The following is a 72089-nucleotide window of genomic DNA, read 5'->3' as shown; positions in this document are numbered from 1 at the left end:
TTGGCTTTTACCCCAGATAAGCCTTTTAACCAACAGCCATTGACTGTGCACGATTGTAACCATGCAGCTATATTTGTCATAAGCATCATGTGCTTGGATACATTATGTCATAAGCATAAATGTCCTAGAGTAAATTGTACACTAGTTGCATTATGTGCTAGGTGTCTATCCAAAGGAATACTCTGGCAATTCATTTGGCAAAGTAATAATTTTGTGTGCATGTGCAACTATATACCAATTTATGCAATAAAAATTTTTGAAGTACAAGTATGTCCTTTGAATGCCTGTTGTATAAGTCTTTTTTTCTTCTTACCAGGTCTGCTTAAAATAAGGTTTGCGGCTGGGCGCAGCCGCTCACGCCTGTAATCCCAGCACTTTGGGAGGCGGAGGCGGGCGGATCACGAGATCAGGAGATTGAGACCATCCCGGCTAAAACAGTCAAATCCCGTCTCTACTGAAAATAGAAAAAATTAACTGGGTGTGGTGGTGGGCGCCTGTAGTCCCAGTTACTTCGGGAGGCTGAGGCAGGAGAATGGCATGAACCTGGGAGGCAGAGCTTGCAGTGAGCCAAGATCGCACCACTGCACTCCAGCCTGGGTGACAGAGCGAGACTCTGTCTCAAAATATAAATAAAATAAGGTTTGCATATTGGTTATAAACATTTTCTCACATCAGTCTAATACCTTGTGGCTATTGATTTCCTGCACTGGGAGTCAGCAGACCTCATGGCGATGCAAAACGTCTGCCAATGTATATTAAAGGGAAACCAAGTAAGAATAGACTTTGCCACCATTTGGGCAACTCCTCATGTAGATGCTTGGCAAGTAACCATCAGAGACAGTGTGCTATTGTTCAAATGCACAGACTGGATTCTGATGAGCTGGATTCTGATGAATCCCAGTTGTGCTACTTACTAACTGGAATTATGCAAGTCTCTAAACTTGTGATCCCACTTCTAAACATTGTGGGCAATAATAATATCACCTCCCACATTGGGCTGTTGTGAAGGCTTAAATTAGTAAGATAATGAATATAAGTTTAACATAGTACCTGGCACATTGTAAATTACTGAATAAGTATCACCTATTATTACCAGCATAAAAACTTACCAATTAAAAAAAAGGGGGAGGGAAGACAGATTTGAGTAATAATAAAATGCTCAGAAATAGCTCCAGTGGGACATTGCCTTATCCAAGCCAACTTCAGCACCTTCCCTAAGTCCTTTCCCCATTTCCAGCTGCAAAGAAGACTTCAGAGTCAGAAGTTTCCACTAGCTCTGAACAAGGGTTGGCAGCAGTCTCAGGGCCTCCATCCATCCAGCCCTCATTGGCTCCCACCCACATTGTGCCAAGCAGAGTATCCACAGGATATGGAGTCATCTTCCATGGTCCCAGCTGGATTTGATTGCGCTGTGATCACTTGGCTGTTGCAGAGGCTAGATTGAAAGCATGTCTCAACTTCACCTCTTGAATGCAATGCTGTTTATATTTGCCTAATATTTTTCTCCCCCTTGGGTTATTTGAAGATCATGCCAAACTTTTGTTTCTTTTATCTGGATAGAGTATTCTATAAAGATATTTTAAAGCAGTTATTCTCTTCGACATTTTGCAAATCTGGAAGGGAGTTTTTATAGCTACACAGCCGTTCTCTCACCATGGCCTGGCTCCACATAGAGCAAAAGTGATCCTTCCAAAATCTAACCCAGATCACGCCTCCACTGTGCTCCAAACCACTCACTGCCTTCATCTTAGGATGGAAAACAACATCCTCAAATGGTTTACAAGGACTCCACAATGTCCCCTTGCTCCCATGTCATCTTCCTCCACTCTCCCCCGGCTTCCTTGCTAGCCCTTGAATAGCCCCAAATATGTTCCTGCCTTGAGGCCTTTGCACTTGCTGTTCCCTCTGCCTGGAATGCTCTTTGCCCCACATATCTGCACAGCTCACTTCCTTCTGTTGTCATTTCAAATGTCACCTTCTCAGGCAAGCTTCTCCTGTCATCCTGCCACCTTACATTATATTTTTGTTTATTGATTTATTAGATGCCTCCTGCATTAAAATGTAAAGTAGGTAATAAGATGGCCTTGGCTGGCTGGGCTGGCCTTGGCTGGCAGGGCTCACGTCTGTAATCCCAGCACTTTAGGAGGCCAAGGTGGGCAGATCACCTGAGGTCAGGAGTTCAATACCAGCCTGGCCAACATGGTGAAATCCCGTCTCTACTAAAAATACAAAAATTAGCCAGGGGTTCTTGGGGGCACCTGTAATCCCAACTACTCGGGAGGCTGAGGCACGAGAATTGCTTGAACCCAGGAAGCAAAGGTTGCAGTGAGCTGAAATCGCACCACTGCACTCTAGCCTGGGCAACAGAGCAAGACTCTGTCTCAAAAAAAAAAAAAAAAAAAAAACTCCTTGGCTTTATTCACCACTTAATCACCAGCACCTAGAGTCCTGAAGACACGGGTTTCAATACATATTTATTGAATGTGAAAGAACTGACCTCCAAGAGATTCAACAGCAAGCAGGTCTCTCATTCTGACTGAAGATTTACTCATCCAATTCATTCATTGCTAATGTCTTCTTTATCAGTCTAGTTATCATTTTTTTAATTTTATTATTATTATACTTTAAGTTTTAGGGTATATGTGCACAATGTGCAGGTTTGTTACATATGTATACGTGTGCCATGTTGGTGTGCTGCACCCATTAACTCGTTATTTAGCATTAGGTATATCTCCTAATGCTATCCCTCCCCCCTCCCCCCATCCCACAACAGTCCCCAGAGTGTGATGTTCCCCTTCCTGTGTCCATGTGTTCTCATTGTTCAATTCCCACCTATGAGTGAGAATATGCGGTATTTGGTTTTTTGTCCTTGCGATAGTTTGCTGAGAATGATGGTTTCCAGTTTCATCCATGTCCCTACAAAAGACATGAACTCATCATTTTTTATGGCTGCATAGTGTTCCATTGTGTATATGTGCCACATTTTCTTAATCCAGTCTATCGTTGATGGACATTTGGGTTGGTTCCAAGTCTTTGCTGTTGTGAATAATGCCACAACGTGTGCATGTGTCTTTATAGCAGCATGATTTATAATCCTTTGGGTATATACCCATAAATGGGATTACTGGGTCAAATGGTATTTCTAGTTCTAGATCCCTGAAGAATCGCCACACTGACTTCCACAATGGTTGAACTAGTTTACAGTCCCACCAACAGTGTAAAAGTGTTCCTATTTCTCCACATCCTCTCCAGCACCTGTTGTTTCCTGACTTTTTAATGATTGCCATTCTAACTGGTGTGAGATGGTATCTCATTGTGGTTTTGATTTGCATTTCTCTGATGGCCAGTGATGATGAGTATTTTTTCATGTGTTTTTTGGCTGCATAAATGTCTTCTTTTGAGAAGTGTCTGTTCATATCCTTTGCCCACTTTTTGATAGGGTTGTTTGTTTTTTTCTTGTAAATTTGTTTGAGTTCTTTGTAGATTCTGGATATTAGCCCTTTGTCAGATGAGTAGGTTGCAAAAATTTTCTCCCATTTTGTAGGTTGCCTGTTCACTCTCATGGTAGTTTCTTTTGCTGTGCAGAAGCTCTTTAGTTTAATTAGATCCCATTTGTCAATTTTGGCTTTTGTTGCCATTGCTTTTGGTGTTTTAGACATGAAGTCCTTGCCCATGCCTATGTCCTGAATGGTATTGCCTAGGTTTTCTTCTAGGGTTTTTATGGTTTTAGGTCTAACATGTAAGTCTTTAATCCATCTTGAATTGATTGTTGTATAAGGTGTAAGGAAGGGATCCAGTTTCAGCTTTCTACATATGGCTGGCCAGTTTTCCCAGCACCTTTTATTAAATAGGGAATCCTTTCCCCATTGCTTGTTTTTGTCAGGTTTGTCAAAGATCAGATGGTTGTAGATATGTGGCATTATTTCTGAGGGCTCTGTCCTGTTCCATTGATCTATATCTCTGTTTTGGTACCAGTACCATGCTGTTTTGGTTACTGTAGACTTGTAGTATAGTCTGAAGTCAGGTAGCGTGATGCCTCCAGCTTTGTTCTTTTGGCTTAGGATTGACTTGGCCATGCGGGCTCTTTTTTGGTTCCATATGAACTTTAAAGTAGTTTTTTCCAATTCTGTGAAGAAAGTCATTGGTAGCTTGATGGGGATGGCACTGAATCTATAAATTACCTTGGGCAGTATGGCCATTTTCACGATATTGATTCTTCCTACCCATGAGCATGGAATGTTCTTCCATTTGTTTGTATCCTCTTTGATTTCATTGAGCAGTGGTTTGTAGTTCTCCTTGAAGAGGTCCTTCACGTCCCTTGTAAGTTGGATTCCTAGGTATTTTACTCTCTTTGAAGCAATTGTGAATGGGAGTTCACTCATGATTTGGCTCTCTGTTTGTCTGTTATTGGTGTATAAGAATGCTTGTGATTTTTATACATTGATTTTGTATCCTGAGACTTTGCTGAAGTTGCTTATCAGCTTAAGGAGATTTTGGGCTGAGACAATGGGGTTTAAAGCCTCCAAGAAATATGGGACTATGTGAAAAGACCAAATCTACGTCTGATTGGTGTACCTGAAAGTGACGGGGAGAATGGAACCAAGTTGGAAAACACTCTGCAGGATATTATCCAGGAGAACTTCCCCAATCTAGGAAGGCAGGCCAACATTCAGATTCAGGAAATACAGAGAATGCCACAAAGATACTCCTCGAGAAGAGCAACTCCAAGACATAATTGTCAGATTCGCCAAAGTTAAAATGAAGGAAAAAATGTTAAGGGCAGCCAGAGAGAAAGGTCGGGTTACCCACAAAGGGAAGCCCATCAGACTAACAGCAGATCTCTCAGCAGAAACTCTACAAGCCAGAATAGAGTGGGGGCCAATATTCAACATTCTTAAAGAAAAGAATTTTCAACCCAGAATTTCATATCCAGCCAAACTAAGCTTCATAAGTGAAGGAGAAATAAAATCCTTTACAGACAAGCAAATGCTGAGAGATTTTGTCACCACCAGGCCTGCCCTAAAAGAGCTCCTGAAGGAAGCACTAAACATGGAAAGGAACAACCAGTACCAGCCACTGCAAAAACATGCCAAAATGTAAAGACCATCAAGGCTAGGAAGAAACTGCATCAACTAACGAGCAAAATAACCAGCTAACATCATAATGACAGGACCAAATTCACACATAACAATATTAACCTTAAATGTAAATGGGCTAAATGCTCCAATTAAAAGACACAGACTGGCAAACTGAATAAAGAGTCAAGACCCATCAGTGTGCTGTATTCAGGAAACCCACCTCACATGCAAAGACACACATAGGCTCAAAACAAAGGGATGGAGGAAGATCTACCAAGCAAATGGAAAACAAAAAAAGGCACGGGTTGCAATCCTAGTCTCTGATAAAACAGACTTTAAACCAACAAAGATCAAAAGAGACAAAGAAGGCCATTATATCATTTTTTTTAAGCGAAAGCAAGTTTATTAAGAAAATGAAGGAATAAAAGAATGGCTGCTCCACAGGCAGACCAGCCAGTCTAGTTATCATTCTTAACTTTCTTGTATACTTAAAAATTTCCTTCTGTCCTTCCCACACATGACTCCAGATTTCTTTCCTCACCAATATTCTGGGATACTTTATATTACCTTCTACTCCCTGACCCATTTTTACAATCATCTGCAGAACACTACTTAACAAATTGTACAAACACATCTAGCTTTACAAATGCCTCTATAGATCAAAATGTTTTCCAGGGCCGAGATTAAGAAAAAAAATGTGGGCTGCACACAATGGCTCACGCCTGTAATCCCAACAGTTTGGGAGGCTGAGGTAGGCGGATCACCTGAGGTCAGGAGACTGAGACCATCCTGGCTAACACGGTGAAACCCCGTTCTACTAAAAATACAAAAAATTAGCTGGGCGTGGTGGCACGCGCCTGTAGTCCCAGCTACTCAGGAGGCTGAGGCAAGAGAATCGCTTGAACCTGGGAGGTGGAGGTTGCAGTGAGCCGAGATCATGCCACTGCACTCCAGCCTGGGAGACACAGCAAGACTTTGGGGAAAAAAAAAAAAAAAGGGAGGGGGGAAGACGGAAGGAAGGAAGGAAAGAGAGAGAGAAAAGAAAGAAAATGCTTTTGGTTGGGCACGCGGTGGCTCACACCTGTAATTCCAACACTTTGGGAGGGAGGGGTGGGAGGATCACTTGAAGTCTGCAGTTTAAGACCAGCCTGGGAAACAGAGAGATCCTGTCTCTACACAAAATTAACAAAATTAGCCGGCATGCACCTGTGGTCTTAGCTACTCAAGAGGCTGAGGTGGGAGAATCACTCAAGCCGGAGAGGTCAAGGTGGCAGCGAGCCAAGATCAGCCATTGCATTCCAGCCTGGGGGACAGAGCAAGACCCTAAAAAAAAAAAAAAAGAAGAAGAAGGAAGAAGAAGAAGCGGAAGAAGAAGCAGAAGAGGAAGATGAAGAGGAAGAAGAAGAAGAAGAAGAAAAATGCTCCTTAGTAGCACACGACCTCACCTCGTAAGGTTTCAGATCACTTCTCCCACCCACACCCCCACAGCCTCCCACAAAGCACCCCCATTGTAACAACAGATATATGATTTTGCACTTTCCATCATCTTGGCCCACATAGGTAGCAACCCTTCTTTAGATTCTGCTGCAGCATTTTGGTGGTCCCCTGCAACTAAGGGGTAAAACGTGCTTCCAGCAAGATGCATGATCTCTACACAAACCAGCAAATCCTGCTGTTAGAAAGCCAAGAGGTTGGATGTCTGTATCGAGTTGTGGCTTGCTTTTCTGTTCTTTCTTAAAAGCATTGACAAAGCAGAAGGTCAGTGCTATTATGGAATTTAAATTTCTATGAGAAAGATAAGGAGGAAGCAGGATGAAAATGCTGACAGGGTTCCATTGTAAAAGGGAAGAATGCTGAGAAAGAGAAGCTTGCCCTGAGACCATTTTCAAATAATAATAATAATAACAAACTCATCAGCAAGAAGGATAACAGAGAACAAAGAAATCTGGAAGAAATGAAAATAATGGAATTCACTGACTTTATGGCTTTAATGCATAATAAACATGCTAGAAAATATCAAGTCTAACCCACACTGGTCCTTGGCTCCCTGTTTCTTCCACTCTTTTCTTTTCTTTTTAAACAGAGTTTTGCTCTTGTTGCCCAGGCTGGAGTGCAATGGAGTGATCTCAGCTCACTGCAACCTCTGCCTCCCGGGTTCAAGCAATTCTCCTGCCTCAGCCTCCCGAGTAGCTGGGATTACAGGCGTGTGCCACCACGCCCAGCTAATTTTGTATTTTTAGTAGAGACAGGGGTTCTCCATGTTGGTCAGGCTGGTCTCAAACTCCTGACCTCAGGTGATCCACCCGCCTCGGCCTCTAAAGTGCTGGGATTACAGGCGTGCGCCACCGCCCCCGGCTCTTCCACTCTTTTCTATTGGCAAGACTTGTCCCCACTCTAGGAAGGAGATAAAAAAGAAGAGGCCGAGTGCGGTAGCTCACACCTGTAATCCCAGCACTTTGGGAGGCCGAGGCGGGGGGATTACCTGAGGTCAGGAGTTTGAGACCAGCCTGGCCAACATGGTGAAACCCTGTCTCTACTAAAATATAAAAATTAACCCAGTAAGATGGCAGGTGCCTGTAATCCCAGCTAGTCTCGAGGCTGAGATGGGAGAATAGCTTGAACCCGGGAGACGGTGGTTGTGGTGAGCCAAGATCACACCAGTACGCTCTAGCCTGGGCAGCTAAGCAAGACTCCGTCTCAAAAAAAAAAAAAAAAAAAAAAAGGAGAAAGATACTAATTCCTTTCAGCCACTCTAGGAGCTCACTAGCACAGGTACGGGGCTCCCTGCCTGGCTTGGAAACCTGACTCTACCTCCTACTAGCTGTGCATCCTTGGGCAAGCTACTCAATTTCTCTCTGTCTGAGTTTCCTCATCTGTTAGATGGCAATAATATTAGGTTGGTGCAAAAGTAATCACGGTTTTGCCATTTCTTTCAATGGCAAAAACCACGATTACTTTTGCATGGAACTAACAATAGTAGTGCCTACTTCTTAGGAGAATTACATGAGTTAATAAATGCAAAGCCCTTAGAACAATGCTGGGTACCTTGAAAATGATCAGTAATGGTAGCTAATATTCCCAGTAGCTTAGGAATCTCTTCACTTTTTACTCATAAGCTTAAAGTGAAGGATTTGATATCTGTGTTGGCTTTAAAGGAACAAAAGAACTTTCTCTTCCTAAGTCTAGCTATGTAACCTTCACCCAGGGGGAGAGCCTTCAGTCTCAAGAAATCTCTCTTACTTGCACAACCAATTTGTCAGGGGAAGCTTGTCCGACTGCAGATCCCACATAGGGTGGCATGCTATTTAGAATTCTGATAATAAGGCAGTGTTGAGAGTGGTTAAACTTGGGCATTTTTCTGGAGCTCACTTACCGATTGGTACGGGCAGTGAAGATTCAGTTATAAAGGTTTCACGCAATGTGTCTCTGTACCTAGAACCTCAGCCATAAAGAAAATACATAAACTTCCAGAAAGACACCGTATAGAGGCAGAGCCTAGCTCAGTTCCTCCACAATGTTTTTGCCACTGACCCACCAGGCCCTGAGTGGAATGAATGAGATGAGGGGCACAGCTCTTTGTTCCTAAAAGATGAGGCAGGCAGGGCCAGCAACTGGCAGCTGTGGATGTCGGTGGATGTCGATGCTACGTAGTCCAAGTGGTCACAGAACTGTCAGCCGCGACAAGGGTCTGCAAAGCCTCAGCATCAATCTCACATCTAACGTAATGCTAGGTGATGTGTTTACACAATTTGTTAAAAAGTGTTGCATAGAATACTGTTAAAAAAAAAAAAAAAAAGTCACGTACCAGGCACGGTGGCTCACACCTGTAATCCCAGCACTTTGGGAGGCCACAGCGGGAGGATAGCTTAAGGCCAGGAGTTTAAGACCAGCCTGGGCAACATAGCGAGACCCCTTCTCTAAAAAAAAAAAATAATAACAATAATAAATAAATAAATAAATAAATAGCTGGGCAGCTGGGCACAGTGGCTCATGTCTATAATCCCAGCACTTTGGGAGGCTGAGGCAAGCAGACCAGTTGGGCCCAGGAGTTCAAGACCAGCCTAGGCAACACAGTGAAACCCCATCTCTACAAAAAATATAAAAATTAGTTGCACGTGGTGGCATGTGCTGTAGTCCCAGCTACGAGGGACATTGAGAGGTGGGAGGACTGCTTGAGTCTGGGAGGTCCAGGCTGCAGTGAATCATGATCGCTGCCATTGCACTCCATCCTGGGCAACAGAGCCAGACCCTGTCTCAAAATAAATAAACAAATAAATAAATAATAAAAATAAAGATGTTCCATACTGTCTTTGAAGATGGAGGATGTGGCCATAAACCAAGGGATTCAGGTGACCTCCAGAAGCTGGAAGAGGCAAGGAAGTGCCCTGTCCTAGGCCACCAGGAGTAACACTGCTGACTGATGCCTGATTTTAGCCCAGTAAGATCCATTATCAGACTTCCGACTTCTGGAACTGTACGCTAATAAATTTATGTGTTTCAAGTCACTAAGTTAGTGGTAATCTGTTACAGCAGCAGTAAGAGATGAATACACCTTTCACTACATCTTAATTTACATCAGGAATGGGCAGATGTTTTCTACAAAGGGCTGGGTAGTAAATATTTTAGGTTTTGCAGGCCAAGACCACAAATCTGCCATTGCAGTATGAAAGCAGTCATAGATGATACAGCCATGACTAAGCGTGGCCAGGTTGGCGGATGGAAGGAAACTGGCCACTAAGGGCTCTTCTGGCAACCTTGAAGGACTGGCACACACAGGAGGGAATCCGACCTCTTAAAATTACATCGCATTCCAGCCTGGCCAACATGGTGAAACCCCGTCTCTAGTAAAAATACAAAAAATTAGGTGGCCGTGGTGGCATGAGCCTGTAGTCCCAGCTACTCGGGAGGCTGAGGCAGGAGAATTGCTTGAACCCAGGAGGTGGAGGTTGCAGAGAGCCGAGATCGTGCCACTGCACTCCAGCCTGGGCGACAGAGCAAGACTCCGTCTCAAGGAAAAAAAAAAAAAAAATTACATCGAATTAAATTAGGCCAGGCACGGTGACTCACGCCTGTAATCCTAGCACTTTGGGAGGCTGAGGTGGGTGGATCACCTGAGGTCAAGAGTTTGAGACCAGCCTGGTCAACATGGTGAAACCCCTTCTTTACTAAAAATACAAAAAATCAGCCAGGTGTGGTGGTGCACACCTGTAATCCCAGCTACTCAGGAGGCTGAGGCAGGAGAATCGCTTGAACCCGGGAGGCAGAGGTTGCAGTGAGCCAAGATTGCGCCACCAAATTCCAGCCTGGGCAACAGAGTGAGACTCTGTCTCAAAATAAATAAATAAACTAATTAATTAACTAATTAAAATTAAATTGCATTTTAGGGGCATTATTACACTGTCCTGCAGTTGTATGCTGGTTAATGTTAATCTTTTCCTTCTGGATTTTGACACCTCTGGGGACACAGTGTGATAGGATAAAAAAGCTCTCAGCTGGGAGCCAGCCAAGCTGGTTGCAGTTTTCTGTTTCTACTTGTGTGACCACGAGCAGGTCATTTTAACTCTCCAGGCCCCAGCGTTCTCACCTATAATATAGAGCAATAAAGCTTCAAGGTGATCTGCTTTCTTGCTTTTTTCTTTTTCTTTTTTTTTTTGTTTTTTTAGATACAGGGTCTCACTCTGTTGCCCAGGCTGATGCTATCATAGCTCACTGCAGCCTTGAACTCCTGGGCTCAAGTGAGCCTCCCATCTCGGCCCCCCATAATGCTGGGATTACAAGCATGGGCCACTGAACCCAGCCTCTTCCCGTGATTTCTAAGTGTCACTGACTGAGACAGGAGAAATCCAGGGATGATGGATGGGAAGTTTTGGGGCAGCTCAGGTCCTCCTTCCAAGTGCTATGAGTAGGGTTGTTAACACTGCAGGAATCCAGATGAAGCCAAGCGCATCTCAAAGCTGTTTGACCACAGTTAAGTTGATCGGCATTGAGATGAAAGAAAGGGTAGGCTAGGCGCGGTGGCTCATGCCTGTAATCCCAGCACTTTGGGAGGCCAAGGCAGGTGGATCACCTAACGCCAAGAGATCGAGACCAGCCTGGCCAACATGGTGAAACCCCGTCTCTACTAAAAATACAAAAATTAGCTGTGTGTGGTGGCGGGCACCTGTAGTCCCAGCTACTCAGGAGGCTGAGGCAGGAGAATCACTTGAACCTGGGAGGCGGAGGTTGCAGTGAGCCGAGATCACACCACTGCATGCAAGCCTGTCGACAGAGGCAGACTCCGTCTCAAGAAAAAGAAAGGAAGGGAGGGAGGGAGTCCCATGGGCAGACAAGAGGGCAGCGAGGTGTGCAGAGCTGGGGTGGAGGCTGGGTTTGCTACCCAGGTGTCCACAGAGAGAACATTTGGAGGTGAAGAGCATCTTATGAATACTTTGCTCTGAGTTTTCTTACAGGTTCCTGAAACAAGTTGGTAACTAAGAAAGGGGAAGGCTGATCTTAGAGTCATTCTTCTTCAACCAAGAGAGACATCACCAACATCAAGACAGGAAGGTGAAGGTCGGGCGCAGTGGCTCATGCCTGTAATCCCAACACTTTGGCAGGCCAAAGCGGGAGGAACACTTGAGGCCAGGAGTTCAAGACCAGCCTAGCCAACATGGTGAAACCCCGTCTCTACTAAAAATACAAAAATTGGCCGGGTGCGGGGGCTCACGTCTGTAATCCCAACACTTTGGGAAGTCGAGGCAGGCGGATCACCTGAGACCAGCCTGACCAACATGGAGAAATCCTGTCTCTACGAAAAATACAAAATTAGCCAGGCATGCTAGCACATGCCTGTAATCCCAGCTACTCAGGAGGCTGAGGCAGGAGAATCGCTTGAACCCAGGAGATGGAGGTTGCAGTGAGCCGAATCGCACCATTGCACTCCAGCCTGGGCAAGAAGAGCAAAACTCCGTCTCAAAAAAAAAAAAAAAAAAAATTAGCCAGGCGTGGTGGTGCATGCCTGTAATCCCAGCTACTTGAGAGGAGCATGGGAGTCTCTTGAACCCAGTGAGTGGAGGTTGTAGTGAGCCAAGATCATGCCACTGCACTTCAGCCTGGGCAATAGAGCAAAACTCTGTCTCAAAAAAAAAAAAGAAAAAAAAAAAAGGAAAGCGAGAACAAGTCTTTCCAGAGCAGCATTCTAGGCCACCTCCTATAGAGATGCCTGTAAACCATGCCACCTGATATGGCAGCCACTAGCCATGTGCAACTCTGCACATTTTAATTTAAATTCAAAAATACATACATAAATGTAAATTCATTAAAAGTCAATGAAACAAAAAAGCCAACTCCTCAGTGGCAATAGCCACATTTCAAGTGCTCAGTAGTGACCTGTGGCTAGTGGTGGTGATCTGGGTCAGGGCAGATATTAAACACGCCCATCACTGCAGAAAATTGCACTGCTACTTAGATACTTTCTAGTATCTAAGATCTGGATCTGCTTCCAGACTATCTGAGTGGGTTTCAGTCAAGCGCCATGACTTTTTCAGAAAAGAGGCATGATTAGATGATGCTCACACTATTTACACAGCATTCTCACAGCGGGGTTTCCCCCTCACTGTCTTCTTTGTCCTCTGGGTTATAACAGTCTCTCTCCCAGCAGCAGCAGCGCATGGCAGGCACCTCCTGGCTTAGGTTTCAGATGCAGTTTCCTCCTGAAAGAAGAGTACAGGCACGTCTCTGACGCCCACCCCACTCTTCCTGCCTATTTATCCACCTTGAGGCATTGAGCCAAAGGAATTTCCCTGGGAAGGGAGTTAAGGGAGGAGCTGGAGTCTGACGAGGGGTGGAAAGATCCATCGGAGATTTATTATGGCGCTTAGATGAGCCATTGATCATGCATGAGTGCCCTCTTTAATGACCAAAGAAGCAGACTTCACAGGGAGAGGGAGATGCTCAGATATCACTTGCTGCCCCCATCTTCTGTGCACTGTACACACTGACATACAAAACCCACTGTAAGTCCAGAAAGAGAGAGACAGAGACAGAGAGACCTGATTCTCCACAAACATCATTCCCCACAGTCACGAAGGTTGCACAAAGCATCGTCCTCCAGAACACAACTAATTTGGGAGTGGAGTTTATAGAGATATGTGAAATTTTTCAGGAGCTTGCTCTCCTCTCTTACTTAAGAAATCCCCCAGTAGAATCCTTTGTTTGGGTTAAATCACCAAGTGGGTGCATGGTTTCCAGAAGAGTAAGAATATTCCACTGGAGAAAGCAGGAAAGCGTTAGATTTCACTTCATCGGTTTTCACGTTAGCTCAGATTAATCACATTTACTTAGAATCTCACTGTGGACCAGGGACACACACATGGAATGGCAGCCATGTACTTCTTGCATATAAAATGCAGGTCTGTGGAGGCCTGGGGCATGCAATTCACAAAATCTCAAGGTAAATAGTGTTACTATTCCAAATTCCCATCAGATACAAGAACCCCCATGTCATTCCCAAAATTACCTTCTTCAGACTCTGCTTGAACACTGCAAAGATTAGTTCCATTTTGTAAATTCAGACCACTAGAGATCAGCACAAATCTGTTCCATCACTATTTCCACTCAAATTCATGTATGCGATGTATGTGGATGAAAACGCATGCCTCTATGTCGGCTACCTCATAATCCCTAGCGGTCAACCGGAGTGGAGTGCCGCCTCGCCCTTCTGTTGGATTTATGCAGTTTGACACTTCCTCAGCCGTTTCCTCCCACAATTACAAGACAAACTTCTCCTCCTTCTATTGCAGGATTCTAAAGAGTAGTTCAAGTTTCCCTCTGCTGCCAATTTTCAAAAGCGTGGGTGGTAGAAGTGAATATAGACAGCATTTCTATAATAGCAATGACTGGAACTTTTATATTAAAAGCCAACTCTTGTCATTTGATACAGCCTGAAGAGCCAAAATCCTGGCAGAAGTAGAGCTGATGAAAGCAAGTCCAAGACTCTAGTTCTGCCTTTTCCATGGACTAGAATAGGATGTTTTTATCTCTTACTAAGTCTGGTAAACGTACGCAAGCTGGTTCAGAGCCTCATTACTACCAAGTGGATGACATGCTCATCAAATATATCCTAATGCTGAAAGCACACTTGCTTTTCTTGGTAAAATAATGAGAAAACAATGGATGCATATGATATACAGTATCATAAACATGCTAATTTTTAAATAAAGGAAATAATTAAGGATGTATTAAAATTGTCATTAAATCAGAATTAGAATTCATTCTAAAACCTTAGAATTTTGGAATTTATTAAACTTCTATTTTATTTTATTTATTTTTGAGATGGTGTCTTGCTCTGCGTCCAGGCTGGAGTGCAGTGGCACGATCTCGGCTCACTGCAACCTCCGCCTCCCAGGCCCAAGTGATTCTCCTGCCTCAGCCTACCAAGTAGCTGGGATTACAGGCGCGTGCCACCATACCCGGCTAATTTTTTGTATTTTTAGTAGAGACGGGGTTTCACCATGTTGGCCAGGCTGGTATCAAACTCCTGACTTCAGGTGATGCACCCACCTCAGCCTCCCAAAGTGCTGGGATCACAGGCGTGAGCCACCACACTCAGCCTAAACTTCTAAATTGAGTAACAATCTGGACTCCCTGAAAGTCAAAACATAGCTAGACTAGGACTTAATTTTTTCTTTTTCTTTTTTCTTTAATTTTTTTTTTGTTGTTGTTGAGACAGGATCTGGCTCTGTTGCCCAGACTGGAGTGCAGTAGTGTGATCTCAGCTCACTGTAACCTCTACCTCCTGGGCTTAAGCCATCCTCCCACCTCAAACTCCTGAGTAGCTGGGACTACAGGAGTGTGCCATCATGCCTGGCTAATTTTCGTATTTTTTGTATAGACAGGGTCTTGCCACGTTGCCCAGGCTTGTCTCAAACTGCTGAACTCAATTGATCTGCCTACTTCAGCCTCCCAAATTGCTGGGATTAAAGGCGTGAGTCACCGCACCCAGCCAGGACTTAATTTTTTTTAATGTTTATGGGCATGATCTATTTAGTGACAGTGACTCCTAAGAGAAAATAAGGAATCACTCATAAATTGCTCTATGTTCCAACGATCAATGATTATACAGAAATTTCTGATCCTCTTCTGATTAACTTCTAGAGATTTTTCCTAAGAGGATCTGTCAGCCTTGTATTTCCATGATTCGTTGCAAGCCTATTTCCTTTTTTTTTTTTTTTTATTTTTATTTTGAGACAGAGTCTCGCTCGTTGCCCAGGCTGGAGTGCAGTGGCGCAATCTCGGCTCACTGCAAGCTCCGCCACCCGGGTTCACGCCATTCTCCTGCCTCAGCCTCCCAAGTAGCTGGGACTACAGGCGCCCACCACCATGCCCGGCTAACTTTTTGTATTTTTAGTAGAGACAGGGTTTCACCGTGTTAGCCAGGATGGTCTCGATCTCCTGACCTCGTGATCCGCCCGCCTCGGCCTCTCAAAGTGCTGGGATTACAGGCGTGAGCCACTACACCCGGCCCGCAAGCCTATTTTCATACCTTGAAGTTGGAAATTAAAAGAACAAGAATCTTAGGTGAAAGAACAAATATATTGTTTGTAATTCAATACTAGATTTTTTTTACTGCTTTTTGGTTTTGGGTTATTTTCCAACCTGATGTTGAGGACAACATATTCCTCATCTGTCTCAAATCCTAAGCTTCTTCCTTCCTTCTCTCCCTCATTCATTCATCTCTCTCTCTCTTCTATTCCTGTCTCTTGCCCCCCACCTCTGATCTTAAGCCTTTCACAATTAAGCACCCTATTACATTCCCAGGCCTATAAAAGTCACAGATGGCCCAACTCCATAAAAAATCAGAGCTATGTTCTGGGCTAGCTCATGGATTTGGGACCCCACTTTGGAAAACCACTAGTGCATGAAACATGTTGACTTAAATCCAGCCCCTGAAAGCCTGGCTGCAAGCTCTCCTGAGCTGAGTGGAGTACGCACTCTCCCTGTGATAACCCAGAAAATGCAGTTGCTTCTCACCTTCCACTTTCAAATCTTAGCTCGTCCTTCATGAGGTTTCCACCCAAGCGATTTAAATATAAACCTCCGAAGTTTGTTCTTACTTGAAAAGAGGACAAAAACCAGTTTCAGATCCCAGAGGCACCCTCTGCCTCCTGATTGGTTTCCATTTTTAAAATCAGCCTGAAATGCTAGACATTTGATCCAATAAATCAGGTGTTGGAAGTCAAAGGGACTGGTCTCCAGGGGTTGGTTTTCAGGCCACATATTATGCTTACCCTAGAAAATATGAGATGCTGTGCTAACGAATTCACTCTGGGAGTAGGTGTGAGGCCAGAAGACAAGCTCTCCCTTGTAAATTCAGTTGAGATTGAGTCCCCAGCTCCAGCTTCTGGGATGAACAGGACTTCTCATCCCTTAATCACACCAAGGAGAGACCCCACACTGCACACACCTTGACATTTCTCCCTCCTGGACCCGCCAATGTGGCTGTTTGTTATTTCCCCTGGACAATTTGGAATTATAAAAAGAGTTCACCTTTGGCCAGGCGCAGTGGCTCACGCCTCTAATCCCAGCACTTTGGGAGACTGAGGCGGGCGGATCACCTGAGGTCTGGAGTTCAAGGCCAGCCTGACCAACATGGGGAAACCCCATCTCTACTAAAAATACAAAATTAGCCGGGCATGGTGGTGGGTGCCTGTAATCCCAGCTACATGGGAGGCTGAGGCAGGAGAATCTCTTGAACCCAGGAGGCAGAGGTTGCAGTGAGTGAAGATCGTGCCATTGTACTCCAGCCTGGGCAACAAGAGCAAAACTCTGTCTCAAAAAAAAAAGAGTTTACCTTCAAACCTTACGATCTGCACAGTGTGTCGCAGTTTTCAAAGGGCTCTCACAGATGTGATGTCATTTAGCTTTTATGAAGTCCCGTGGCCTCACAGCAGCAGCAGCAGCAGCAGCAGAGAGAAAGAGACAGCTAAACACAAGGCAGTGGTGCCCTCCAAGCCAGAGCATGAGGTCCAGGGTGGGACCGACCTGAATTCAAATCCTGACTGTAAGCTGTGAAGCTTTGGGTAAATTAATATCTGTATGCCTAAGCCTCCTCATTTTGCAGCTAGAAATAATTAATAACAGTACCTGCTTTACAGTCAGTCCAGGGTTAAGGGTCCCCTTAATCTTGAAGAAGCCACCTGAAGCACTTTACACAACACTTGGCACATGTAACTATTCAGTAAATGTCGGTTACTACTATTAATCAATACGTTTAGCCCCGTAAGAGCAGTCCGCAAAAGCACACCCAACATGAAAAGTTCATCATGGATATCCATTAACTGGCAGGGACGAAATCCTGAATTGACTCTGGAATCCAAAGACAGATCTTAACACTGGAAGGTACAGTCATTTGTGAGCAATTGATGCTCTGAAACGGTCCCCAGCGGGGCCCAGCACTATAGATGGCTTTTATCATTTGGTCTAGTAATTAAAACTATGCTTATTATTTATAGATCATTATTTAGAAATAGTTTTGGTGTTGCTAATTCATTTTTAGCTATCCTTTATTCATAAAAACAGATTATTTTTACAGCAACAGTTTTGTTGAGTTCACTATTCTCTGGGTTTCCTGGAGAATCAGCTATTCTGACACTAGTTTGATATGCATACCGGTTCCTTTTTTTTTTTTTTTTTTTTGAGACAGGGTTTTACTGTCACCCAGGCCAGAGTGCAGTGGCGTGCGATCTCAGTCACTGCAACCTCCACCTCCCGGGCTCAAGGGATCCTCCTGCCTTAGTCACCCCAGTAGCTGGGACTACAGGTGTCCGCCACCGTGCCTGGCTAATTTTTGTATTTTCGTAGAGACAGGGTCTCACCATGTTACCCAGGCTGGTCTCAAACTCCTATCCTCAAGTAGTTCTCCCACCTCAGACTCCCAAAGTGCTGGGATTACAGACATGAGCCACCATACCCGGCCTGTTCATTCAATTCACTAACTTTCCTTGCTTAGAACTCTGAGCAATCTACAGCAAGCTTTACATCTTCTTTAAAATGAAACAACTTTATAGACAAAATTAAAAATTGAGAATTACAGGCCAGGTGTGATGGCTCATTCCTATAATCTCGGCATCTTGGGAGGCTGAGGCTAGAGGATCGAGACCAGCCTGGGCCACAAAGTGAGACTCCCATCTCTTAAAAAAACATAATTTGAGAATTATATTTTTCACAGTTTATTCATAAGTTAAAATGTACTCCGTGATTTTGATCTATGCCTGCTTAGCTCAGACGTATGGGACCAGACCGAAATAGCTTCAGTGGGTACACGTGTTTTTGTGTACTAGTCAGCTTTCTTAGATTATGCAGTGGCAGCCACAAAAAAAAAAAAAAAAAAAAAAAAAAAAATCTTACAGGCCTCTAAGAACAAAGATTTAATTCTTATTTATTTTCCAGGTCAGCTGAGAGCTGTGACTCTGCTCTGTGTGTCTTCATTCTGGGATCAAACTCACCTGGGCCATGTTGATCTTGGGGAAGGAGAAGGCAAATGACAAGAGCATGCAATAGCTCTTCAGTATCCACTGGGAAGAGGCACACCACATTCCCACTCACATTTTATGCAAGCAGGCCGTGTGGCCATGCTTGAGATCAGTGTGTGAGGAAGTAAATTCACCCACAGGGTAGACAGAGCAACCCCATGGCAGGAGTGGATGTGTTCAACCCCCCACATAGGGCAGCCAATGAGAAGAAAAACACAGTCCACCACACTTCAGCATGTTTGAATTTTGGTTCTCATTGAATGACATTCCTATTTGAGATCTCTTCTGACGGCTTTAGGGCCATTCCTAAGATTCAGAGGGCAATGCAGCATAACTCACTGTGTGCTCTAGAACAGGAGGGTCAGCCAACTTCAGCCTATGGCAAAGACTGAGTGAGGCCCACAAAGCCTAGGATATTTATTTTCTGACTCTTTCCAAGAGAGTTTGTCAACCCCCAGAATAAAACTAAATTTGGAGGCCAGGCGTGGTGGCTCAAATCTATAATCCTAGCACTTTGGGAGTCAAAGGCAAGAGGATCCCTTGAGCCCAGCGGTTCGAGACCAGCCTGGGCAACACAGGAAGACCTTGTCTCTGGAAAAAAAATTAATTAAATAATTAATTTTTTAAAAAAAACCTTAAATGTGGGATTGGTCCTGGAAGCTTGGTTTCATTGGCACTGGGAGCAATTATGTCTGTCCCAGATAAAATCAGCTTCTAGAAGTAACAAATCTCACCTTTAAAGCCAGCGGTTACTAATCAGTGTAGAATTACTCCTCTAGAATCTGGAGTCCAGACGCCACTCCAGTGAATCTGTGTATCCATGTTCCTGGTGAGAGGTGACAGCATGTTGGCAGTCCTCACAGCCCTCGCTCGTTCTCGGCGCTTCCTCTGCCTGGGCTCCCACTTTGGCGGCACTTGAGGAGCCCTTCAGCCTACCGCTGCACTGTGGGAGCCCATTTCTAGGCTGGCCAAGGCCGGAGCCGGCTCCCTCAGCTTGCAGGGAGGTGTGGAGGGAGAGGCTTTCGAGCAGGAACTGGGGCTGCGCGTGGTGCTTGCGGGCCAGCTGGAGTTCCGGGTGGGCGTGGGTTTGGCGGGCCCCACACTCGGAGCAGCCGGAGGGCCCTGCCGCCCCGGGCAATGAGGGGCTTAGCATCCGGGCCAGCGGCTGCGGAGAGTGTACTGGGTCTCCCAGCAGTGCCAGCCCACCGGCGCTGCGCTCGATTTCTCACCAGGCCTTGGCTGCCTTCCCGCGGGGCAGGGCTCGGGACCTGCAGCCCGCCATGCCTGAGCTCCATGGGCTCCGGAGCCGCCGGAGCCTCCCCGATGAGCGCCGCTCCCTGCTCCAAGGCGACCAGTCCCATCGACCACCCAAGGGCTGACGAGTGCGGGCACACGGTGTGGGACTGGCAGGCAGCTCCACCTGCAGCCCTGGTGCCGGATCCACTGGGTGAAGCCAGCTGGGCTCCTGAGTCTGGTGGGGAGGTGGAGAACCTTTATGTCTAGCCCAGGGATTGTAAATACACCAATCAGCACTCTGTATCTTAGCTCAAGGTTTGTAAACACACCAATCAGCACCCTGTGTCTAGCTCAGGGTTTGTGAATGCATCAATTGACACTCTGTATCTAGCTACTCTGGCGGGGCCTTGGAGAACCTTTGTGTCCACACTCTGTATCTAGCTAATCTGGTGGGGACGTGGAGAAGCTTTGCGTCTAGCTCAGGGATTATAAACGCACCAATCAGCACCCTGTCAAAACAGACCACTGGGCTCCACCAATCAGCAGGATGTGGGTGGGGCCAGATAAGAGAATAAAAGCAGGCTACCCGAGCCAGCAGTGGCAACCCGCTGGGGTCCTTTTCCACACTGTAGAGGCTTTGTTCTTTCGCTCTTTGCAATAAATCTTGCTACTGTTCACTCTTTGGACCCACACTGCCTTAAGAGCTTAACACTCACCACGAAGGTCTACAGCTTCACTCCTGAGCCAGCGAGACCACGAACCCACCAGAAGGAAGAAACTCCAAACACATCCGAACATCAGAAGGAACAAACTCCAGACGCTCCACCTTAAGAGCTGTAACACTCACCGTGAGGGTCCGCGGCTTCATTCTTGAAGTTAGTGAGACCAAGGAGCCACCAATTCCAGACACACTGGTGTTGCACTTACCACACAGGATTATAATTACAATTTTATGCCTCACAATTCGATGTCCCACAGACAGACTATGGTAACGTCCCATACTCAGCCCAGTGTTTGATAAAGGTATTTTTGTAACTGTCTTTGATTGAATTAAACTAAACTATTGGCATGCAGAGAATCTTAAGATAATCTAAGATATCATATTTGTTTCATCATGAATCTCTTACTCTTAAATAAATTCCTTGTTTGAGCTTATCTGAAAAATGGAAATTTAGGCAGGGTGCAGTGATTCACACACCTGTAATCCCAACACTTCGGGAGGTGAGGCAGGAGGTTGGCTTGAGCCCAGAGTTCCAGTCCAGCCTGGGCAACATACAGAGATGTCATCTTTGCAAAGAAAAAAAATTGTAAATTAGCTGGGTATGGTGTTGCACACCTATTGTCTCAGCTTCAGAAGGCTGAGGTGGGAAGATTGCTTGAGGCTGGAAGGTTGAGGCTTCAGTGAGCTGAGATCGCACCATCAATCTCCAGCCTCGGCAAAAGAGCTGTCTCCGAAAAAATAAAAAAGGAAATTTTTTTTTTGTTTTTATTTTTTTGAGATGGAATTTCGCTCTTGTCACCCAGGCTGGAGTGCAGTGGCATGATCTCGGCTCACTGCAACCTCTGCCTCTGGGATTCAGGCGATTCTCCTGCCTCAGCCTCCCGAGTAGCTGGGATTACAGGTGCCCGCCATCACGCCTGGCTAATTTTTTGTATTTTTAGTAGAGACGCAGTTTCACCATGTTTAGCAGGCTGGTCTCGAACTCCTGACCTCAGGTGATCCACCCGCCTCCGCCTCCCAAAGTGCTGGGATCAGCCACTGCACCTGGCAAAAGGAAATTTAAATGTCACCAAAAGTCTTCTTTAAATGCCTACTTAGAGATGACAGAGGAGAGTCATGTTGACTACACTGCATTCACTGAAGTCCACCAAAAGCAACAAAAAACCAAAAATATAAGGAAAACTCCATTTTAAAAGAAAGTCTTCTGCCTCAAACCAAAAAGTAGAAGAACATCAGCCAAAAAAGATTAAATTTATCAAAATAAGAGACCAGTGAAAAGAAGACAGTTTCCAGGAGATAGGAGAATGGAAATGGTTGACTATAAAGGGACCACACAGGGACATTCGTTGGGTGATGAAATACACAGCATAGTGTATTTCATCACCCAAAGCATACACTGCTGTGTATGCTATGCTAGTGATGGATTTGTGCCACTATGCATTTATCAAACCCATTGTACTGTACACTTTTGAAAGTGAAGTTTACTCTATGAAATTTTTTTTTTAACTCAGCCAAGATGATAGGGAATTGAAGGATGGATTTCAGGCTGTGACACTAAATCTAACTGCATTACAAATGTAGGACATAAGCTCAATGACGATGATGGAGAGAAAAATATCTCACCTAGGTTACTGGAAACCTGTGTTTTAACTAAAAGTCATAAGGGGCCAGGCGTGGTGGCTCACGCCTGTAATCCCAGCACTTTGAGAGGCCAAGGTGGGCGGATCATGTGAGGTCAGGAGCTTGAGACCAGCCTGGCCAACATGGCGAAACCCCATCTCTACTAAAAATAAAAAATAAAAAAATTAGCCAGGCGTGGTAGCGAGTGCTTGTAATCCCAGCTAGTCGGGAGACTGAGGGAGGAGAATCACTTGAACCTGGGAGGCGGAAGTTGCAATGAGCCCAGATCGTGCCATTGCACTCCAGCCTGTGCAACAAAAGTGTAATTCCGTCTCAGAAAAAATAAAAATAAAATAAAAGCCATAAGGGCCAAAGAAAAAAAAACTGAGGACAAAAATTAAAACTGTATGTAAACTGTGAAAAAGAGAGTTGACATAATTCCCTCAGACCTGGAGCCATACACAGAAAGCACCATAGTCCTGTAAGAGCCACCTGATTTGAGACACCATATAGGGACTTTGGGAAGAATAGCTGGACAGTTCTTCCAGCAGGAAACAGTGAAGGTGGTACTCAAAGATACCCCAACCCTGAAATGCGTCACATCCCTGCATCAAATCTAGAGCCCTCTCCGAGGGCAAGGGTTAAACATAGTGGAGGCGGAGAGGCAAACATCAGATGGACATACCGTGTCTTCACCACTCGGGCTGCTGTAACTAAGCACCACAGACTGGGTGGCCTAACCACAGGCATTTATCCTCTCCCAGTTTTGGAGGCAAGGAAGACCAAGGTCAAGAAGTCAGGCTGTGAGGGAAAGGACGGCTCAGGCCCCTCTCCATCATCCCAATCTCGGCCTTCATGTTCACACGACATCATCCCATGTTTGTGTCTCTATCTTCGCTTGAAGTTTTTTGGGTTTTGGTTTTTGTTTTTGAGACGGAGTCTTGCTCTATCGCCAGGCTGGAGTGCAGTGGTGCAATCTTGGCTCACTGCAACCTCCGCCTCCCACGTTCAAGCAATTCCCCTGCCTCAGCCTCCCAAGTAGCAGGGACTGCAGGCAAGCGCCACCACGTCCAGCTAATTTTTCATATTTTAGTAGAGATGGGATTTCACCATGTTGGTCAGGATGCTCTCCATCTCCTGACCTCATGATCTGCCCTCCTTGGCCTCCCAAAGTCTGGGATTACAGGTGTGAGCCGCCACTCCCGGCCCACCTGAGGTTCTACAGGTACCTGCCACCACATCCGGCTAATATTTCGTATTTTAGTAGAGACGGGGTTTCACCATGTTGGTCAGGATGAGCCACCACTCCTGGCCCACCTGAGGTTCTTTTTTCTTTTTTTTGAGACAGAGTCTGGCTCTGTCACCCAGGCTGGAGTATAGTTGCGCGATCTCGGCTCACTGCAAGCTCCAGGGCCTCCTGGGTTCACACCATTCTCCTGCCTCAGCCTCCCAAGTAGCTGGGACTACAGGCACCTGCCACCACGTCCGGCTAATTTTTGTATTTTTAGTAGAGTCGGGGTTTCACCGTGTTAGCCAGGATGGTCTTGAACTCCTGACCTCAGGTGATCCACCCTCCTCAGCCTCCCAAAGTGCTAGGATTACAGGCATGAGCCACCACGCCCAGCCTCATTTTTATTTCAATTGAGAAGTTACCCATAGATAAAAGTCAATCTTTCAGAACCTAAGGAAAGTTCAAGTTGTTAAAATTTGCTTCATTTTCATGATTCCCATACTCTTATAACTGTTTTGTTTTTAAAGCACATTAGTCTCCCAAGGCGCCTTCTCTCAACCAGCAATTCTCAGCCCTGGATGCACATTAAAGTCACCTGGGGAGTTTTCCAAAAAATGCCAGTGTTAGATCCACCCCCCGAAACTCAGTTTTCATCAATAAGGGAAGGGAGAAAGAAACCCAGCATGTGCTTTTTTCATCTCCTTTATTTCTCCTTTATTTTTTTTCAAAGATATCCTTTTCTCAACTTTTATTTTTCTATTTTTCTGGGATTCTTCCTGTGACCATCCCATATACCTCATAATTTTGTATTTTCTAGTTCTTTGTTCTTTCCTGCTTGTTTTTTCTTCAAAAAGAGTTTCTAAATCTAATTTTAAAATGTACTAATTCATTCGTCCACATAGTAGAATACTAGATCCACTATGTATTCCATCATTTTTGCTTTTTATTGTAAATATTACATATTTCCTATATTTTGCGTAACATATTATGAAAGTTTCAAACATGCATAAAAATAATGTTGCAGTAAAAGCATATTCACCCTAAACCTATATTCTCCAATTAGCATCTTACAATACTTCTCCTATCACATGCCTATTCGTCTAGCCAGGCCTCTAGCTAGCTATCCCTCAGCCCCTCAGCCCTTTTTTTTTTTTTTTTTTTTTTTTTGGAGACAGAGTCTCACTCTGTTGCCTAGGATGGAGTGCAGTGGTACAATCTTGGCTCACTGCAGCCTCAACCTCCCAGGCTCAATCAATCCCCCTGCCTTCCAAGTAGCTGGGACTACAGACAGGACACCATCCCTGGCTAATTTTAAAATTTTTTGTAGAGACAGGGTCTTGTCATGTTGCCCAGACTGGTCCCAAACTCCTGGGCTCAAGCGATCCTCCCACCTCAGCCTCCCCAAAGTGCTGGGATTACAGGCCACTGCGCCTGGCCCCATCTTATTTTTTAACACATTTCAAAGTAAGTGACAGGCATCAGTGTGCCTCCCCTAAATATTTCAGCATCACATCTGTATTCTTTAAAACACTGAGTAGTTTTTCAATTTAGCCAGGTTTGAGAACAATTGTGAATCACAACAAACGATGCTCAATTCTAGCTCATGGTTTCCCGGCTTGTGGTACACAAAGGGTTTAAGAAACTTCTTTCTCCACTTGCTCCTGAGAAATCCTTTTAAAAAGCCTTTCTGAAAAATCAGACATGGGCCAGGCGCAGTGGCTCACACCTGTGATCCCAGCACTGTGGGAGGCCAAGGTAGGAAGACTGCTTGAGTCCAGAAGTTCAAGAGGAGGCAACATAGTAAGACCCCTGTCTCTACAAAAATGTTAAAAATTACTTAGATATGGCGGTGTGCACTTGTAGCCCCAGCTACTCGGGAGGCTGAAGCTGGAGGACCTTGAGCCCAGGATTTCAAGGCTGCAGTGAGCTATGATTATGACAGAAGCAGGAGATAGCTAAAGGCTGCCCAGGTCATTGTGCACAGGGGGCCTGCCTAAGCATGCCCATGGTGAAAAATTCCATCCCTTAACATATGTGTAATAAGAGAAATAAATCAATGTGGAGTGGCTGAGACTCAGGGCCCGCATGCGCACTGGGGAAATGGGGGGTGGAGCCACCAGGAATTCGCACCTTATGCAGGGGGAGGGGCCTGGCCTCCTCAGCTCATGTGATGGCCTGGTGTTCAATCTGTGAGGTGGGACCCTGATGGCTGGACCCCTTCTTTCTTTGCTGAGAGCTTTCTTTTCGCCTAATACATCCGCCCTCCTCACCCTTCAATGTGTCTGTATACCTAGTGTTTCCTGGTCGTGAGACAAGAACCCGATTTTAGCTGAACTAAGGAGCAAAAAAATCCTGTATCGATTGCACCGTTGCACTCTAGCCCAGGCGACAGAGTGAGACCCTAACCTTAAAAAAAAAAAAAAGAAAAAAGGCCAGGCGCGGTGGCTTATGCGTGTAATCCCAGCACGTTGGGAGACCGAGGCGGGCGGATCCCGAGGTCAGGAGATCTAGACCATCCTGGCTAACACGCTGAAACCCCGTCTCTACTAAAAAAAAAAAAAAAAAAAAAAATTAGCCAGGCGTGGTGGCCGGTGCCTGTAGGCTCAGATACTGGGGAGGCTGAGGCAGGAGAATGGCGAATGGCGTGAACCCGGGAGGCGGAGCTTGCAGTGAGTCGAGATCGTGCCACTGCACTCCAGCCTGGGAGACACAGCGAGACTCCATCTCAAAAAGAAAAAAAAAAAAGAAAAAAAAAGTCAGACAAATACCTAAGTACAACATAAGTAAATACAAGTTAAGCAGATCAATATGATGGATGTTAAGGTCCAGGAAAAGACCAAACAATGACTTACACGCTGCTTACACTGGTAGTAAAAAGGGAAGGAAATAATCACATAGATTCAATGCAGAATTTCTTTCAACTGATGGTTTTTCTCTGGGTATTTTCCTGTGGGTAACAAGAGAAAGTTCTTTTCTTCACCTTTTGATTGACTTACTGTACTCTCCACCAATTTTGGTAGTTGCCTTTAAGTATTGTCAGCTGTCATCTCCACTTCCAATCCCTCTGGTCCTAGCATTTACTTAAACGCTCAGGATTTTGTGAGAGCAGATAAAGCAATTCGAGGAACACTTCCCCCTCCACTCCCCTCCCCTCCCCTCCCCTCCCCAAGTTAGCTAAATGAATATGCCAATTGATTATGAGAAGTGAATTGATTTAATGATCTTGGCCATAAAGTAAAACATTAGTTTGGATGAGTTAATAGCCTTTTAAGTGTTTGCTGTTATCACAGGAGTATCTAAAGTTCCTGCAGAGGCCGGGCGTGGTGGCTCACATCTGTAATCCCAGCACTTTCAGAGGTTGAGGCGGGTGGATCACTTGAGGTCAGGAGCTCGAAACCAGCCTGGCAAATATGGCAAACCCCGTCTCTACTAAAAATACAAAAATTGGCAGAGCGCAGTGGGCGCCTGTCATCCCAGCTACTCGGGAGGCTGAGGCAGGAGAATTGCTGGAACTCAGGAGGCAGAGGTTGCAGTGAGCCAATGTGTCCGGAACTGGTGGGTTCTTGGTCTCACTGACTTCAAGAATGAAGCAGCAGACCCTCACAGTGAGTGTTACAGCTCTTAAGGTGGCACGTCTGGAGTTTGTTCCTTCTGATGTTCGGATGTGTTTGGAGTTTCTTCCTTCTGGTGGGTTTGTGGTCTCGCTAGCTCAGAAGTGAAGCTGCAAACCTTCGCAGTGAGTGTCACAGCTCTTAAGGCAGAGCTTCTGAAGTTGTTTGTTCCTCCCGGTGGGTTCATGGTCTTGCTGGCTTCAGGAGTGAAGCTGCAGACCTTCGCAGTGAGTGTTACAGCTCATAAAGACAGCGTGGACCCAAAGAGTGAGCAGCAGCCAAGAGTTATTGCAAAGACAGAAAGAAAAAAAAGCTTCCACAGTGTGGAGGGTGACCCAAGCGGGTTACCACTGCTGGCTCGGGCAGCCTGCTTTTATTCTCTTATCCGGCCCCACCCACATCCTGCTGATTGGTAGAGCCCAGTGGTCTGTTTTGACAGGGTGCTGATTGGTGCATTTACAATCCCTGAGCTAGACACAAAGGTTCTCCACCTCCCCACTAGATTAGCTGGATACAGAGTGTTGACACAAACGTTCTCCAAGTCCCCACCACAGTAGCTAGATACATGGAGTCGACTGGTGCATTCACAAACCCTGAGCTAGACACAGGGTGCTGATTGGTGTGTTTACAAACCTTGAGCTAGATACAGAGTGCCGATTGGTGTATTTACAATCCCTGAGCTAGACATAAAGGTTCTCCACGTCCCCACCAGACTCAGGAGCCCAGCTGGCTTCACCCAGTGGATCCTGCACGGGGGCTGCAGGTGGAGCTGCCTGCCAGTCCCGCACTGTGCACCCACACTCCTCAGCCCTTGGGTGGTCGATGGGACTGGGCGCCCTGGAGCAGGGGGCGGCGCTCATTGAGGAGACTAGAACCACACAGGAGCCCACGGAGCGAGGGGGGCGAGGCTCAGGCATGGCGGGCTGCAGGTTCCAAGCCCTGCCCCGCGGGAAGGCAGCTAAGGCCCGGGGAGAAATAGAGCACAGCACCAGTGGGCTGGCACTGCTGGGGTACCCAGTACACCCTCCGCAGCCGCTGGCTCAGGTGCTAAGCCCCTCATTGCCCGGGGCCGGCAGGGCCGGCGGGCTGCTCCGAGTGCGGAGCCCGCCAAGCCCACGCCCACCCGGAACTCCAGCTGGCCCGCAAGCATGGCGCGCAGCCCCGGTTCCCGCTGGCGCCTCTCCCTCCACACCTCCCTGCAAGCTGAGGGAGCCGGCTCTGGCCTTGGCCAGCCCAGAAAGGGGCTCCCACAGTGCAGCGGTGGGCTGAAAGAATGCTGCCAAAGTGGGAACCCAGGCAGAGGCGCTGCCGAGAACGAGCGAGGGCTGTGAGGACTGCCAGCACGCTGTCACCTCTCACCAAGATCGTGCCCTTGCCATTGCACTCCAGCCCAGGTGACGGTGAGACTCCGTCTCAAAAAAAAAATTGTTCCTGCAGAGTAAAACTGACTAAGGCCTTTATGCACACTCTTTGCTAATTGATCCTAAAAGTTTGCTCTTCTGGTAGGCAGCAAGAGCCCACCTGAGAGATACAAACTTACACATTTACTGAATTCTACTGACCTCAGCTTCCTGAGAGGTCGTGTACCTCATCTGCAGTCAATGAATTTAAAGTGTCTTGGGTTGCAAGTTTTAACTATAGTGCAAATTTGTTAGAAGTATTACAATATAACGGAAGGAAGTGCTGTCCTTAATAACTTCAACTTATACCCAAATGAATGCTCTTACTCCGTTGTTTCTTGCCTTGTACTAGATTATTATTTGTTCCCAATTTTGTTAGATGGGCCAAACAATCAAATCATATATTTAAATAATGAAATAGGCTGGGCATGGTGGCTCACGCCTGTAATGCCAGCACTTTGGGAGGCCTAGGCGGGTGGCTCACCTGAGGTGTGGAGTTTGAGACCAGCCTGGTCAACATGGAGAAACCCCATCTGTTCTAAAAATACAAAATTAGCCAGGCATGGTGGCACCTTCCTGGAATCCCAGATACTTAGGAGGCTGAGGCAGGAGAATCACTTGAACCCAGGAGGCGGAGGTTGTGGTAAGCTGAGATAGTGCCACTGCACTCCAGCCTGGGCAACAAAAGCAAAACTCCATCTCAAAAATATATAAAAAATGATAATAAATTAGTTGATGTTTGCTAAGTAATGACATTTCTGCCAATTTACATATTTTTGTTTTGTTTTGTTTTTCGAGACAGAGTTTTTGCTCTGTCACCCAGGCTGGAGAGTAGAGGTGCGATCTCGGCTCACTGCAACCTCTGCCTCCTGGGTTCAAGCGATTATCCTGCCTCACCCTCCTGAGTAGCTGGGATTACAGCCACCCGCCACCATGCCCGGCTAATTTTTTTTGTATTTTTAATAGAAACGAGGTTTCACCATGTTAACCAGAGTGGTCTCGAACTCTTGACCTCAGGTGATCCATTCATTTCAGCCTCCCAAAGTGCTAGGATTACAGGCATGAGCCACCGCACCTGGCATTATTTTACTTATTTAGAGACAGGTCTCATTCTATTGCCTAGGCTGGAGTTCAGTGGCACACTATCTTGGCTCAAGGTAGCCTTGACCTCCCAGGCTCAAGCAATCCTCCCACCTCAGCCTCCCCAGTAGCTAGGATTACAGGCATGTACCACCATGCCCTGCTAATTTTTGTAGAGACAGGGTCTCACTATGTTGCCTAGGCTGGTCTTGAACTCCTGGGCTGAAGCGATCCTCCCGCCTCAGCCTCCCAAAGTGCTAGGATTACAGGCGTGAGCCACCGTGCCTGGCTTCTGCTATTTTAGACATTAGAATAGCTTCCTTGGTTGGGCACGGTGGCTCACGCCTGTAATCCCAGCACTTTGGGAGGCCAAGGTGGGCAGATCACGAAGTCAGGAGATTGAGACCATCCTGGCTAACACGGTGGAACCCTGTCTCTACTAAAAAATACGAAAAATTAGCCTGGCATGGTGGCGGACGCCTGTAGTCCTAGCTACTTGGGAGGCTGAGGCAGGAGAACAGCATGAACCCAGGAGGTGGAGCTTGCAGTGAGCCGAGATCGCGCCACTGCACTCCAGCCTGGGCAACAGAGTGAGACTCCGTCTGAAAAAAAAAAAAAAAAAAAGAGTAACTTCCTTTCAAGAAGTTTTTTTAAAAAGTTCATGTGCGTGCCTGCATCTGTTCTCAATTACTACACACGAGACAATAAATACTACTACTTCTTTTATGTTATAAGCAAACAATGAGGGGAAGAAATAACTCTGGCTCATGGGCATTATTTTCATTCTCTAGTAATCAGCTCCACAAGTTTCCAAACCAGATTTCTTCCCAATAAGCATATAATGGACCTCGCTCCCCTCTATAAGAAAGGAGGTTGAGGGAAAGCCCAGTTCTGGTCTGGCCTAACCTTACACTCCATGGAAGAATGTGGTAGAGTGATGGCAGAGTGGGAATTCCTCTTCCTTGGGTTGCTGCCTTCTGGTGTTTTCATCTTTTGAATGCCAGGGCCTGGCCAGGCCAGCAGTGGAGGAGAAGTAGGCTCAGGAGCCAAGCTGAGCGACCTGAGAGCTCATCGTGGACACCATCTCCCCCACCCTCACCTCCCACTGCTGCACCATGAAGGAGCAGGACTCCAAAGAAAAGAGGCCCAGTGTGCAGGAGCTCTCAGTAAGGGGGTGGTACAAAGGGAGAGAAAAAGGCAGGACGCGGTTGGCTCATGCCTGTAACCCCAGCACTTTGGGAGGCTGAGGCAGGTGGATCCCTTGAGCCCAGGAGTTCAAGACCAGCCTGGGCAACAGTGAGACCCCGTATCCAGTAAAAATTTAAAAATTAGCCGGGCATGGTGGCACACACCTGTAGTCGCAGCTACTCGGGAGGCTGAGGTGGGAGGACTGCTTGAGCCCAGGAAGTCGAGGCTATCGTGAGCTGTGATCCTGCCCACTGAACTCCAGCCTGGGTGACAGAGAGAGACCCTGTCTCAAAAACCAAAACAAGAAAGGGAGAGAAAAACAGGAGGAATCAGTGGGAAATATTTGAGGGCCTCATCAGGTAGTAATTATTAATTTGGGCGGCTTCTTGTTTCAAGGAAACACGCTGGCTCTGTCAACACCACTGTTGCAATAGAATTCCATGTGTTTAAGCCAGCAAGATGCAAGCAAGAGCTTGCAAGCCTGCACCTTTTAAGTTTTTCCAGTCTTCCAAGGTAACCATTTTATTTTAAAACAAAGCTGTCGTCGGTCCCTTGGGTGTTTTTAGATGTCTTGCAATGTGGCATCTTCTGGAAGCTCAACATTTTACCAGGGGATGATTCACAGCCAGCCAATGTCATCCCATCTTAAATTTATTAATGGATCTCATTTCACAACTGGGGATTTAAAAATATGGAAAGACTTCAGACAGCTTGTTTGCACATCAGAATCAGAGACAGCCCCACGCCTCCATCTATATACCCTTCTCACATCTTCAGAACCTACCTGAGGTTTATTGAATGGATCAAATAAAATGTTCTTATTGTCACTAAGCAGGGATATACCAGGGTAACTTTACCTAAAATTAAAATATTTCGTTCATCAAAGACAACTCCTGCCCCTCTCAACCCAACCCACACTGGTTACCTTGTGAGCTATATTTTTAATTTAATGTAAATAATCGTGATAGTGATGGAACAGGCTGAATAAGCATACCCTACGCTGCTTTATCCTTATGATATAGAGAAGAATGTCTTTTAAGGGACCACATATTAAAATGGAAACAGTGCTTTGTTTAGTCTAATGCCAAGAGGAATGAAACAGAAAATGGTTCCTGGGCTAACAGCATCCACAGCGCTTTGTAAAAGGCAGCTTTGCAGTCCATGGAAGCCAGTCGACCTGGGAAGGAAGCCTTGGTTTCCTCTTTGTGCTGATTAAGAGTCCAGTGCTTCAGAGTGCAGTTCCAGACGCGGAAGGAAGATCTTATCGCGGCTTTCGGAAAAGCTCCATTGTTACAGAGGTCCTTGTTTCCTTCATGCCGAAAAGAAAGAAATAACATTGAAGGCTCATTTTGGTTTGTAATCTGTTTGGATCCAAATGTTCATTCCTTACTGAGATTTTCTGAACCTATGAGAATATTTCACAGGATTGATGACTAATCCAGGTACTCTAAAGATGAGATCCATCAATAAAATTTTAATCTCTCAATCACCTGGTACTCTTGATTGTACCTGTGTTCACAAGCTGTAAATTGATATAAGCTCTAAACCATTTGTTATTCCTTGCCAATAAAATATGACATTAAATTAGGTTCTACTACTAGTTTAAGCAGAGCTTTCTTCAATTTGGTATATCTATATATACATTGTTGATCTAGTTCTGTTGGAATAAGAGCTAAGAATATGACCTCCAAAACTTCCACTTCCAATTTTTGGAATTTGTTAATGTTTTCTTTGTGGCCAATTATATGATTGAATCATCTAAATGCCCAAAGTCACAAAAGAACATATACTTTCTGCCGGATATAAAGTCATGTATATAATGTTGAGGTTGTTTATTATATTTTTTTCAAATCTTATTTTTCCTTATTTTTATCTGCTTGGCCTAGTAAACTCTGAAAGAGATATATTACAATCTCCTAGAATAATTTGTTTGCTTTTAAGTTATCTTGACATGAGTTTTTGCTTTATGTATTCGGCTTTTTTGCTGCTTTAGCATAAACATAACTGTAATACATTCTTGGGGCTTATATACTTTTATCATTAAATGATCTTTCTCTTTGTCCTATTTAATAGGTATGGATATGTTTTCATTGAAGCTCTACAGCTTCAAATCTTGTATCAAACCATTTGGTTAAATGACATGAGGGTTAGTTATCAAATGTAAAAAAGCAGTATTTTCTCTGAATTATTATGGACAAAGACTGGGAAAAAAATTGAGTTGTTATGTTAAGGAAGTGGATTATGAGTTAATTATTCCTTAAGCTATTTTTTTTTTTTTTTTGAGATGGAGTCTTGCTCTGTCGCCCAGGCTGGAGTGCAGTAGCGCTATCTCAGGTCACTGCAACCTCTGCTTACTGGGGTCAAGCGATTCTCCTACCTCAGCCTCCAGAGTAACTGGGTTACAGGCACGCACAACCATGCCCGGCTAATTTTTGCATTTTTAGTAGAGATAGGGTTTCACCATGCGGGCCAGGCTGATCTCAAACTCCTGATCTCGAGGATCCACCCGCCTCGGCCTCCCAAAGTGCTGGAATTACAGGCGTGAGCCACCACGTGCAGCCTCCTTAAGTTTATTTTTTATTCTGATTATATTTGTTTAATAAACTGAAGTAATTTCCAAAATAAATGAATAATGTTCTGATTTCTGGTCAACGTTGATAGGAATAGGGTAAAACCCATCAAGCCAGAAGAGAAAACTTACCTATTGTTATCTCCACCTTCCCTGCCATCTGTTCCTTATCTGTCCATCATCAAACAATCTAATTTTGAAAATACAGTAGGTGTGTCTGGCTACTGCCTGTGGGTGATAGTGAATTTCGTTAGAGTCAGCCGCATTGTTTTTCGGGAGGCAAGGAGCCATCTCAGTTCTAGAGCTGGAGGAAGAAGCAATCCGTGTGATTCTCTGGCTTCCTCTTAGTGACCTCTCTCCTGCTGCAGGGAACAGCAGCACTTCAGTTCAAAAGGCTTGGAACAAACTGATCCTTTTTGTAAATATTAGAAATAACAAGTTGAGGCTTTACAGACTAGAAGCTACAAGGCGTTCTTTCAGTTGATAAGCTAGTAAGTCAACGCTGCTTTACTTTTTACTTGACTTTATGAGAAATGGCATAACCTCAGCTGTACTTTCAAGCAACAGCATTTTGTCAGCAGAAGAACATTGTCAGTACATAGCCATGGCCTCTTTCATCCTTTAGGCAAAGAATATATAAAAGGTTACTATTTCCAATATTCTACTGCCCTAGAAATGGCAATAAATGCATTTCTACCCATTGTAGAAATGCAATGGGTAGGGGCAATCAAAGCAACTCTGTCCGTAAATGGCCTTTTATTATTTTTGGTGACAACTGGAAGGAAGTCTTTAGAAATTTCTCTATAGGGTGCAGTAGGATGTCAAAGGAATTCTAACTTTTAGCAGGAATCTTGAATGTGCCAAGTTCACACATGACTGAAATATGTTTAATTCTTAATCAAGTAAATGGAAACAAGATGGTCAGAGGGACTGCAGAGGGTACCCATTCTATTACCCCAGATTAAACTCTTTACGCTTCTCCAAAAAGTATTTGGAGATTAGTTTTTTTGTTTTTTGAGATGGGGTCTCACTCTGTCGCCCAGGTGCAGTGGAGCAGTGGTGCCATCTCGGCTCACTGCCAACTCAACCCTGCCTCCCAAGCTCAAGGGATCCTCCCACCTCAGCCTCCCAAGTAGCTGGTACTAAAGGCACGCTCTCTGCACCCAGCTAATTTTTGTATTTTTAGTAGAGACAGTGTTTCACACCATGTTGTCCAGGCTGATCTCAAACTCCTGAGCTCAAATGATCCTTCTATCTTAGCCTCCCAAAATGCTGGAATGACAGGCATGAGCCTGCCTACTTTTTATTTTTTTAACTACATACCAAATAACAAATAGGAATTTCTAGATATAGACCACCTAAGAAGGAAAAACGTACAGAAAAAAGTAATTAATGCTAAATAATGATAATAGAATTTTATGTCTCTATCTTCTTACATAAACCTATAGCAAGGAACCTGGAACTCTTAGTGCATCAAGACGTTTTATTTGATTACATGAAACAAATTGTTAGAGGCTAATTTTTCCCTCAAGTAAAAATAATTACCAATTCTTTTTCATCCATTTCTCTGTGTATTTGATTTGTTTGTTTGTTGAGACAGAATCTCACTCTGTCTCCCAGGCTGGAGTACAGTGGTGCAATCTTGACTCACTGCAACCTCTGCCTCCCAGGTTCAAGCAATTCTCATGCCTCAGCCTCCCAAGTAGCAGGGACTACAGGCGTGCACCACCATGTCCAGTTAATTTTTGTGTATTTTAAATAGAAACAGGATTTCACCATATTGGTCAGGCTGCTCTCAAACCCCCAAGCTCAGGTGATCCTCCTGCCTCAGCCTCCCAAAGTGCTGGGATTACAGGCATGAGCCACCATGCCCGGCTTGTGTTTGCCGTTCTATCAGCTTCCAAAAGTGCAAAAAGTTCAATGATCCATTCCTGCTCACAGCAGCACTATTCAGAATAGCCAAAAGGTGGAAGTAACACAAGTGTTCGTCGACAGATGAATGAATAAGCAAAATGTGTTATCTACATAAAACAGAATATTATTCATCCTTCAAAGGGAAGTACATTCTGACATATGCTACAACTTGGATGAAACTTTAGGACATTATACTAAGTAAAATGAGCCTTTTACAAAAAGACAAATACTGCATGAATTCACTAACATAAGATACCTAGAGTAGTCAAAATCATAGAAACAGAAAGTGGAATGGTAGTTGCTAGGGAATAGGAGTAAGAGAGAATGAGGAGCAATTATTTAATGGGTAGAAGAGTTTCAGTTTTACAAGATAGAAAAGAGTTACAGAGATAGATGGTGGTGATGGTTGTGTAACATTATGGACATTATGGATGTATTTAATGACACTGAACAGTACACTTAAAAATGGTTAAGTTGGACCTAGGGCAATGGCTCACACCTCTAATCCCAGCACCTTGGGAGGCCAAGGTGGGTGGATCATGAGGTCAAGAGATCGAGACCATCCTGGCCAACATAGTGAAACCCCGCCTCTACAAAAAATACAAAAGTTAGCTGGACATGGTGGTGCACACCTGTAGTCCCAGCTACTCAGGAGGCTGAGGCAGGAGAATCGCTTGAACCCGGGAGGCAGAGGTTGCAGTAAGCTGAGATCGTGCCACTGCACTCCAGCCCGGCGACACAGCGAGACTCTGTCTCAAAAAAAAAAAAAAAAAAAGGTTAGGTTGGTAAACTTTATGTTTTGTGCATTTTATTACAGTAAAAACAAAAATGTGGATAGTTGCTGATTCTGGAGAAGAGGTAAATTTTCTCAGTACAGGTGAAGCAAGTACAATCTGTGATCAATGTTGTTGGGAGAAAAACAGCTTTTGGTCGATCAGACATACCTCAGAACTGAGGAAGACGGTAAAGAGTCTCCGATGTGTATGTTTTTCATTTAAATTAAACTATGCCTTCCTGGGTCAAGCCAGGACCCAAAGTGTTCAGAGAAAACAGAATTTTATGTGATATTTTGAGTCCAAACAGAAACAGGAAATTCCAGCAACCTCTGGAAAGAGAACAAGTTCCCTTGAGAAGTTCTCACTTAGTTTTCCATATTGAATGAGTTCTGAGTGGTTCAAATGACATCCTGAAACACATGTGAACCATCTCAATCTCCACATATCCTCCGTGCTGGGTAAAGTTCAAACAACTAGGCATTATTTTAAGACTTGGAGTATATCGCATTGCAAACAGGCTAAGTTAAATTCTACCCTGATAAGAGAAGAGATAAAAGTGGCTATTCATATTATTTATGAGATCTTGCCTACCCAAAAATGCAACCACTGAAGTCATTCCATTATGCATAATATCTTGAAGTCCCTTATTAAAGTAAATACACGTAAGTCACTCAAGGTGGCACATGTTACCACCCAGAACTGTAAATCATCTGACTAGGTTAATTACTTATCACGTAACAGAATGGAAATGAGGAAAGGAGAGGAGAAAGAGAAGGAACATTTATTTGGCTCTTCCTATGTGCTTACATTCAGGTAAGTTCTTTATGTAATTGCTTTTATTGAATCTTTGTGACATTTTGATAAAATAAAAGTTATTATTGCTTAATTTTTACAATTAACAGAATTGAGACTTAGAAATATTAAGTAACTTGTCCATAGCTTCGCAGCTAAGAAGAACCTGGTTTTGAGGCTGGGTACAGTGCCTCACACACCTGTAATCCCAGTACTTTGGGCGGCCAAGGCGGACGGCTCTCTTGAGGCCAGGAGTTTGAGACCAGCCTGGCCAACATGGTGAAATCCCATCTCTACTAAAATACAAAAAAAAAATGCCGGGTGTGGTGGCACACGCCTGTAATCTCAGCTACTGGGGAGGCTGACACACGAGAATCACTTGAGCCCAGGAGGCAGAGGTTGTAGTGAGCAGAGATTGCACCAATGCACTCCAGTCTGGGTGACAGAGGAAGGAATCCAGGTCTGACTGATTCCAAACCCTACCAGGTTAGTATCCACCCAGTGTTTGAAGGAGGAAATCAAAACAAAAGAACACAGCAGCACTGGCTCAATAGAAATACGATGTGAGGCACATATGTATAATGCAAGGCACAACTGTAGCCATATTTAAAAAGTATTAAAGACTCCATGGCTGGGCACAGTGGCTCATGCCTGTTATCCCAGCACATTGGGAGGGTGAGGCAGGAGGATTGCTTGAGTCCAGGAGCTTGACACCAGCCTAGGAAAAAGGCAAGACCCCATTACAGAAATAGTAAAAATTAGCCCAGCACAGTGGTGTGTGCCTGTAGTCCTAGCACTTTGGAAGGCTGAGGTGGGAGGATAACTTGAACCCAGGAAGTTGAGGCTGCAGTGAGCTGTGATCTTGCCACTTGAGCCTGAGCAACAGAGCAAGACCCTGTCTCTCAAAAAATAAATAAGTGATAAAATTAATTTTAATAAGATATTTTATTTACTTTAATATAGCCAAAATATTATCATTTCATGAGTTCATGTCCTCTGTAGGGACATGGATGAAATTGGGAATCATCATTCTCAGTAAACTATTGTAAGGACAAAAAACCAAACACCGCATGTTCTCACTCATAGATGGGAATTGAACAATGAGAACACATGGACACAGGAGGGGGAACATCACACTCTGGGGACTGTTGTGGGGGAGGGGGAGGGGGGGAGGGATAGCATTAGGAGATATACCTAATGCTAAATGGCGAGTTAATGGGTGCAGCACACCAGCATGGCACATGTATACATATGTAACTAACCTGCACATTGTGCACATGTATCCTAAAACTTAAAGTATAATAATAATGAAAATAAAAAGTTTAAAAAAAATTATCATTTCAAAGTGTAATTGACAAGTATTTTTTGTTGAGACAGTCTCACTTTCTTTCTCAGGCTAAAATGCAGTGGTGTGATCACAGCTCACTGCAGCCTTGAACTCCTGGGTTCAAGTAATCCTGCCTCAGCCTCCCGAGTAGCTGGGACTATAGCCACATACCACCATGCACAGCTAATTTCTAATTTTTTTGTAGATATGGGGTCTCACTATGTTGCCTAAGCTGGTCTCAAACTCCTGGGTTCATGTAATATTCCCACCTTAGCCTCCCAAAGTGCTGGGACAACAGGCACAAGCTGCCGTGCTTGGCTAATTTTTACTTTTTTTGTAGTGATGGTCTCAAGCTCCTGCACTTGCCCAGGCTGGTCTCAAGGTCCTGCACTCAAGCAATCCTCCCACCTCAGCCTCCCAAAGTGCTGGTGTGAACCTTGGTGCCCACCCAGCTTAAAAATGATTGAGATATTTTACATTACTTTTTATAATACCACTTTGAAATCTAGTATGTAGCTTATATTCCTAGCTCATCCTAATTCAGAGTAACCACATTTCAAGTGCTCAGCAATCATGTGGCTAGTTGCTACCATATTGAACAGTGTCACTCCACAGCACTGACTCCTTGTAGATTTGTACCATTCACAAGTTTGGCCATTATAATTTTGTTTTTATCTACATTACTTATTAAAATATCGGCCAACACAAGTACCTGGAAAAGTTAAGTTAGAATTATTATCTGATCCAGCAATCCCACTTTTTGGCATATACCCAAAAGAAATGACACAAAATGAAAACATTTTAGGAAGAAATGAAAACATACATCTACACGAAAATTTGTACACAAACATTCATATCTGCTTTATTCAAAATAACCCAAAAGTGGAAACAACCCAAATGATCACCAATTGATGAATGCGTAAGTAAAATGTGTTATATCCATGGAATGGAATCTTATTCAACAACAAAGAAGAATGAAGTCCTGATACATGCTAAATAAAACATGGATGAATCTTGAAAACATTATGCTAAAAGAAGGAAGCCAGTCAAAAAAGAACCACATATTGTATGATTCCATTTATATGAAACATCCAGAATAAGCAAATCTATAAAAAGACTAAAAGTAGATTAGTGGGCTGGGCACAGTGGCTCATACCTATAATCCCAGCACTTTGGGAGACCAAGGTGGGAGGATCACTTCAGCCCAGGAGTTCGAGACCAACCTAGGCAACATAGCAAGACCCCATCTCTATTTAAAAATTTAAAAAATAAAAAATAAAGTAGATTAGTGGTGTTTTTTTGTTTTCATTTTTGTTTGTTTTAGCAGTGGGTTTTTTGTTTTGGTTTTTGTTTTTTGACAGAGTCTCGCTCTGTCGCCCAGGCTGGAGTGCAGTGGTGTGGGTCTCAGCTCACTGCAACCTCCGCCTCCTGGGTTCAAGCGATTCTTCTGCCTCAGCCTCCCGAGTAGCTGGGACTACAAGCACATGCCACCATGCCTGGCTAATTTTTTGTATTTTTAGTAGAGACAGGGTTTCACCGTGTTAGCCAGGATGGTCTCGAACTCCTGACCTCGTGATCTGCCCGCCTCAGCCTCCCAAAGTGCTGGGATTACAGACGTGAGCCACCACGCCCAGTCAGATGAGTGGTTTTCTAGGGCTGGGAAGGTTGAGGGGATATGGAGTGGAGAGTAATTGCTAATGGTTATGAGATTATTTTGGAGGATTAAATTCTATTGTGATGGTTACCTGCTATAGGTGATGGTTACCTATTAATAGTAAAATCTATTGACTTGTACAATTTAAGTGAGTGAATTATATGACATATGAATTATATCTCAATGAAGTTGTAAGATAAAATATATAAACTCATCTGAACCCTCAAAAGATATCAAGCAAGGCAAAAGCTTTAATATAAGTTTCTAAAGAGATATTTATCTGCTAATTGATCACTATTAGATATGATGGTTCTAAAACTACTAGATTCCCTGCCTACACCCCTACCTACACCTCTGCCTAGTCTATATCACTGCAGTTCTTTTTTTTTTTTGAGACGGAGTCTCACACTGTTGCACAGGCTGGAGTACAGTGGCATGATCTCGGCTCACCGCAACCTCTGCCTCCTGGGTTCAAGCGATTCTCCTGCCTCAGCCTCCCGAGTAGCTGGGATGACATGTGCCTGCCACCACAGCCGGCTAATTTTTTGTATTTTTAATAGAGATGGGGTTTCACTCTGTTGGCCAGGCTGGTCTCACACCGCTACAGATCTTATGTTCTTGGTCTTGTCTTCAAGAAGAGCATCTATCTAACAAATGCCTGGAGAGGACAAGCTTGGAGCCAAGCACTTTCTTAGATGAACAAGATAAGACCCCTGCCCACTTGAGTCTGTGATATGGAAAAGTAGATAAACAAATATAGAAATACAGAAAAGTAGACAAATACCAGCCATTGTGAGTAGTTCTATAATGGGGAATCTATACAGAGCCTCATAGAATGGCTCCATGGAAAAATAAGGTTAATGTAGCACTTCTTGGACCTATCAGTGCAGTGACTGTACCAAAAGGGCTGATTAAAATAACATGTCTTGGCTTATTTTTTGTGACATTACACTAAGTCATGGGAACCTCATTCTTTTTAAGTGCTGTACTCTTAAGTACAAATCACATCGAATTTTGTTTCAGAATTTTGCCAAGATTCCTCATCATGCTCATTGGTCAATGGATTCCAGATGCCAACTCTTCCCACTTTTTAAAATAGGACAAATGTTTGGCAGCTCCAGTCCTGAGGACTTTTCTCATTTGCTGATGATTCCTCAATGAAGAGAGTCTGGTAAACAAAGAGCAGTCCAAATTTAACTTGACACCTGTGCACCAGGAAGCATGTTGACACTTGTTTTTAGCAGTACTCTTCATTAAGGAAATAATTCAAGTTGCCTATCAGCAGTGGAATGATTAAAAGGTACCGGTTATCCATACCATGGACTATTACACAGCAGTGAAATGAACAGATCATGTTACACATGCCACTCTGGCTGAATTTCAAAAAGAATATTGAGCCCAAGAAGCCAATCATAAAGTATGATTTCAAAGACATTTTCAAAACAGGCAAAACTAAACACATGTACACTGTTTACTGAAACACATATGCACTAAAAAGCAAGGGTGTGATTGACACGAAATTCAGGAGTTATCTCTGAGGGGCGTGGGAAGAGGAAGGATATATGATCTGGGTGGAGCACACAGGAAACTTCTGGGGGACTGGTGATGTTCCATTTCTTGGCATAGATGGTGGTTTAAAAGCTGTTTATTGTGTTGTTTAAATTATACATGTATATTTTCACACACAACTTGTATATTTTACAATGAAATAATGGATGCACATTCTGGCTGGTGATGCAGGCTCCCCTAGGCATCTACCTTTTTATGCACATATTATTCTGGTTTACTGGTCTGTAATAGATCCTGCATTAGCTGGATTCTGGAATTCAATGCTACTTAAAATATATAGATTTCTTTGTCTGTGAGGAGTTTTCGAGTTGGCAAGATATTTGAGACAGATAGAGGATTCCTGGAACCTCAGAAGGGCGGCCAGGGGGCAAACATGAGCCTCTGGCCTCATCCCTTATCTGGCTTACGGCCCAGTCAGACCACCCCCAATGAAAGCCAGGTCAGAGAAGCGTGCAGAAGATATGCAGAGAGGCCTCATACCTTCACGTATTAAATCTTTATCCTTGGACTTCAAAAACTCCCAGAAATGGGGAGTGGGAGTCGTACTAGTCCCTTAGGCAAACAACAATGGAAGCAGCAGCCCCAATCTGCCTACTCATCATGATCGTAAATCACGCTTCCAGACACCTGCCTGGACAGCAGCCCGAGAGAAACTTCGGTATGGGAGTTGCCCTTGCGTTGAGTAGGCTGGTTTATCTCTAAGGGCGTGCACAGAGCTACAAGGTTGGAAGGAAAGGGTTATTGTGGCTAGTTCAAGGATTCTTACTCTCCCTCTGGCGAACCAGCCGGACAAATGCTAAGTGCTGATTGTAGTCAGTTCTAAATAGAGCAGCAAGCACACCCTTTCATATCTCCAAGATATTCAAATTCCCACTCAGCAAGAACTAATATTTTTACAAGGTAGAGATCCACTGACCAAGGAGCGGCAGCTTTTAAACTACTCCACAGTCGCTTATTCCCCAGAAAAGCCATATTAGAAAAAGATAAACAGACGAGATCTTTCAGGGACTCCAATTTTTCTTGTTGATAAAATGAAGTTGTCTTTCCTAAATCCAAGCTTGCAAAGGTGTGTGTATCAGCAGTTCCAAAAGCTCAGCCATCCTAGATTGGCTGCCCCAAATGACCTGAATCCATCTTATTTTCCTCACATTATTGATTCTCAAGAAAAAGGCCTCAGGGTGGAGATAGGATACCCATGCCCATCAGTCGAGATGATTTGCGAGACGTGTTCAATTTACAGTTATCCACTCCAGATAGGTGTGGTCTATCCTTCCAACCCAGTGTTCCGGAACAGAAAAGAAATTAGAACTACTAGGTTTAGGGCTGGATAGGTGGCTCACACCTGTAATCCCAGTACTTTGGAAGGCTGAGGCAGAAGGATTGCTTGAGGTCAGGAGTTCAAGACCAGCCTGAGCAACACACTGAGACTCCATCACTATATTTAAAAAAAAAAAAAAAAATTCATGGCCTGGCGCGGTGGCTCACGCCTGTAATCCCAGCACTTTGGGAGGCAGGGGCAGATGGATCATGAGGTCAGAAGATCGAGACCATCCTGGCTAACACAGTGAAATCCCATCTCTACTAAAAATACAAAAAATTAGCCAGGCACGGTGGCAGGCGCCTATAGTCCCAGCTACTCGGGAGGCTGAGGCAGGAGAATGGCATGAACCGGGGAGGCGGAGCATCAGTGAGCCAAGATCAAGCCACTACACTCTAGCCTGGGTGACAGAGCAGGACTCCAACTCAAAACAAACAAACAAAAAAAATTAAATTTAAAAAATTATTTTAAAAGAACTATAGTGTCTGTGTCGACAAAAAGAGTCGAACTGTGTAAAATATTTGAAGAGCCAAATATGAGTGATCCTGCCTGTGACACAGCCCTCAGGATGTCCTGCGAACATGTTCCCAAGGTGGCTGGGGTGCAGTTTGGTTTTATACATTTTAGGGAGGCATGAGACATCAAATGCATTTAAGAAATACATGAAATACATTGGTTTGGTCCAGAAAGGCGAACAACTCAAAGTGGGGGCTTCCAGGCTGTTGGTGAATTTTAACATTTTCTGGTTGACAATTGGTTAAGTTTGTCTAGTCCTGGGATAGATAGAAAGGGAATGTTCAGGTTAAGATAAAGATTGTGGAAACCAAAGTTATATTGAAGTCTTACAGTGGCTGCCCTTAGAGATAATAGGTGACAAATGTTTCCTATTCAGACCTTAATTAATCTTTTTAGGATTGGGAGGGTCTGGAAGAAAAAGATCTAGCTATGTTAATAGCAATTCTTTACAGACGCAAATTATCCCCCACAAAGAACAGCTTTGCAGGGTCATTTCAAAATATGACAAAGAAACATGTTTTGGGGTAAAATATTTTTATTTTCTTCTTTGTCTCGTAATGTTATGCCAGAGTCAGGTTGGAAAGTACATCATGATATATAGGGTCAAATAAAACCCATCTGATGAGAATTTATGATTCATAGGGCATGACTGGACTCCTTAGATAGGAATTTGGGAAGAAAAAAAAAATCAGAGTTTAGTCTTCAGTCCCCACTCTTGGCCGAAAAGCATTCCATAGCATGCATATACAGGCCAAACAGCAACAGGTCCCACAGTGCTAGGAAGGCTCATTCCTAGAGTTATCTGATTTGGTCATTTGGCGAGGTCTCTCAGTGCTAGGAAGGCTCATTCCTGGAGTAGTCTGGTTGGTGGTAATAGTTTTAAAATATTAGCGATTTGGATCATGGGGGAGAGGACACGGTCTGACCTGATGTAATAGCCAATTGTTTAAGGGTTAAGATGAAGTCAGGCCTAGGGTTTAGTCTGGAAAAAAAAAAAATTCTGGCATCAGATCCATTTTGTGAGCTATCATGATCTGGGTCTTCAATTGTGCCTTTTTCCTTTTGCTGTATCTGGCATAACATTTACAGGAGCTATATAATGCTAATACAGTGACAAATATCATAAAGATAGCCAAGATTAGGCATCCAATAAGATTATAAGTAGAGTCAGAGGGCAGTAAACAACCTAACCAGCCCAAAAAAATCACTGCACGCCTCATTATGTTCTTTGATTAGACTTACAATGTGTTTACCCTCCTTATAAAGGGTCACTCAAATTTTATGATAAAAAAAAATTTTTTTTTTTTTTTTTTTGAGATAGAATCTCGCTCTGTCACCAGGCTGGAATGCAGTGGTGCAATCTTGGCTCACTGCAACCTCCGCCTCCCAGGTTCAAGCGATTCTCCTGCCTCAGCCTCCCAAGTAGCTGGGACTACAGGTGCCTGCCACCACATCCGACTAATTTTTGTATTTTTAGTAGAGACAGGGTTTTACCATGTTGCCCAGGATGATCTCGATCTCTTGACCTCATGATCAGCTCCCCTCGGCCTCCCAAAGTGCTGGGATTACAGGTGTGAGCCACTGCGCCGGGCCGAACTTTATGATAAATCTCACTTGAAGATTGTAGGACCAACATTAACTCAGAATCCAATAAATTTAATATCTCTTCTAGCCAATTTATCTCCATAGGTATAACATCCTGAGAAGAGTATAAATCAAGTGCAAGGAACGCCTGGTCCTAAATGTCTAAATTGTTATAGACTTGTTAACAGTAGACAAATCTATTTTTCCTACTACCTTCGTATTGCACATATACTGGTATTTGGGAAAGGAAAGGAGGTTTTGTCACAGAAGTCATAATTGCACTCCAGCCTGAGCAACAAGAGCGAAACTCCGTCTCAAAAAAAAAAAAAAAAAAAAAAAGAGTCAAAAGGCTTATAGCCAATTAATTGTTCTAGGCCAGATAGGAATGGATGTGGACAAGCATTTGTTACTTCTTACAATTATTAAGTTAAAAAGCCAACAACAAAACCAAAAGGAAAAGTTACAAGACCGACTTATTTTTAACTTCTATGTGTTGAGCTACTGTGAGCTTGGTTTTTGTTACAGACATATAGCAATTAACTATACAAAACATAAGCATTGTTCTAAAAAATACAGAGAGAGAAAGACTTATCTTCACAACTCATAATTGGGAGTATTATACCTAGGAGGCTTGTTACAAGGTTTTTTGTGTTTTTTTGCTTTTTTTTTTTTGAGACGGAGTCTCACTCTGTCACCCAGGCTGGAGTGCAGTGGCACGACCTCAGCTCACTGCAAGCTCCACCTCCCGGGTTCACGCCATTCTCCTGCCTCAGCCTCCCGAGTAGCTGGGACTACAGGTGCCCTTGACCACGCCCAGCTAATTTTTTGTATTTTCAGTAGAGACACGGTTTCACCGTGTTAGCCAGGACAGTCTCAATCTCCTGACCTCGTGATCCGCCTGCCTCAGCCTCCCAAAGTGCTGGGGTCACAGGCGTGAGCCACTGCACCCGGCCTGTTACAAGGTATTTTTATCCTGTTAGTAAATAATTCTTTAATTCTATAGTAGGTGTCAGGCCTTTGAGCCCAAGCCAAGCCATTGCATCCCCTGTGATTCGCACGTATACTCCCAGATGGCCTGAAGTAACTGAAGAATCACAAAATAAGTGAATATGCCCTGCCCCGCCTTAACTGATGACATTCCACCACAAAATAAGTGTAAATGGCCGGTCCTTGCCTTAACTAATGATATTCCACTACAAAAGAAGTAAAAATGGCCGGTCCTTGCCTGAAGTGATGACATTACCTTGTGAAAGTCCTTTTCCTGGCTCATCCTGGCTCAAAAGCTTCCCCACGGAGCACCTTTCGACCCCTACTCTGCCGCCAGAGAACAACTCCCCTTTGACTGTAATTTTTTACCCAAATCCTATAAAACAGCCCCACCCTTATCTCCCTTCGCTGACTCTCTTTTCCGACTCAGCCCACCTGCACCCAGGTGAAATAAACAGCTTTATTGCTCACACAAAGCCTGTTTGGTGGTCTCTTCACACGGACGCGCATGAAAGTAGGCAGAATATTTTTTGGTTGGCGTGGATGTAAAAGCGACACATAATAGTTTAGAAGGCAACTAAACTTGCTTTAACAGCTGTTTAGGCATTTTTGTACCCCCTTCTTGATTTGGAAGGTTTGACCTTGACCTAATTTTTTCCCACAAAGCCAGCCCTTACAATCTTACACACCCACCTCTTTTGCGATAGTCCCTGGGCCCAGAGGGAGGCAGCTTGGCTAGTTCTGGCAGCAGAGCATTAGCAGCGAAACAGATCTGGGGTCAGCGGGATGCCAAACGACGGAGACTCGTAGCTCTGGTCTTCAAAATACCATGATTTTGGTTTCCTTAGAAGTAAAACAAGGAGAGATAAATAACATTTACAGTTTGAGAATTACAAGAGTAATTCATATGTCAGAATAGAAAAAGGAACCTATTCCATTAGGGCACCAAATAAAAATATGAAGAAAAATTATAATCTGGGTTTCTTTTTTTTTTTTTTTTTTGAGATGGAGTCTTGCTCTGTGCCCCAGGCTGGAGTGCAATGGCACCATCTTGCTCACTGCCACCTCTGCCTCCCAAGTTCAAGCGATTCTCATGCCTCAGCCTCTCTAATAACTGGGACTACAGGCACCCACTACCATGCCTGGCTAATTTTTGTATTTTCAGTAGAGACAAGGTTTCACCATGTTGGCCAGGCTGGTCTCAAACTCCTGAACTCAGGCAATCCGCCCACCTCGGCCTCCCAAAGTACTGGGATTACAGGCGTGAGCCACCATGCCCCGCCTATAATCTGGCTTTCTAGCCAAGAAATAATGATTTAATCTGCACTCAAAAAGTTAGGGCTGAAATCTAGTATTAAGTGTTATGCTTTATCCTTGAAACAATTTTTTTTAGCCACCTTTTTTATTAAAGAGAAAATTATAGCAAGGCCAATTTGTGTGCAAGGTAAGTTTTAGGCTTATTATGCTTGCCTGACCATCTGCATAAAATGCAGCAAGAATTGATTGGCCACATAGACTCCTTTTGAGTTGGTTTTGCTGAAACTTTACCTAAAAATAGGCTATTTTAGTTTCAGTCTTGGTAAAATAACCAGTGTCTCCAATTTAAAAAAAAAAAACAAAAAAAAACTATTATTGAACTTATGCAGACAACCATATTGTCATAAAATTACAATCTGAATTTTGGAGGACTCAGAAAGGTAAATTTGCTTGCAAAAACATACTTTACCCAAATAACGTAAAAGAAAAAGATTTCCTTGACTCTTCTTTAACCAGAGCAGCAGCTTTTAAAACAAGATGTTTGTTTACCTTGGAAATGCCATTTACAAACCAAACAGCTCATGAGAACTATTAGGCCCTGTAGAATTTAGCAGCTCCTCACAATTAGTCCTAGTAAAGACGCTCTCTACTTATTAGGTAGCAAGATTTTGTGTAAACCATTTTTATCATGGAACTCTTCTGGGAAACATTATTTCCATTAGCATAAGGGGAGCTTCAGTTAATGTTCCATTGCAAGGCAGTAAATGCCCCAAGCAGAAATTCTCTAGTTCAGCAGCTATTATTGAAAAAGTACCGTTTTTGGCATCGGCCCTGATTTAAAAAAAAAAAAAAAAAAAAAAAAAAAAACTCCACATAAAAGTCTAAGCAACAGAGAAATTGTCTCAACTAGTACTCCAGCTTTATCCTATATTTTGTGAGCTTAGATAATTTTACTAGTTTCTACTTAGTGTGTTCAAATACATTTCCTAAAAGAGTAGATTAACATATCTTCAGTTTTTACAGTACTGGAAAGCGGAAAAACATCCCCCCATTAGATATAAGCACCCATTTTCATAAGACTTTTAGGTAAAGACGGTTACAACTACCTTAGGTAAAGCTTGTTTAAACATCTTGCATTTTATAATTGGATTAAACTTTTCTGCTTTTTTGGAGCCCGTCTTGCTCTATCGCCAATGCTGGAGTGCAGTGGCACGATTTCTGCTCACTGCAACCTCTGCCTCCTAAGTTCAAGTGATTCTCCTGCCTCAACCCCCCAAGTAGCTGGGATTACAGGTGCACACCACCATGCCTGGCTAGTTTTTTGTATTTTTAGTAGAGACGGGGTTTCGCCATGCTGGCCAGGCTGGTCTCAAACTCCTGACCTCATGATCTGCCCACCTCGGCCTCCCAAAGTGCTGCGATTACACACATGAATGACCCTGCCCAGCTTAAACTGTATGTTTTTATGTTCTCGACTCAGGAACCCTTTTTTACTCCCAGACCACTTTACCTTTCCTGGTGAAAAGGGTTTGGGTTCCCGGCAGGCAATTACATCTGTAAGACCTATTCTGTCTGGAATTGGTGGGTTCTTGGTCTCACTGACTTCAAGAATCAAGCCGCACACCTTCCAGGTGAGTGTTACAGTTCTTAAGGGCAGCGTGGCCACAGTTTGTTCCTTCTCACATTCAGACATGTTCAGAGTTTCTTCCTTTTGGGGGGGTTTATGGTCTCGCTGGCTCAGGAGTACAGCCGCAGACCTTCGCGGTAAGTACTATAGCTCTTAAGGTGGTGTGTCTAGAGTCGTTCATTCCTCCTACTGAGCTCGCGATCTCACTGGCTTCAAAGACTAAAGCTACAAACCTTTCAGGGGAGTGTTACAGCTCATAAACGCAGCAAGGATCCAAAAACCAAGCAGCAACAGATTCACTGCAAACAGCTAAAGCCAAAAAACAAACCCTCCAGAATCCAGAAAGAAACCCGAGCAGATTGCGGCTGCTAGCTCAGGCAGACTGCTTTTATTTGCTTATCTGGCCCCACCCACATCCTGCTGATTGGTCCATTTTACAGAGAGCCGATTGGTCTGTTTTGCAGAGAGCTGATTGGTCCGTTTTGACAGGGTGCTGATTGGTGCATTTACAATCCCTGAGCTAGACACAAAAGTTCTCCATCCCCACTAGATTAGCTAGATACAGAGTGCCAATTGGTGTATTTACAAACCCTGAGCTAGACACAGAGTGCTGATTGGTGCATTTACAAACCTTGAGCTAGATACAGAGTGCCGATTGGTGCATTCACAATCCCTTAGCTAGACATAAAGGTTCTCCAAGTCACCACCGGATTAACTAGATACAGAGTGCTGATTGGTGCATTCACAAACCCTGAGCTAGACACAGGGTGCTGATTGGTGTGTTTACAAACCTTGAGCTAGATACAGAGTGCTGATTGGTGTATTTACTATCCCTTAGCTAGACATAAAGATTCTCCAAGTCCCCACCAGACTCGAGCCCAGCTGGCTTCACCCAGTGGATCCCCCATGGGGGCCGCAGGTGGATCTGCCTGCCAGTCCCGCACAGTGCCCCCGCACTCCTCAGCCCTTGGGTGGTCTATGGGACTGGGCGCCGTGGAGCAGGGGGCGGCGCTTGTAGGGGAGGCTCCGGCCTGCAGTAGCAGAGCGGGGTGGCGGGGGTCGGGGGAGGCTCAGGCAAGGCAGGCTGCCGGTCCGGAGCCTTGCCCTGCGGGGAGGCAGCTAAGGCCGGCGAGAAGTGGAGCACAGCAGCTGCCGACCCAGGTGCTAAGGCTCTCACTGCCCTGGGCGGCGGGGCGGCCGGCGGCACTGAGTGCGGGGCCTGCCAAGCCCACGCCCACCCAGAACTCACGCTGGCCCCGGTTCCGCCCGCGCCTCTCCCTCCACACCTCCCCATACGCCGAGGGAGCCGGCTCCGGCCTTAGCCAGGCCAGAGAAGGGCTCCCACGGTGCAGCGGCGGGCTGAAGGGCTCCTCAAGCGTGGCCAGAATGGGCACCGAGGCCAAGGAGGCACCAAGAGCGAGCAAGGGCTGCGAGGGCTGCCAGCAGGCTGTCACCTCTCACTATGAGGGAGAGCAGATTTGACAAGGCTTCTTAAACAGTCCCATGATTCTGTGGGAGGGGCACTCATGTAAAAAGGGGTCCCCTTAACCCCCAAATTTACCATGGCCTGGGTAATAGGCCTATTTGCTGGGAGGATATCATAAAGCTAGTCCACCATGGTTTGCATAGGAAGCATATTAACTGCTTCATCTGGGGTGCTTCACTTGGTATTTTATAGGGAGAGTTGGGCAGTCCCCTTCTTAGCAAACAGACCTTATAATGGCATTCTGCGGTCCACTAGGCTGATTGCTTTCTTAGGAATAACCCCCTGTGCATTTGGAACACGTATACTCAGTGATTGTTCAGTAATGAGCAGTGGGTCCTGCATTAATCCAAACAAGCTCTTAAATTCTGTGGGTTTTAGGCTGGTGAGGTGGCTCACGCCTGTAATGCCAGCACTTTGGGAGACCGAGGCAAGCAGATCACCTAAGGTCAGGAGTTTGAGACCAGCCTGGCCAACATGGAGAAACCCTACCTCTACTAAAAATACAAAATTAGTTGGGCATGGTGGTGCATGCCTGTAATCCCAGCTACTTGGGAGGCTGAGGCAGGAGAATCACTTGAACCCAGGAGGCAGAGGTTGCTGTGAGCCGAGATTGCGCCATTCCACTCCAGCCTGGGCAACAAGAGCCAAACTGTCTCAAAAAAAGAAAGAAAGAAATTTGATCCCACCACTTACTTGGCAGCTGAGCAACCTTAGGCTAAGAAAGAGAAGATGGGAGGTGACGGGGAGCCTCATCCAGTCTCAGTGGAGAGACTTAGGAGAGCCCTCCGCGGCTGACAGCATGCATGGCAGAAAGGGTAAATAATGATGGAGTTTTGGAATCAGCTGGACCTGGGTCCTAATCCAACTTCAGATTCTTTAGCTGCGATGTTCTTGGGTACACTACCTAGTCTCATCTGTAAAACTGGAACCTTGAAGTAGCTATCTCCTAAGGTTGCTGTGAGAATAAAAGGAAACAATGGATGAAAAGAGATAAGACAGCCCCAGGCACCTCATAAATGCTCAGTTAATAGTGGTTTATATTTGTCCGGATACACTAGAATTCCTGCCCTCCAATCCCACCCTTCTCCTCACTGATAGTGAGACACCCTGATAGTGAATGAGTGAATGTCAAAATGAAGAGACGCTTGGCAAGTAAAATAAATGTTCTTCGCTGTTTAGACACAGGAATTCTATTTATTCATTGACAATATGCAGCCAATGTTTATTGAGCATCCGGCATCACTTTAGGTCTATCCTAAGGGTACCATCGTGATGCTAATATTATAATCGCCAGTTTACAGATGAAGAAGCAGAGCCTCCATGCAGTGGGTGACAGATCCCTGAGTGTTCAAGCTGCAACCTGGACCCAAACCTAACTCCAAGGATACACTCCCTTCCTTAGTGAGCTCATCCAGTGTCCTAGCTTTACATACCGTCAACAATGCTTATAATTTCCAAATTTAGAGCCCCTCCAGCTCAGACATCTACCCTGAACTCTCTTTTTTTTCCTTTTTTCTAGAGACAGGGTCTCTTCTGTTGCCCAGGCTGGAGTGCAGTGGCATGATCATGGCTCACTGCAGCTTCAAATTCCTAGGTTCAGGCAATCCTCCTGCCTCAACCTGCTGAGGCACTAGGACTACAGGTGTGCACCACCATGCCCGGCTAATTTATTTAATTTTTTGTAGAGTTAGGGGGTCTCACTACATGGCCCAGGGTGTTCTTGAACTCCTGGCCTCAAGAGGTCCTCCTGTCTTGGCCTCTCAAAGTGTTGGGATTACAGGTGTGAGCCACCATGCCCAACCTCCCCTGAATTTCAACTCTTTTATCCAATATATATTCTTTGATATTTCTAGTGGGATGTCTGATAATCATCTCAAATTTAATGTACAAAGCCAAGTTGTTGACAACCATACCCTTCCTGCAGCCAACCGGCTACTCTCACATTTCTCATCAATCTCAGTACATGGCCTCTCCATTCTTACAGTTGTGCAAATAAAAACTTTGGAATCATCTTTGACTCTTCTACACCCATGTAATCTACTCTTCAATCTACTTTTTTCAATTCTACTGCCAAAAAATATACAGAATCCGACCACCATCCACCTCCTCCATGCCACCAAACTGGTCCAGGCCACCTCCATCTCTTGCCGGAATAACTTGCTAGAGCCCTTACTGGCTTCCCTGCTCCCACCCTTGTTGACCAACAGGTCAATTTCCAACCTTGAAATCAGTGTGATTTTGTTTAAACATTAATCAGATCACACTGTGTTTTTTTTGTTTTTTGTTTTATGTTTTTTGTGAGACAGAGTCTTGCTCTGCCAGCCAGGCAGGAGTGCAGTGGCATGATCTCGGCTCACTGCAATCTCTGCCTTCTGGGCTCAAGCGATTCTCCTGCCTCAGCCTCCCAAGTAGCTGGGATTACAGGCCCCTGCCACCACGCCCGGCTAATTTTTGTATTTTTAATAGAGATGGCATTTCACCATGTTGACAAGGCTGGTCTTGATCTCCTGACCTCAGGTGATCTGCCTGCCTTGGCCTCCCAAAGTGCTGGAATTGCAGGCGTGAGCCACCACACCCAGTTGAGACTCTGCCTCTTAAATTTAATTAATTGAATTTTTAAAATTGAAAAACTGTCCAACAGCTTCCCATCTCATGTTCTATGCATGATCGATGATCTGTGCATGATCCATGACCTATCTGTGAGCTCTGCGTGATATATGTATGATCTATGATCTGTGCATGATCTGTCCATGATTTGTTCATAATCCTCCTTACCCTCCTGTCTTTACCTCATGATCCTCTCTCACTTTCTCCAGATACATTGAACATGCCAAGGTCTCTCCTGCCTTCTCTCCTTTGCCTTCGTGACTCATTCCCTCTCTTCTTTCAGGTCTTCTTGCCGCTGGGTAGGTGTTTTTACGTCGTACCCCACCCTTCCCCCAGCTCAGTTATCACTTCTAAGATGCCATAGATTTCCCTGGTCTATCTCTCTCTCTCTCTCTCTTTTTTTTTTTTTTTGGAGACAGAGTCTTGCTTGTCACCCAGGCTGGAGTGCAGTGGCACAATCTCAGCTCACTGCAACTTCCACCTCCCATCCTGGGCTCAAGTGATCCTTCCATCTCAGGCTCCCGAGTAGCTGGGACTACAGGAACGCACCATCACGCCCGGCGAGTTTTTGCATTTTTTTGTAGAGATGGGGTTTCACCATGTTGTCCAAGCTATCTATGTCATTTTCCATCTGTCTCCTTGCACTAGAATGTAAGTTCTTCAAAGACAGAGATCTTTGTTGTGCTCACAACTCAACTGTCTCCTTAGCACCTAGAAGATTGCTTAGCACACAATACATGTTCAATAAGTATTTGTTGAATGAATGAGTAATTAAATAAATGCAATACTTTCTCCTACAAACTGTGCCTAGGAAGACAGCCAGGTGCAAAGTCTAGAACTCTGATGTTAGAGAAAGGATTTTATTTATTTTTTTGAGCAGAGTGCAATGGCACAATCTAAGCTCACTGCAACCTTCGCTTCCTGGGTTCAAGCAATTCTCCTGTTTCAGCCTCCTGAGTAGCTGGTATTACAGGCATGCACCACCACATCCATCTAATGTATGTATTTTCAGTAGAGACCAGGATTTCGCCATGTTGGCCAGGCTGGTCTTGAACTCCTGACCTCAGGTGATCCACCTGCCTTCCAAAGTGCTAGGATTACCGGCCTCTGATGTTAAAGAAAGGATTTTACAATCATCAAAATGTTCTCTCTTTTTTTTTTTTCGGAGAAGAGTCTTGCTCTGTCGCCCAGGCTAGAGTGCAGTGGTGCAATCTCGGCTCCCTGCAACCTCCACCTCCCAGATTCAAGCAATTCTCCTGCCTCAGCCTCCCGAGTAGCTGGGACTACAGGCATCCCACTCCCAAACCCAACTAAGTTTTTTGTTTGTTTTGTATTTTTAGTAGAGATGGGGTTTTGCCATGTTGGCCAGGCTGGTCTTGAACTCCTGACCTCAGGTGATCCGTACACCTTGGCCTCCCAAAGTGCTGGGATTACAGGTGTGAGCCATCTTGTCGGGCCTAATTTTTGTATTCTTAGTAGAGATGGGGTTTCACCATGTTGGCCAGGCTGGTCTCAAACTTCCAACCTCAAGTGATCCACCGGCCTCAGCCTCCCAAAGTGCTGGGATTACAGGCGTGAGCCACTGCACTGGCCCCAAATATTCTTAATCACTGATGCAAGTAGACAAGAGGGCAGAAGTACAGGAAATAATTCAGACCACAGGCCTAGGAGCCAGAGGGGAGATTTCTATTCTTGCCATTGGGCTTCCAGAGCCTCCTTCCAGAGCCTCCTTCCAGAGCCTAATACTTTGGATTCTATTAGTCAGCATTGATTTGGGTTTACTTCAGTTTAATTTAGTAGGAACCTCCAGCTAAACTCCAGAGTGGGGAGGAGTACAAATTTTCATTTTCACCAAGGTCTTGTTTATAAAGAAATGAATTTAGTCACATTTTACCTTGGCAGGCAGCCCGTTTGTCCCATACTGCCCCAGAGAAAAGCTACTGTAACAAAGGCAGACACATAGTAGTTGAGGGTCATCCAGTAGGTTTTGCCAACCTCCAGACAACTCTGCCTGTTACTGAGTCTCAGTTTATCCAGTAAAAGCCCCACCTAGAGCCACAAGATTAAAACTGCTGGATGAGGCTCATCTAGAACAGCCCCACACTGGCAGCCAAAATCCCAAAAGAAAAAAAAAAAGAAAAACTTGCTAAACTGGTTGCCAGGGACACTTTGCTTTGAATGAGACTCTACTTTGAGACGGAGAAGCAAAGGTGAAGAGAGGAGAGTAAATCTCTGGCTGTGCTTCTCCCCTGAACTTCAACCCCAGGAAAATGGCATAGCTAAATTACAAAAGGACTTCCAAATTGGGGCATGTGTCTAGGCAACTTCCCAGGAGAAGACAATACGAATGTGCAAATTCCATATTGCAGATAATTTCTTCTACCTGAAAAAAAATGCAAAACTGAGAGGAGAGGAGGCAATACTTAGTGCTGTTATGCAGGAAGAACAGTTCTTTTTTTTTTGAGACAGAGTCTCACTCTGTTACCCAGGCTGGAGTGCAGTGGCACGATCTCAGCTCACTGGGTTCAAACGATATTCCTGCCTCAACTTCTCAAGTAGCTGGGATTACAGGCATGAGCCACCATGCCCCACTAATTTTTATATTTTTAGTAGAGATGGGGTTTCACCATCTTGGCCAGGCTGATCTTGAATTCCCGACCTCAAGAGATCCACCCGCCTCAGCCTCCCAAAGTGTTGGGATTACAGGCATGAGCCACTGCATTCAGCCAGAACTGTTTTTTTTTTTTTTTTTTTGAGATGGAGCGTCGCTCTGTCGCCCAGGCTGGAGTGCAATGCGCGATCTCGGCCCACTGCAACCTCTGCCTCCCAGGTTCAAATGATTCTCCTGCCTCAGCCTCCCGAGTAGCTGGTATTACAGGCACGCATCACCACACCCAGCTAATTTTTTTGTGGAGATGGGGTTTTACCATGTTTAGTAGAGATGGGGTTTCACCATGTTGGGTCAGGCTGGTCTTGAACTCCTGACCTTGTGATCCCCCTGCCTTGGACTCCCAAAGTGCTGGGATTACAGCCGTGAGCTACTGCATCAGGCCAGAACTGTTCCTTTATAAGACACGAAGAGATTCACAAACAGCCAGGAGCTAGGTCCTCCCTGCTTTGTATTGAAGCCGGAAAATCGTGGATTCATTGTCTGAGAATGAAGCCAGGTGCCGGGAATTTATGAGCCTTGAGGAAACTGACTGGAGAGAGAGCTCCTTCCCTAAAGTCTGTGTTCTCCCCTCTTTCTAAATTGTATTGCAGAAGCATATTTCAAAAATATAAAAATTGGCGTGAATAAGACAGCATTTGGGGTGTCCAGAAGGCACTGAGTAGTAGTGGGTGTGGTTGGAAGGCACTCAGGGAACACTGTCTTGGAATTAATCCCTTTCTGGCCAGAGCCCAAGCTTTGGCAGTTGATGGGAATTCCCCTAACAATGGTAGAATGACACTTTGGCCCAAATACATCGTGAGCTTTGTCCTAGACCAAGTTCCATTTTGATTTTCTAATCTTATCCTTTAGTTTAGCTAAGTGACCAAATAATTTTCCAGTGCGGTCTTTGATATTTATGTATTTTAATGCCTGGTGTCTGAAGACTGTCTTTGCTTATACTTATCGATTCTCACAGAAAATGTGTTATTAATAACCCCATTTTTGAAGAAACTTGAGGCTCTTTATAAACAAGACCTTGGTGAAAATGAAAATTTGTATTCCTCCCCCCTCCGGAGTTTAGCCAGGGGTTCTTACTAAATTAAACTGAAGTAAACCCAAATCAATGCTGACTGATAGAATCCAAACTATTCAGGAAAATGGTGTCATTTTAAATACAGTAAAATTGTCAATTTTTCTATTTTTTTCTTCTCATCGTTTCACTCATCTACTTTAAAATTATAGACATTATGAAGAAATTTCTTTCAGTTGCATTTTTCTGTTTATTTGGGCAATTTGTGGTCATGACTGATATAAAGTTGACTGTTTAAATACTGCATTTGGAAAAAAACAAAAAAAAACACAAAAAAGAATAAAATAAATATTGCATTGGAAACTTCATTTTAATAACTTGCTCAAGTGAGACAAATTATTCCTTTTAAACTATTATTTAAAGAGAGCCACTCCAGCAGCCTGGGCAACATGACAAAACTCCATCTCTACAAAAATTAGCCGGGAGTGATGGTGCGCACTTACAGTCCCAGCTACTTGGGAGGCTAAGGTGGGAGGATCACTTGTGCCCAAGAGGGCGAGGCTGCAGTCAGCTGAAAATCATGTCACTGCACTCCAGAGTGAGATCCTGTCTCAAAAAAGAAAAAAAAAAAAAAAAAAGGAGGGCCACTCCAAAATATTTTAATATTATCAGTATTATTTTTATCAACATTATTTTTTAACATTGTCAGCATTAGTCTGCTATTTTTTTAAAATACTCGGCGTATATAGAAACGTTTAATGAGCTCATGATCTTCATGGTTAGGGAAGGATCTTAGAATTCTAGAAGAACCACAAAGTGAAATTCTAGGTCACTGATACAAGGAGCAGAGTAGTGGATATTGGATTTCAGTGAGAGGATGCCAGATGTGACTTAGTCTCTTCCTAGCACAGCAACATTGATGGAATCAAAGGGATCGTGTTTTTCACAGTGGTGTTCCTTACATTGGGAGACCCCAGAGGTTTCTTTTAGAGTGGGAATCACCGCCAACATGGGAGAAAAACGGTGCTTCCTGGTTGGGCTCCATCTGCCTGCCGTAAAGCTACCAGTGGCCAAGAAGACTTTTCCAAACAGCCGCCATTCCCAGGATGCTGTGTGTCTGCTTCTCTGGATTCCCAGTGTAATCGCCTCCTCCAATTAACCTTGACTCTGGAGAAACTGAAGACTACAGTGGACACCTATGAAAACTCAAGCTACTACTTCACATAATCAGGGAAGCCATTCAGAGGGTTTATCTCACAGAAACATATGCAGACACAGTGTAGTTCCAAGGATTTTGCATAAACTTCACTAGCTAACATTTCTTTTTTCTTTTTCTTTTTGAAACAGGGTCTTTCTCTATCACCCAGGTTGGAGTGCAGTGATGCAATCATAGCTCACTGCAGCCTCGATGTCCTTAGTTCAAGCGATTCTCCTGTCTTAGCCTCCCAAGTAGCTGGGACTGCAGGCATGCACCAGCACACCCAGATATTTTTTCTATGTTTTGTAGAGACGGAGTCTCACTATGTTGCATAGGCTGGTTTTGAACTCTTGGGCTCAAGCAATCCTCCTGCCTTGGCCTCCCAAAGCACTGGGATTGCAGGTATGATCTACTACACCCAGCTGATAGCTTTGAATATATAGAAGAATTCCTCAGTAAAGCCTGTTTTTATAAAATTTTCATCTTCTGATAAACACAAAAGAGAAAATATATCTAAGCAGTTCTCAAGGAACCAAAGATAGAACAATTAAGTTAAAATTCCTTTGAAGCAAATATGTAAGTTGCTTATGTGAAGATTTCCTATCTTTGTTTGCATGGGTACAAAACAACAATTCAAGGGTCCCAGATAAGGATGACTGTAGCTGGGTTTCTTGAGGGAGACAGCCTAATCACATGTCAGTTCTGCTTGGAAATCACAGACATCCCTGCAACAGTGTCTGGCTTCTGGTTCTTAAGCTATCTGTCCATCACTGTCCTTATGTTCTTGTTTCAATTTCATCCATATTCATTTGGTGCCAAGGCAAAACTCCAAAGTGATCTGCGAAAGTCTGTGGTTAAGTCCCATTACAGAGGATATGAACAAAAGCACTAACATTTATAGAGCAATTCAGGATGGGCCAAGTTCAGCCAGACTCTATTCAAAGCACATTGTTTATATTATCAGGGTGATTCCTCAATGGGACCCAAAGAGATAAGTACTGACAATGGCACCCCTATTCTACAGATAAACAAACTGAGACAAATGGGAGTGAAGCATTTTGTCCAAACCTTCGGGGTGTGAATGTCAGAGCCAGGAGGGCCAGTGCTGCAGCCACCTGTTAACACTGCCTTTGCTTGGGCAGCATGCTTAGAAAATCACGACTAATGAAAGAAAAAAGTCTTCATGTTTAATTTTTTTTTTTTTTTTGAGACGGAGTCTCGCTCTGTCACCCAGGCTGGAGTGCAATGGCATGATCTTGGCTCACTGCAACCTCCATCTCCCAGGTTCAACTGATTCTTCTGCCTCAGCCTCCCGAGTAGCTGGGACTACAGGTATGTGCCACCACGCCTGGCTAATTTTTGTATTTTTAGTAGAGATAGGGTTTCGCCTTATTGCCCAGGCTGGTCTCGAACTCCTGACCTCGTGATCTGCCCACCTCAGCCTCCCAAAGTGCTGGGATTACAAGCATGAGCCACCACGCCTGGCCTCATATTTAATTTTTAAATATTTCAGATATTCTATATATTCAATCGTAAATTTAAATGAAAACTTATTAAATTTCTATATTCTGCCAGGTGTGGTGGTTCATGCCTGTAATGCCAGCAATTTGGGAGGCCAAGGTGGGAAGATCACTTGAGCCCAGGGGCTCAAGACCAACCTGGGCAACATGGCAAGACCCAGTCTGTATAAAAAATACAAAAATTAGCCTGGGGTGGTGGTGTGTGCCTGTGGTCCCAGGTACTCAGGAGGCTGAGGCAGGAGGATGGCTTGAGCCCCGGAAGTCAAAACTGCAGTGAGCCATGATCACACCACTGCACTCCAGCCTAAGCAACAGAGTGAGGCCCAATCTCAAAAAAACAAAAACAAACAACAACAACAAACATATATATGTAATAAATGTCTATATTCTTATGGGTACAAAAACATAGTTGGAAAGAATGAATAAGCTCTTACATGTGGGTAACCAGAAGAAAAAAGAAGAAGAAGAAAAAAGTAAGGTAAAGAAACAAACGGGCCGGGCGCGGTGGCTCACGCCTGTAATCCCAGCACTTTGGGAGGCCAAGGCAGGCAGATCAAGAGGTCAGGAGTTCAAGACCAGCCTGACCAACATGGTGAAACCCTGTCTCTACTAAAAATACAAAAAATTAGCTGGGTATGGTGGCTTGCGCCTGTAATCCCAGCTACTCAGGAGGCTGAGGCAGGAGAATCACTTGAACATGGGAGGCGGAGGTTGTAGTGAGCCGAGAATGTGCCACTGCACTCCAGCCTGGGCGACAGGGCGAGACGCCGTCTCAAAAAAAAAAAAAGAAGAAACAAACAAGCCAGGCATGGTGGCTGACACCTGTAAACCCAGCACTTTCAGGCAGGCAGATCACCTGAGGTTAGGAGCTCGAGACCAGCCTGGCCAACACGATGAAACCCCGTTTCTACTAAAAATACAAAAAAAAAAAATTAGCCAGGCATGGTGGTACACACCTGTAATACCAGCTACTTGGGAGGCTGAGGCAGGAGAATGGCTTGAACCCGGGGGGAGGAGGTCGTAGTGAGCCGAGATTGTGCCACTGCACTCTAGCCTGAGCAACAGAGCAAGACTCCATCTCAAAACAAACAAACAAAGAATAAGACCTAGTGTTAGCTAGCACAACAGGGTGACTACAGTAAAAAACAAACAAACAAACAAACATATATATATATATATATATATAGTGTGTGTGTGTGATAGAGTCTTGCTCTGTCACCCAGGCTGGAGAGTGCAGTGGTGTGATCTCGGCTCACTGCAACCTCTGCCTCCCAGATTCAAGCAATTCTCCTGCCTCAGCCTCCCGAGTAGCTGGGATTACAGGTGCCCGCCACCATGCCTGGCAAATTTTTTTTTTTTTTTGTATTTTTAGTAGACATGGGGTTTCACCAAGTTGGCCAGGCTAATACCAAACTCCTAACCTCAGGTGATCTGCCTACCATGGCCTCCCAAAGTGCTGGGATTACAGGCATGCGCCACCGTGCCTGGCCGTAAAAAATAATTTAATTGTATATTTAAAATAACTAAAAGAGTTGAATTGGATTGTTTGTAACAAAAAAGATAAATGCTTGAGGTGATGGATTTCCCTTTTACCCTGCTATGAATATTATGCATTGCATGCCCGTATCAAATATCTCATGTGCCCCACAAGTATATAAATTTATTACGCACCCGCAAAAATTAAAAATAAACTTGAAAAAATAAAAACAAAACAAAAATCAACATTAAAGAAAACTTTTCTGTATTTTCTGAATTGTCTCAGTGGGTAATTTATCATCCCATGTTACTTAAAGCTTTGTCATTTGGGGAAAAAATAATTCCCGCCTTTCCATTGGTAATCTATCCCAGTTAAATGCATTGTTCAGCTCCACATTTGGCTTTTGGGTGCTCAATATAGGGATATAAAACATCTGTTTCACCCAGACATAGAATTCATTCACTCAAAGTTTATAAAATTCCAGAAATTGAATGTATGACAGCGGCCGGGCAGTTTCTCACGCCTGTAATCCCAACACTTTGGGAGGTCGAGGCAGAAGGATCACTTGAGCCCAGGAGCTTGAGACCAGCCTGAGCAACATGGCAAGACCTTGTCTCCACAATCTCAGCAGTGTCATCAAATGGTGACAAGACTTTGTCATGTCCTACAGAAAAAGATTCTCAGCACTTTCTACATTAAAAGCCTCTTTGGAAGGACACATTCTATTTCACACAAATCTATGAAGTTTAACATCTGTATCCTCTCCTGCCGGTAAGCACTAAGCTTAAAAGAGTATTTCATCTATGACCTCTGAAATCTGATCAATGGTGTTGAGTTTTCCCACACCATCACTCCAGCTTGTTTTCAGTCATATTGTTGTGCAAATTGCCACCAAAAATATGCAAAAGCTTTTAAACAAAACTTGGTACCATGTTGATAATGTGAACCTTCAATGTGAGGTCATGCTATTGTTGACCATGTTAACTTCCACTAATAGGAATCTGCATCCTGCATTGTTCTTCAAGCATCAACAAAATGAAGATAGTTTTTTAAAATTTTTATTTAATCACACAAATCAGTTAAATTATTTAAAATATCCTATTAATTTATAAGCTCCTTGAGAGCTGGAACAATTTTCATTCTGCCATTCATCTTTGTAACTTTCACAGGACTTAGCCATAGACACTAATTAAAAATGCACACACTCACACACACACACCCCTACATACAAACATATACAAATATTTACAGTTGAAATGAAAAAAACGTGCACAGTACCATCATGGTTCACTGTAGCTTCGACCTCCTGGGCTCAAGTGATCCTTCTGCCTCAGCCTCCTGAGAAGTTGGGACCACAGGTGCATGCCACCACACCCAGCTAATTATTTATTTATTTTTTTATTTTTTGAGACGGAGTCTGGCTCTGTCACCCAGGCTGGAGTGCAGTGGCACAATCTCGGCTCACTGCAAGCTCCGCCTCCCGGGTTCATGCCATTCTCCTGCCTCAGCCTCCCGAGTAGGTGGGACTGCAGGCGCCCGCCACCACGCCTGGCTAATTTTTTGTATTTTTAGTAGAGACAGGTTTCACCATGTTAGCCAGGATGGTCTCGAACTCCTGACCTTGTGATCTGCCCGCCTCGGCCTCCCAAAGTTCTGGGATTACAGGCATGACCCACTGCGCCCGGCCAATTTTTAAATTTTTGCTAGAGATGAGGTCTCACTGTATTGCTCAGGTTGATCTTGAGCTCCTGGCCTCAAGTGATCCTCCTGCTTTGGCCTCCCAAAGGGCTGGGATTACAGGTGTGAGACACTGCACCCAGCTAAAAAAGTTGTATGGTACTTTAAATAAATCACTGTAATGTTAACGAAATAGAAAGGAGCTCAAACAGAGAAGAGAACACTTAGGACGGAATTGTACTATTCCAGGCAAGTGCTGGAGGAGCCAAGGATTAGAAAAGTAGCCACAGATCGGAAACCAGGATTCAAACTAGATACTCCAGCTCCAGGGCCACCTCATTATACTGCCTTAGCTTCGCCAACATGCCTAGAAAATTACAATTCATAAGGGGAAAAAGTCATCCTGCTTAGTTTTCAGATTCTCCAGATATTCTACACAGTATATTAAATTCCGAACTCAGATAAAAGCCTATTTTTTTTTTTTTTTTTTTTTTTGAGACGGAGTCTCACTCTGTCACCCAGGCTGGAGTGCAGTGGCGCAATCTCGGCTCACTGCAACCTCTGCCTCCCGGGTTCATGTCATTCTCCTGCCTCACCCTCCAAAGTAGCTGGGACTACAGGCGCCTGCTACCATGCCCAGCTAATTTTTTGTATTTGTAGTAGAGACAGGGTTTCACCATGTTAGCCGGGATGGTCTTGATCTCCTGACCTTGTGATCCGCCCACCTTGGCCTCCCAAAGTGCTGGGATTACAGGCGTGAGCCACTGCGCCTGGCCTTTTTTTTTTTTTTTTTTTTTGAGACGGAGTTTCACTCTTGTTGCCCAGGCTGGAATGCAATGGCACAATCTTGGCACACCACAACCTCCGCCTCCCTGGTTCAAGTGATTCTCCTGCCTCAGCCTCCCGAGTAGCTGGGATTATAGGCATGCGCCACCACGCCCGGCTAATTTTGTATTTTTACTAGAGGTGGGGTTTCTCTATGTTGGTCAGGCTGGTCTTGAACTCCTGACCTCAGGTGATCCTCCTGCCTCAGCCTCCCAAAGTACTGGGATTGCAGGCATGAGCCACCATGCCCAGCCAAAAGCTTATTAAATTTTTATAATCTCTTGTGTATCATTGTGACTAATTTATCATTCTAAATCACCTAAAGAGTATCAGTTTGAAAAAAGTAACACACAAAAAAGTAGTGATTTACCACGTTAGTAGTCTATTCTGGGCACTATCCTAGAAAACTATTTATTTTATTTTATTATTATTTTTTATTTATTTATTTTTTTTTTTTTTTGAGATGGAGTCTCGCTCTGTCACCCAGGCTGTAATGCAGTGGCGCTATCTTGGCTCACTGCAAGCTCCGCCTCCCAGGTTCACGCCATTCTCCTGCCTCAGCCTCCCAAGTAACTGGGACTACAGGCACCCGCCACCACGCCCGGCTAATTTTTGTAATTTTAGTAGCGACGGGGTTTCACTGTATTAGCCAGGATGGTCTCAATCTCCTGACCTTGTGATCCGCCCGCCTCAGCCTCCCAAAGTGCTGGGATTACAGGTGTGAGCCACCGCGCCCGGCCTAGAAAACTATTTAGAAGGTAAAATGGATAGGATGTGTAATTGATCAGATGAAGCACGTGTGTGTGTGTGTGTGTGTGTGAGAGAGAGAGAGAGAAAGAGAGAAGATGCCGCTTTTTCTATTTTGGGAAACTGGGTAGACAGTAGTACAATTTACCAAGATAGGAAAGGCAAGAGAAAATATTTTCCAAATAATCATTACAAGAACCTGTCTTTCCTTTCTCCAGTGAGGTTTGCCATGAGTGTTGGGATCAACTCTTTCACTCCTGCCATTGGCATTCTATTGAATCATTGCTTAGTTACTTTGCTCCAGATATTTTTGCTGTGTTCCTAACAGTCCTGATCAAGCTAAAAAGCATCGTGTGTTACACAGAGAACTGAGATATGTCCTACAGCACAGACTACCTCTTCCAGAGTTGTTTACTTTACAAGCACTGCTAGTTGATATCGTGGATGACCCAACTGATCATCCTACTATATGCTAAAGTCTGTTGACTTCTTCAAACCCCCAAGCTTTGATCCTAACGGGACCGAATTTGAGATGATAAGACACCTTTTCTATCTTAGTGTATCTTTATTCTGAGTGTAGTAAATGTTTAACATTCTCACAGAATTGCAAAGTTACCTAACTAATGAACTACATGTTAAAGATGAAGCAGTGTTCTGGTCTTCAGTAGAAGTTATCAGTAAACCAACTTGGAAATGCTGCAAGACAGATCTACTGGATATCAAGTTCTGCCCAATTATTCCTCTGGTTATGGAGACACCAGCATTTACATTTATCTATCACCAAATTTTTTTGTTTTCTCTCTTTTTTTTTTTTTTTTTTTTTTTTTTTTGAAACAAGGTCTCACTCCATCACCGAGGCTGCAGTGCAATGGCAGGATCATGGCTCACTGTAGCTGTGAACTCCTGGTCTCAAGCTTTCCTCCCCCGTCAGCCTCCCAGAGTAGCTGGGACTACAGGTGCACACCACCATTCCCTGCTGATTTTTTGTAGAGATGGGGTTTTGCCATGTTGCCCAGGCTGGTCTCCAGCTCCTAAGCTCAAGCAAATCTGCTCACCTTGGCCTCCCAAAGTTCTGGGATTGCAGGTGTGAGCCACCATAGCCAGCCAATTTTGCTCTTTTTCAAACGTTGCTGGTCTTCTTGATTATTGCTTTGTTTCTCTTCATGTTTTCGAAGTATTTACTTATTTTGGCCTTTCATCAGTTTAAACGTTGTCTTAGTTCATTCATGCCGCTATAACAAAGTACTACAGACTGGGTAATTTACAAACAATAGAAATTTATTTCTCACAGATCTGGAGGCTGAGAAGTCCAAGATGAAGGCATTCAGTGTCTGATGAGGGTCTTTACGCTGTGTTCTCCCATGTTGGAAGGCAGAGGGCAAACAAAAGCCTCTGCTAGTTCCCTCTGGCCCTTTTATGAGGCACTAATTCATTCATGAGGGTGGACTCTTCTAACTTATCAACTTCCTAGAATGCCTCATCTCTTAATATCAACACATGGGGATTAAGTTTCAACATTTTGGAGGGAACATATACAAACCATAGCAAATATGCACCATGGTCTTCATCCCATTGTTCTATTGTCTAGAGCTATTGGCAGCTTGACCCAGCTGTTGATTTTACCTGCTGTTGGTTTCACTCTGTTCACATGGAGAGCTCCCCTGTGGGATGTGGAATTTTGGATGGTGAGCTCATTATCAGTGGGGATTTGCCTATGAAAATCCAGGGAAGTCTGGGTGGAGGGCATGTTCCTCCTTCAGAGAGTTACAGACTTACTTGCTTCTCTCAAAGGTTCAGGGGTATCACCAGCCTGAGACCACTTCTTTTTCTCTTCTCTTCTCTCGCTCTCCAATTTTTTTTTTTTTTTTTTTTTTTTTTTTTTTGGAGACAGGATCTGGCTCTGTCACCGAGGCTGGAGTGCAGTGGTGCAAACTTGGCTCACTACAACCTCTGTATCCTGGGCTCAAGCTATCCTTTCACCTCAGTCACCCAAGTAGCTGAGACTACAGGTATGCATCTCAATCCCCGGCTAGTTTTTTGTACTTTTTGTAGAGATGGGGTTTTGCCATGTTGCCCAGGCTGGTCTCAAACTCCGGAGCTCAAGTCATCCACCCACCTCAGCCTCCCAAAGTGCTGGGATTACAGGTGTGAACCACCATACCCGTCCTTGAGACCACTTCTGATGTTAATTTCTTGGCTTTCAGAATACCTTGACCATGCAGGTTGCATAAATTCAACCCCAAACACACTTGACAGTAGGCCTTTGATAATAATTTCTTAGAAGACTTGGGAAATGGCCAGGCACAGTGGCTCACGCCTGTAATCCCAGCACTTTGGGAGGCCGAGGTGGACGGATCACTTGAGGTCAGGAGTTCGGGACCACCCTGGCCAACACAGCCAAACCCCGTCTCTACTAAAAATACAAAAAAAAAATTAGCCGGGCGTGGTGGCGAACACCTGTAATCCCAGCTGCTATTAGAGTCATTGTGGTTACATCTAGCCATAAGATCTTTCCTTTCATCCACATTTAAACTGAGTCCCTTGTAGCATGCAGCAGCAATAAAGTTACGGGGAATGATGGAAAAAGGAAGAGTGAATGGAAAGAAAAGATTATGTGTCTTCTCTGTGTCTTTTTCTTTCTTTCTTTTTCTTTCTTTTCTTTCTTTCTTCTTTCTTTTTTTTTTTTTTAGACAGAGTCTCGCTCTGTCACCCAGGCTGGAGTGCAATGGTGTGATCTTGGCTCACTGTAACCTCCTCCGCCTCCCAGGTTCAAGCAATTCTCCTGCCTCAGCCTCCCAAGTAGCTGGGATTACAGGTGCCCGCCACCATGCCCAGCTAATTTTTTTGTATTTTTAGTTAAGAAGGGTTTTCACCATGTTGGCCAGGCTGGTCTCGAACTCTGACCTCAGGTGATCCACCCACCTTGCCCTCCCGAAGTGCTGGAATTACAGGCGTGAGCCACCGTACCCAGCAGGGAGAAACTATTTTAGGTTCTCAGATTCGTGTAGCAGTGGTGTTTTCATCTCCCCTCTTTTGCTAGCCCAGGGCCTCATCTTCTGTCCATGCTGCTGCTTTGGAAACAAATCATTTTTAGTATAAATACTGAGTTCCAAACTCTGCGTAGATATCTGTGGACAAAACTCTTACTCCCATGGAACTTAACTGTTTTAGAAAGAAGGAGGGAAACAATAATAAGTAAATTATATAGTAAGTTAAAGGTAAGGCGTGAGTAATGGGAGGAGGAGGAGTAGCAGATGAGGCAGAGGGGTCAGGAGTGGAAGAGGGTGCATGAGTCTAGGAGCTGTATAGGCCATTGCAAGAATCTAGGTTTTTATTCTGAGAAAATGAAAAACACTGGGCCAGGTATGGTGGCTCACGCCTGTAATCCCAGCACTTTGGGAGGCTAAGGCAGGCCGATCACTTGAGGTCAGGAGTTCGAGACCAGCCTGGCCAACATGGAGAAACCCTGTCTCTACTAAAACTACAAAATTCGGTCGGGTGTGGTGGCAGGCACCTGTAAGCTACTCAGGAGGCTGAGGCAGGAGAATCACTTGAACCCAGGAGGTGGAGGCTGCAGTGAGCTGAGATCACACCACCGCACTCCAGCCTGGGTGAGATCACACCACCGCACTCCAGCCTGGGTGGCAGAGCAAGACTCCATCTCAAGAAAAAATGAAAAACATTGGAGGGTTTTGTGTAAAGAGTGACATGATTTGACTTACATTTTAGGAGGATCATTATGGCTGGTAATTGAGATGAGGCTGCAAGGATCAACACAGGGACCTGTGTTCAGAACACTATTCTAATAGTCCCAAGAGAGATGATGGTGGATTGAACCATCATCTCTAGGAATTACCATTCTACTGCTGTAGGGACAGCAGTAGAGTGTTAAGAAGTGGTGGATTTTTAATTTATGTTGACAACTGAGTAGGCAGGGTCTTCTAGCTGATAGGTTATATCATGTGAAGGAGAGTTTTCAAGGATGGTGTAGGAAGCACAATAATGGTTCCCCAAAGATGTCTATTTCCCAATCCCCAGAACCTGTGATTACTTGAGGTTACACGGCAAAGGGGAATGAATTAAGGTTGCAGATGGAATTAAGACTTCGAATCAAATGATCTTAACATCGGGAGATTATCCTGGAATATCTAAATGAGCCCAATATAATCACAAGAGTCCTTCAGAGTAGAAAAGAGAGGCAGAAGAGGGAGAATCAGAGAGATGGCATCTTGAGAAAGACTCAGCTGAGTGTAAAGATGGAGGCATGAGTGTAAAGTTGCTGAGTGTGAAGATGGAGGCATGCAGCCATTAGCTGCGAAATAGAGACAGACTCTAGATGCTGGGAAAATCCAGGCAGCATCTGATTCCAGGGCCTCCAGAAGGGGCACAGCCCTGACGGTGTCTTGATTTGAATCTGATGAGACCTCATGTTGGACTTCTAATCTAAAAAAAAAAAAGTGAAATAATAAATTGGTGTTGTTTTAAGCCAATCAATTTGTGGTGATTTGTTACAGCAGCCACAGAAAACGAACACAGATGGTGTCAAAGCTTTGTCTGGAGCAAGGGGAAGGGTGGAGTTGCTATGATGTGCTATCAGGGAGACAGTAGGTGGGAAAAGCTTGGGGGGAAGAATCAAGAGTTCTGCTCTGAATATGTTCTATTCCTAGAAAAAAATCTGTCATGTGTATACCAGGAGGCCTGTGCATGCAATTTCATAACTGCCTAAGGGTAAAAACTAGAAACATTCCAAATGTCCATTGACAGGAGAAGGAATAGGTAGGTTGTGGTTCAGCCACACAATGGAATATTATATAGCCAAGAAATGAATGAACTACGTCTTGCAACAACACGGATGAATCTTGGTCAAATGTTATAATGCGCCACTCAACTCCAGCCTGGGTGACAGAGCGAGACTCCATCTAAAAAAAAAAAAAAATAGAGAGAGAGAGAGCTTACAGAAAATTTCCAGGCCTTATGCTTTAATCAACAAATTGAGATTTCTAGGGTAGGACCTAAAGTATCTGCGTGTAAAGGATAGTATTCTGGGGGTGTATCCAATACTAAATAATTGTAGAAAATAGTCCCCTAATTGATGGCTAGACAGGACCCTCTTCCCTTCCTGTCACCACCACCTGTCACCAAGCACAGCTGCTTCTCAGCGCATGTGTTCAACACCCTGGTTTCCAGTCCCTTCTGTGATTTTGGCCCCAGAGGATACTGTCTTGAGAGCTGTCTGAAGACAGCTTTCATTGCTATTTTGAGAGATCAATTACACATTGAAAAGGATGTTGCAAAATTTTATCTGGCATTTCTAGGTATCTAACACTGGGAGAACTTTCTAGTTTACCCCCTTCAAGAGCTTATAAAGGCCAGGCGCGTTGACTCATGCCTGTAATCCCAGCATCTTGGGAGGTCGAGGTGGGTGGATCACCTGAGGTCAGGAGTTTGAGACCAGCCTGGCCAACATAGCGAAACCCCATCTCTACTAAAAATACAAAAATTAGCCAGACGTAGTGGTGCATGCCTGTAGTCCCATCTATCTGAGAGGCTGAGGCAGGAGAATCGCTTGAACCCAGGAGGTGGAGAGTGCTGTGAGCTGAGATTGCATCACTCAACTCCAGCCTGGGCGGCAGAGACTCCGTCTAAAAAAAAAAAAAGAATGCTTGTGATTTTTGCACATTGATTTTGTATCCTGAGACTTTGCTGAAGTTGCTTATCAGCTTAAGGAGATTTTGGGCTGAGACAATGGGGTTTTCTAGATATACTATCATGTCATCTGCAAACAGGGACAATTTGACTTCCTCTTTTCCTAATTGAATACCCTTGATTTCCTTCTCCTGCCTAATTGCCCTGGCCAGAACTTCCAACACTATGTTGAATAGAAGTGGTGAGAGAGGGCATCCCTGTCTTGTGCCAGTTTTCAAAGGGAATGCTTCCAGTTTTTGCCCATTCAGTATGATATTGGCTGTGGGTTTGTCATAAATAGCTCTTATTATTTTGAGATACGTCCCATCAATTCCTAATTTATTGAGAGTTTTTAGCATGAAGGGTTGTTGAATTTTGTCAAAGGCCTTTTCTGCATCTATTGAGATAATCATGTGGTTTTTGTCTTTCAAAAATCACAAGCATTCTTATACATCAATAACAGACAAACAGAGAGCCAAATCATGAGTGAACTCCCATTCACAATTGCTTCAAAGAGAATAAAATACCTAGGAATCCAACTTACAAGGGATGTGAAAGACCTCTTCAAGGAGAACTACAAACCACTGCTCAAGGAAATAAAAGAGGATACAAACAAATGGAAGAACATTCCATGCTCATGGGTAGGAAGAATCAATATCATGAAAATGGCCATCCTTCCCAAGGTAATTTACAGATTCAATGCCATCCCCATCAAACTACCAATGACTTTCTTCACAGAATTGGAAAAAACTACTTTAAAGTTCATATGGAACCAAAAAAGAGCCCGCATCGCCAAGTCAATCCTAAGCCAAAAGAACAAAGCTGGAGGCATCACACTACCTGACTTCAAACTATACTACAAGGCTACAGTAACCAAAACAGCATGGTACTGGTACCAAAACAGAGATATAGATCAATGGAACAGAACAGAGCCGTCAGAAATAATGCCACATATCTACAAGTATCTGATCTTTGACAAACCTGACAAAAACAAGAAATGGGGAAAGGATTCCCTATTTAATAAATGGTGCTGGGAAAACTGGCTAGCCATATGTAGAAAGCTGAAACTGGATCCCTTCCTTACACCTTATACAAAAATCAATTCAAGATGGATTAAAGACTTAAATGTTAGACCTAAAACCATAAAAACCCTAGAAGAAAACCTAGGCATTACCATTCAGGACATAGGCATGGGCAAGGACTTCATGTCTAAAACACCAAAAGCAATGGCAACAAAAGCCAAAATTGACAAATGGGATCTAATTAAACTCAAGAGCTTCTGCACAGCAAAAGAAACTACCATCAGAGTGAACAGGCAACCTACAAAATGGGAGAAAATTTTCGCAACCTACTCATCTGACAAAGGGCTAATATCCAGAATCTACAATGAACTCCAACAAATTTACAAGAAAAAAACAAACAACCCCATCAAAAAGTGGGCAAAGGACATGAACAGACACTTCTCAAAAGAAGACATTGATGCAGCCAAAAAACACATGAAAAAATGCTCACCATCCCTGGCTATCAGAGAAATGCAAATCAAAACCACAATGAGATACCATCTCACACCAGTTAGAATGGCAATCATTAAAAAGTCAGGAAACAACAGGTGCTGGAGAGGATGTGGAGAAATAGGAACACTTTTACACTGTTGGTGGGACTGTAAACTAGTTCAACCCTTGTGGAAGTCAGTGTGGCGATTCCTCAGGGATCTAGAACTAGAAATTCCATTTGACCCAGCCATCCCATTACTGGGTATATACCCAAAGGACTATAAATCATGCTGCTATAAAGACACATGCACACGTATGTTTATTGCCGCATTATTCACAATAGCAAAGACTTGGAACCAACCCAAATGTCCAACAATGATAGACTGGATTAAGAAAATGTGGCACATATACACCATGGAATACTATGCAGCCATAAAAAATGATGAGTTCACGTCCTTTGTAGGGACATGGATGAAATTGGAAATCATCATTCTCAGTAAACTATCGCAAGAACAAAAAACCAAACACCGCATATTCTCACTCATAGGTGGGAATTGAACAATGAGAACACATGGACACAGGAAGGGGAACATCACACTCTGGGGACTGTTGTGGGGTGGGGGGAGGGGGGAGGGATAGCATTGGGAGATATACCTAATGCTAGATGACGAGTTGGTGGGTGCAGCGCACCAGCATGGCACATGTATACATATGTAACTTACCTGCACATTGTGCACATGTACCATAAAACCTAAAGTATAATAATAATAATAATAAAAGAAAAAAAAATAAAAATAAAATAAAATAAAATAAAAATAAAAAATAAAAAAAAATAAAAAAAGAGAGAGCTTATAGAAAATTTCCAGGCCTTATGCTTTAATCAATAAATTGAGATTTCTAGGGTAGGACCTAAAGTATCTGCATTTTTAAAGCTCTGTGGGTAATTATAAAGCAAAATCACTCTAATAAGCATTTAATGAAGCCCTGAGTGACTAGCTGGGAGGAGGCTGTCCTAGCTTGAACCTACACTGTGTCTAATCCGGGGCTTGAAACCTATTTGGGCACATCTGGTGACCTCATGAGACTGACCTACCAGATGTCTGTTTGCACGAAAGACAAAAGGGAGCC

The 72089-nt window shown here is 44.2% G+C and overlaps 1 long non-coding RNA gene across 1 annotated transcript; it reads right to left on the bottom strand.

The window, feature by feature from the left end:
• Positions 1 to 31318: 31318 nt before the first annotated feature.
• LOC129036728 (uncharacterized) lies at positions 31319 to 48928 on the bottom strand. Its single transcript, XR_008502635.1, has 3 exons — positions 48800 to 48928; positions 46376 to 46525; positions 31319 to 31985 (listed from the first exon to the last, which is right to left on the bottom strand). It is a non-coding gene; the product is annotated as an uncharacterized LOC129036728 (long non-coding RNA).
• Positions 48929 to 72089: the final 23161 nt, after the last annotated feature.

The sequence above is a fragment of the Pongo pygmaeus genome, chromosome 4 (genome assembly GCF_028885625.2).
Source record: "Pongo pygmaeus isolate AG05252 chromosome 4, NHGRI_mPonPyg2-v2.0_pri, whole genome shotgun sequence".
NCBI lineage: Eukaryota > Metazoa > Chordata > Mammalia > Primates > Hominidae > Pongo > Pongo pygmaeus.
The sequence above is the reverse complement of the archived record's forward strand: the minus strand, read 5'-3'. Positions and strand labels throughout refer to the sequence as shown.